Here is a 72,089-nt window from a genome sequence, read left to right as displayed (position 1 = left end):
CAGTAAAGTTTAATGAGTCATTGGTTGTGCAGGTTTGTTTTTATTTTCTTTATTCTTTCCCCTTGTTTTTCCAAAGCCGGTCTCACATATGGTGCGAATAAAGTAGTGTTTAAAAAAAAAAAGAAATCTCTTTGTTAAACACATTTTATAATGTTTGGTAAAGAATGTTAAACAGTTCCTGAGTAAAAAAAAAAATTTTTAACCAAAGTTAATAAATAACTAAATAAACAGGCTGCCCAAAGGATTTGTCCAGTTATGAAAAATTATATTGTCATGGTCTTGGGCCTCTGGCCCTTCGCTTTATGTTTGTTTTTGATATTTTGATATGTGTTATGATGTTTTCCTTGTGTTAGGCTCCTGGTTTTGATTCCCCATGTGTTCTTTGATTTTGGATGTTTGTGCGCTTATTGTTTATGCTATTCATGTTCCCTAGTCCTGGTCCTTGTGTTTTGTTACTTCCTGTTTTATTTTGGTATGTCTTTGGTCCTTGTGCTTTAGGTTTAGTTTTGCTGTTTCCCATTAGCCCAGCTCCTGTTGTGTATATATTGTCTAGGTTCTCCTCAGTTCTTTGTCAGGTTGTTACATGTTTGACATTGTCTGGTCCCTCAGCTGTGTGTTCTCCTTCCCTGTTTCTCTGAGCTTCCAGTGATTTTGTAACTTGTTTTGCTGGCCCCGTCCAGTTTTTGTTTACCATGACTTCCTGCAATAAAGCTGAGGTTTTTTGAGTTTACACTCTGTCTCTGGAGCCTGCATTTTGAGGTCCTAACCTGCCACACACAGCACGGATGGGTGGATAGATAGATAGATAGATAGATAGATAGATAGATAGATAGATAGATAGATGATAGATATAGATAGATAGATAGATAGATAGATAGATAGATAGATAGATAGATAGATAGATAGATAGATAGATAGATAGATACTTTATTGATTCCACAAGGGAAAATGATTGTGTTACAGCTGCAAGAAAATATTACAATCTACAATAAATAAGAAAATAAAAGTGCCACAGGTGCACAGTGTGTCATTATACAATGTGTGCAAAACTATACATATACATCAGTGATAAAAAACAAAATAAATAAAACATAAATATATAGGTAAAGAAGAGTAGTAGTACGACTAGCATTGTAAAAGAGAGTAGTGCAAATTGCATTAATAAATAATATTTACTCTATGAATCTGAATGTGTACACTAGGAATGTGAAGAAGATATAATACAGTAATATGACAGGCGTGTTCACCTGTCACAGAAAGAAGAATTATTATACAGTTTTATAGGAATGATTCCCTGAAATGTTGTTTACAGCAGTGGGTTTGGAGCTCTGCTGCCTCAGCAGTGTGGAGTGGAGTGGAGTGGGTGAGATGGATTGTCCATGATGGAGAGCAGTTTGTTCTGTGACCTCCTGTCCCTAACTGACTCAAACGCCTCCAAATTCTGACCAATGACGATTCCAGTCTTGTGAATCAGTTTGTTGATCTTGCTGGCACTGATGTCAGGCACTTGCTTTCACAGACTGTCAAAAGATTTCCAACATCTTGCTGCACACATTAAAGAAGCTGAGCTTCCTCAGAAAGTAGAGTCTGCTCATTCCCTTCTTATACACAGCATCACTGTTGGTACTCCAGTCCAGTCGGTCATTCAGGTGAACACCCAGGTTCATCAGAGAACTTCTGCAGGTGGCATGTTTCATTGCTGTGTGTTAAACATTAAACGTTAATGATATTACGTCTTTTGGGGGTGGGGGTGGAAATACCTCAGCAGACAAAATATCCAGTTAAAAAAAGAAGAAGTTTTAATGTATTTTTAATTCAAATTAAAATTCAAGGTAAAAAAATTTTTTTTTAAATAGAAAAAGGTAGCACATACACAAACAACATACAGTTCCTGTTTTGTTTTATTTCATTATTTATATATGCTCCTATTAAATATTAAAAAGTGCTGGACAAACTCTTTACTGACTGCATGTGATTTGCATGTTTTTTCACTTTGTTTTCTCCTTCACCTGTTTTTAATACTGCCATATTACTGAGTATTTAGCGGAATAAAGATATGGTTGGCTCTCTTTTTTTGATTGCTCTTTTTTGGTTTTAACTTGCATTTGGAAAACTAGATTAAATCTGAAATGCTACACCAGTGTGCAGACTGACAAGTAAGAAGAAATCTCTGCTGTTCCAGTTTACTGTACTCTTCATGGCACCTTCTATTATAATGGCATACTCTCTGTGGGTGAGGTACAAATATAAAATTGTATACATTACCCAAACAGACTTAATATAAAATTACATTAAGCAAATAAAATATCTGTACAATACATTTCAGTGACAGATCTATAGGCAATTATCAGAAGTCAGTCCATCAGTTTGATGTATAGTTTAGTTGCATCTATATAACTACTACAGCTGGAAACCACCACCACCTCCTCTTCCTCCTCCTTCTTTTTCATTGACAGCAGCACAAAGGGCACAGCACTGTCGATTAGGCTTCTGGACTGGAGTGTGGAACAAAAAGATTGCAGATTTTTATTTCAGAATTACTAAATACTGTATTTTCCATTATGTTTTTCTAAGGAGATTTTCCCAGAATTGTTCTTTGTTTCTTTTAATACAGACAAGCAGAAACCCATAATAAGCAATCATCGTTATATAATTCTAAACCTTTCAGAGAGTTGTGCATCATAGATCTGGCTTTAAAACTCAGTATTAATCAAGTGTTTCTCGACACCTTTAGCATGTGTACTACTTACTCACCGTCAGTTGTGCACACAATAAGACCAACAGCCAACTCTGTTTTTTTCTACAGGTTTCTCAAAATCCCAAACTCATCTCACTGTGCTGAAAGTAGAAAACAGCTCCCGGCCACTTCACAAGCAATTGCTCTCCTTTCCTGATGGCACACATTCTAGCTTAAAAGCCTTCTCACCAGGTTGCTCCAGCATTTTCACCAAAACTCAGCTGTGCAGAACAGACTTTCAATCTATGATCTATGTTTGTAAAGCCAGCTCATGTGGCTCCACCACACACAGGGTAAGCAGAATTTCATATATAAACATTCATTTCTTTGTGTCCAGTCTTGATTTTATTTTGTTCTTTCTTTTGACTAAAAATGAGTAAATCAGGATCTGCTGAAAACTGAATTATGGGTTAAGGAGAGGAGGATCTCTGAATCCCTGATATTCTCAATCCCAGAAACAAATCCTCTCCTTTTGTGTTGTGGAGACCAGTTTAAATGATAATTTCACTCACTTCAAGGGCAGGGAGGAGAGCTTGCAGCAGCTATTTAAGGCTTTGATCAGTCAGACGCCTAAAAATGTGTTGCTGACACTTTGCATGTGTGAATTTGGCGTCAGCCTGAAAACAGCCTCAAAGTTTTTTTTTTGCAGTATCCAAAATTATTAGACTCTGTAGAGTCTAATAATTCAAAGTAATGAAATATTTAGCAGAACAATGCTACATTGTAAACATGCTGGTGCAACAGTGTGCAGAAGGAGGTGATGGGGTGCTGCTAAATTGACCTGATGAACATTAAGTTTAACAGGCTTATATGCAGAGATGGGTATAAAAAGCTAACAGTGACACAGAGTGAATGATAGATGCTTCCTTGTTCCACACACAGGGGTGCCCTGCATAGCAGGAAGTGAAAGTTGTGCACTTAAAAGTGAGAAAATAAAGCCAGTTTCATGTGATAAATTGATAGTGTGATTATCTTTAATGACAATCAATAAAAAAAAAAAAAAAAAACAGACTACTGGTTAAACAGTTAAAACCTGCTGTATTTAGGGAGATTTCATGAACATGGAACCTCGAAGAACACTGTGTGCTGATGGCATGTGATAGCTGGTAGTGTTGAAGTGGAAGTGCACTCGGGTGGGGCATCCTTTTGTGAGGATGGGTGTAGTTGTACAGCCCAAGAGCACACTCAGTGTTTCCTTCAGTTCACCCAAAATGTGTTTTATCTTTAGAAACCATCATTTTGTGCTGGTTTACTACCTTAAAATAACTATATCGTTCCACTGTTCAACCTGCTGTTTTATGTGTTGAGGTGGTCTGCCTGTTTTTAATGTATGCTGAGTTAAATGTATGCTGTGGGTTTGAGCTGGAGTTATCTGTTGCTCTGTCTGTCTCTCGTCCTCTCTGTTAGCCTTATTATAGACTGGTGACCTGGCCATGCTGTGCTAAAGTCATGGCAGTCAAAGAACCCTGAAATCTATGGGAACCTTCCAAAAAAAGCTGGTAGAAGTATAACATACATGGGAAAAAGCTTTTTAAAACCTTATTTAGATGCTAAATCATTAAACTTTTTAAGCATTTTTAATCAGATTTTAGTGTTGAATTGTACATTCACTTTCTTTGCCCCAGTGACCACCAAAATTAAAAGTTATTTTACATAATCCTTCAAAATAACTGCACACAGACACTTACTGCCCACCTCATTGGCTACACCTTGCGAGTACCAGGGTGAAACCCCCTTTGGCCTTCAGAACTGCCTTGAAGGTACAGTCTTTTTTTAGGTTATTTAATGGAAAAACAAAGAACACTGTACCCTTGAATGTACATAGATATTGTGTAATTACATCTTCCAACAAATTGATGCAATCGTAAACTTATAATTAGTCCATTAAAAATGAATAGAAGCGCCATGTTCTCCCACTATATTTGAATACAGTAGCCAGGAAGGACATTTCCCTTCCTACTAATCACGTTTTACATACATGCTAGAGACTGGCCACATATGTAGCACACCAAAGGCAGAGGAGAAGAGAGTTCGTAGGTGTTGGCCTGCAGTAAAGGGACATTTAAATTCATGCCTGCACCTTCAGACTCAAGATACTTAGGTTAACTGGTGGTTCTAAATTGCCATCGCCCCCCCACTGTCTGAGACCCGGTACCTCCAACTCATTTGAGGGTGAGCTGGTTCACAGTCAAGCCCTCAAAAATCTTAAAGTAAAACTAAACAGGTAAACAAATTCAAGGCAGCATTATGTGAATATTTCCTGACTGTAATAAGTCTGCACTCCTGTTTTACTTGATTTCATGAAAGAAGCCACTCAAAGATTTTTCTTTGATGAACTACAACACCTTTACTGTAATGGCAAATATTAAATTAAAAATTTATACAGAATTTGAATAGTGCATCAGATTAACACAACAAAGTCCACATTATCTAACAAAGTTCTTGCTATTTAGAACAAGAATCTATTGTTACCATTTATGTCCACCAAAATTAATGAACTTTAACATAATTTAGCACTGTGTGTCATTTGTCAATTCAGTGGTTCAAAGTGTGGCCCTTCTCTTACTGTCTCCATCAGTTGCTGAAAAATAATATTGCCCACCCCGGTATACTGTAGACTCCAGACCCCATGTGACCCCTATTTGGATAATCAGTTCAGAAAATAGATGCATATCTTCCTTTGAATTTGATAGAAAATATCCTTTGAGCACATTTTCAGTTGTCACTTGTTCAGTCCCTTTCATTGCATCTGCATGGAACATTAAAGGGAATCGCAGTCCACTTTTGAAACAGAACACTTTGAACATTTGCAGTAAATTAATAAGGATTACTCTTCTATTTATTTTAATCACCCTAACAGTAAGCACATTTTCACTGTCGTCACTCTCAGTTCTTTGAGGTCATTTCACTCCTGTTTGACTTGCAGCATTTACTTATGAAAATACAAATATGTAAACCCGTGCACTTCATTTAACACTTTTAAATCTATTGTCTGCAGGGATCCATAGGCTCTAGAAACAAGAAACCATTCACTGGAGAGTCACTTCTCGCTTACACAGAGAAAAGTAGATGTAGCAATTAACTACACATGGGCTGCCAAGTGATGACAACATAAGCTTGTACGTCCAATGTAGGGCACGGTCCCTGTTTCACAGGCTTCAGTGGTAAGATTAAATCACTTTACAGCATGCATGTGTTGTGTGCATGTCTGCATATTGTGATGTAGTGAGTCTGTTCCTAGTATAAAGAGCTCACTACTGTCTCCATGGAAACAGGCAAGAGGCAATGGAAGTATAAAGTGTGTGCGCGTGTGTGTGTGTTTAAAGGGGAAAACACACAGAATTCCATATTCTGTTCTGTTGAAGCTCAACAGAACGAGGGACTGCTTGTTATAATCAACCTCATACAGAACTGTGTCAGTCCTGTGACTGATGGCAGGCCCTTCTATGGTGGTTCTTTAGGTCTTCTGCACACTACATGCTGAAAGAAGCTGCATCCCTATGACTGTGGAAAGATTTAGTTGGGCTGATATTGATATCTGTGACCTCATACACAGGGCCTATTTGGTATTTAAGACCTGCCTGAGAGGACTAAACTAAAGACATCAAGGAGACTTTACTGTCAACTCCTTTCACTTTATGGAATAAACAATAATGCATATCAAGCAAGCTGCATTCTTTCTGACTCCTACAGCATCCGTCTATAACTCTGTTCATTCATCAAGTGGTGGAGGAGTCTGATGTCCATGAGGACACAGATGACACTGGTGTACAATGATCCATGGCACTCTGCAAGGTGAATATGAAGAGCACTGTAACCTTTGATACCCCTTAAGAGGAGATCAGCATCACAGTTTGAATATAACCAGTTACTGGAGATGTAGGGTAGCCACAGTAAAGGCTCGCTCTTCCAGACCCTGCCTTCCAAACCCTAGCAGAATCTGAAGAAACGTGAGGAGATGGAAAACAATCACTTCTCAAATTAAGATCCCATCAACCTGCCACCCAAGCTAGTGGTGAGCCCTCTCAATTAATGACTAAAATCAATATTCAGGTCAACTGATTTACTACCTCTTGATTGCATCCTACAGGTCTTCCATAGCCTAAATCAATAAATCTTTAGGTGCAACAGGGCAAGACTCACACCTTGATCAACATACTGGGAAGACAAAACCAGTCTTGCATCTGTGTATATCTGAAGACATCAACACCCTGTTTACTTTTGATTTAATACCTACACACATGTGAAGATTATGCTCATCCCCAAATATTTTATTTCTGGGGTCTAGAAAAGCTTTGCATGATTCACATCCTCCCTTTAAACCAAGTTTGTTTAATCCAATGGGCTGGAAGAAATGGGTTTAATCCGAGAGACATGGAAAACCTATGAATCCTAGGCAGGTAGCTGTAATCTGAAGAAAGAGGGACTGATCATAGAGTCAATTTTTAAAGGACCAACAGAGCTAGCTTCCTGGAAAGTGACTTCAGAGGAATATCCTTAGAGGAAAGCCAAACACTCTGACCTTGGAGGTAGCGGGGGCTTGGATCTTCTGTCAATCAGTCAGGCATCAGTTCCATTCTGTTGTGCAGAGCAGCTACCTAAACAGTGCAGAGCAGCTACCTAAACTCTGCTCCCAGTGAGGTCGATTATCTCGTCAATAGTTTTACATCCTCACTGCGTATAACTTTGGATACTGTGGCTCCTCTGAAAAGGAAAGCTTCAAATCAGAAGTGCCTGACTCCGTGGTATAATTCACAAACGCACAGCTTAAAGCAGATAACCCGAAAGCTGGAGAGGGAATGGCGTCTCACTAAATTAGAAGATGCTCATTTAGCCTGGAAAAAGAGTTTGTTGCTCTATAAAAAAGCCCTCCGTAAAGCTAGGACATCTTACTATTCATCATTAATTGAAGAAAATAAGAACAACCCCAGGTTTCTTTTCAGCACTGTAGCCAGGCTGACAAAGAGTCAGAGCTCTGTAGAGCCGAGTATTCCTTTCACGTTAACTAGTAGTGACTTCATGGATTTCTTTACAAATAAAATTTTAGACATTAGAGAAAAAATTATTCATAACCATCTCAAAGATTATTCTTCATGTTCGGCTGCTTTCAGCACTGCTGGTATTTGTTTAGACTCTTTTGCTCCAGTTGATCTTTCTGAGTTAACTTCAATAGTTACTTCCTCCAAACCAGCAACATGTTTGTTAGATCCCATTCCTACTAGACTGTTCAAAGAAGTCTTTCCAATTATTGATGCTTCAATCTTAAAAATGATCAATCAGTCTTTATTAGTTGGCTATGTACCACAGACCTTCAAGGTGGCTGTAATTAAACCTCTGCTTAAAAAGCCATCACTTGACCCAGCTGTCTTAGCTAATTATAGGCCAATCTCCAACCTTCCTTTTCTCTCAAAGATTCTTGAAAGAGTAGTTGTAAAACAGCTAACTGATCATCTGCAGAGGAACGGTTTATTTGAAGAGTTTCAGTCAGGTTTCAGAATTCATTACAGTACAGAAACAGCATTAGTGAAGGTTACAAATGATCTTCTTAGAGCCTCTGACAGTGGACTCATCTCTGTTCTTGTCCTGTTGGACCTCAGTGCAGCTTTTGATACTGTTGACCATAACATTTTATTACAGAGATTAGAGCTTGCTATAGGTATTAAAGGTACTGCACTGCAGTGGTTTGAATCATATTTATCTCATAGACTCCAGTTTGTTCATGTAAATGGGGAGTCTTCTTCACACACTAAGGTTAATTATGGAGTTCCACAGGGTTCTGTGCTAGGACCAATTTTATTTACATTATACATGCTTCCCTTAGGCAGTATTATTAGAAAGCACTGCATCAATTTTCATTGTTATGCAGATGATACTCAGCTTTACCTATCAATGAAGCCAGATGACACACATCAATTAGTTAAACTGCAGGAATGTCATAAAGATATTAAGGCCTGGATGACCTCTAATTTCCTGCTTCTAAATTCAGATAAAACTGAAGTTCTTGTTCTCGGCCCCACAAATCTTAGAAACATGGTGTCTAACCAGATACTTACTCTGGATGGCATTACTTTGGCCTCCAGTAACACTGTGAGAAATCTTGGAGTCATTTTTGACCAGGATATGTCCTTCAATGCACATATTAAACAAATATGCAGGACCGCTGTTTTGCATTTGCGCAATATTTCTAAAATTAGAAACATCCTTTCTCAGAGTGATGCTGAAAAGCTCATTCATGCATTTATTACTTCTAGACTGGATTATTGTAATTCATTATTATCAGGCTGTCCTAAAAGCTCCCTGAAAAGCCTTCAGCTGATCCAAAATGCTGCAGCTAGAGTACTGACAGGGACTAGAAAGAGAGAGCAGATTTCTCCCATATTGGCTTCTCTTCATTGGCTCCCTGTTAAATCTAGAATAGAATTTAAAATTCTTCTCCTCACATACAAGGTCTTGAATAATCAGGCACCATCTTATCTCAAAGACCTCATAGTACCATATCACCCCAATAGAGCACTTCGCTCTCAGACTGCTGGCTCACTGTTTCTCATTCACCTTATTTACTTTGTTTATACTCCACTCTACATTTAATCATTAATTGATATTAATCTCTGGCTCTCTTCCACAGCATGTCTTTCTCTCCCCTCAGCCCAACCGGTCGCGGCAGATGACTGCCCCTCCCTGAGCCTGGTTCTGCTGGAGGTTTCTTCCTGTTAAAAGGGAGTTTTTCCTTTCCACTGTCACCAAGTGCTTGCTCATAGGGGGTCGTTTTGACTGTTGGGTTTTCTCTGTATTATTGTAGGGTCTTTACCCACAATACAAAGCACCTTGAGGTGACAGTTTGTTGTGATTTGGCGCTATATAAATAAAATTGAATTGAATTGAATTGAATTGTGCGAGGCAAAGCAGTCCGGGTCTGCCTCCAGATATGGTAACTACATCTCAGGTGATGTTGCACCAAGGGAACTGTCACAACTGAGATGGAGAAGACACACAGGCGGTAATTGATGAGAGCAGAGTGCAAGTTTATTTACAGTGAGAATGTGTGAAGGGAAGCAGGTCCGGGGATTTTGTGGGAAACAGCTGGTGGCGAGCGGCGAGCAGAGAGGCCAAGGGGGGGAGGAGAGGCCAGGCAGGTGAGTGAGCAGGCAGGTGGAAAGGTCCCGAGGATCAGCGGTGGCACGGCGTGGAACGGCGTGGCGAGCGGAGAGCAGGATTTTCAGGGAGCGAAGGCAGGAGCCGACACGGAGATCTGGGGAAGGCGAACAGCGAAAACACAGGTAAGCTTGGGAATACACGACAGGAAGTCACTGAAGGAGCCGACACTAACTTGGAAGTAGTCAATGATCCAGCGACGAGTGAATGTCCGCTGGCAGCTTAAGTAATTCCACCTGATGCCTTGATCCATCACAGGTGTGGTGGAGCCACGCCCACGTATCTGCCCAGAGGTGGAGACGCCTGAAACCCCTCTCCATCTCTGCTGGACAGCCAACAACTCACACACACAAAAACACAGGCCGGCCCTCCCTGGGTTATGACAGTACCCCCCCCTCAACGGGAGCCTCCAGGCGACCGAAACTTCTCTGGATACCGTCTCCGGAAGTCCCGCACCATGCCTTTATCCAAGACGTTAGCCTGGGACACCCAGGACCGTTCCTCAGGACCGTAGCCCTCCCAGTCCACCAAAAACTGGTAACCGCGCCCACGGCGACGTGCGTCCATAAGGCGACGGATAGTGTAGACCTGCTGGCCGTCAATAATCCGAGCGGGGGGAGGAGAACCAGACGGGGGGCACAAAGGACTGGAGGAGACAGGTTTGAGTTGCGAAACATGAAAGACGTTGTGGATGCGCATGTTACGAGGCAACTTTAGACGGACAGACACAGGATTGACAATAGACTCAATCTCAAACGGCCCAAGGAAGGTTGGAGCGAGCTTCCGAGACTCCACACGCACTGGAACATTCTTAGTGGACAGCCATACCTGCTGACCCGGCTGGTAGTCTGGTGCAGGGGTCCGGTGGCGATCAGCAATCCGCTTGTTCCGCTCTTTGGTCCGGAGAAGAGCAGCGTGGGTGGCCTTCCATACCCGACGACAGCGACGAAGGTGATGTTGGACAGAGGGAATGGTGAGGTCCTCTTCGATGGCAGGAAGGAGAGGTGGTTGAAAACCCTGAGCAGCTTCAAACGGGGACATGCCCGTGCCGGTGGAAGAGAGAGAGTTGTGCGCGTACTCAATCCAAGGTAGATGAGAGCTCCAGGTGGCCTGATTGGAAGATGCCACGCACCGCAAAGCTGCCTCTAACTCCTGGTTGGCACGTTCGGTCTGGCCGTTGGTCTGTGGATGGTAACCAGAGGAGAGGCTCACCTTAGCTCCGAGGGATTCGCAGAACGCCTTCCACACCCGGGATGTGAATTGGGGCCCCCGATCGGACACTATATCTTCAGGAATTCCATGTAGTCGGAAGACATGGTTGGTCAGGAGTTGTGCTGTTTCCAGGGCGGAAGGAAGCTTGGGCAAGGCGATGAAGTGAGCTGCCTTGGAAAAACGGTCTATGATGGTCAGGACAACGGTATTCCCTTCTGAAGGAGGGAGGCCAGTGATAAAGTCCAGCGCTATGTGGGACCATGGTCGCTTGGGAGTAGGCAGCGGCCTAAGGAGACCAGAGGGAGAAGACAACAATGGTTTATTCTGTGCACAGATACTGCATGCTGCCACGTACTCACGGGTCTCCTTGATCAGCGTGGGCCACCAAAAATAGCGCTGGAGAAAGGAGACCATGCGATTAGCTCCGGGATGACAGGTGAATCTAGCTGTATGTGCCCACTGCAGAACCCGGGCCCGAACCTGGGAGGGCACATAGAGGCGATTGGGGGGTCCGGTGCCAGGGTCTGGTTCGGCCTGGAGAGCCGCTCGAACGGCGGACTCGATCTCCCAGGTGAGGGTGCCGACAACGCAGGAGGGAGGCACGATAAACTCCGGCTGGACAGAGTGGTCCGAGGAGCAGAATTGTCGAGATAAGGCGTCGGGCTTCACATTCCGTGACCCAGGCCTGTAGGAGATGGTGAAGTTGAAGCGAGTGAAAAACAAGGCCCACCTGGCTTGTCGCGCATTAAGGCGCTTAGCGGACCGGAGATATGCCAGATTCTTGTGGTCCGTCCACACCAGGAATGGATGGGTCGCGCCCTCCAGCCAGTGCCGCCATTCCTCCAAAGCCAACTTGATGGCCAACAGTTCCCGATCCCCCACATCGTAGTTCTGCTCAGCTGGCGAGAGGCGACGGGAAAAAAAAGCACAGGGTCGAAGGCCACCTGTGGCCTGTTGAGAAAGGACTGCCCCCACTCCCACGTCGGAAGCGTCCACCTCCACCACGAAGGCCCTGGACAGGTCAGGCGGGATGAGAACCGGAGCGGAGGCGAACCGATTCTTCAGAAAAGAGAAAGCACCAGCCGCAGCCGAGGTCCACCTGAAAGGCAACTTGGGAGAGGTGAGAGAAGTAAGAGCATGGGTGATGGTGCTAAAGTCCTTAATGAAGCGGCGATAGAAATTAGCGAATCCGAGAAAACGCTGTAGCTGTTTCCGATCCGATGGCTCGGGCCAATCCAGAACCGCCTGTACCTTAACCGGGTCAGCTTCCAGTCGCCCCTTTCCAATGATGTAACCCAAAAAGGAGACAGACTCAACGTGAAATTCGCACTTCTCTCCTTTCACAAACAACCGGTTCTCCAACAGCCGCTGCAACACCAGCCGAACGTGCTTCCTGTGCTCCTGCAACGAGGGAGAGAAAATCAGGATGTCATCCAAGTAAACGAACACAAAGTGGTTAATGAAGTCCCTAAGGACGTCGTTAACGAGGGCCTGGAACACTGCCGGGGCATTGGTCAACCCGAAGGGCATCACGAGGTACTCGAAGTGACCGAGATGGGTGTTGAAAGCTGTTTTCCATTCATCTCCTTCTTGTATGCGAACGAGATGATAGGCGTTCCGGAGGTCCAGTTTAGTGAAGACGGTCGCCCCCTGTAGGAGCTCAAAAGCGGAGGTGAGGAGTGGCAGTGGATACTTATTACGAACAGTGATAGCATTGAGGCCCCGGTAGTCAATACAGGGGCGGAGAGACTTGTCTTTCTTTGACACGAAGAAGAATCCAGCGGCCATGGGAGAAGTGGACGGCCGAATGAGGCCAGCTGCCTGGGCTTCGGTAATATACCGGTCCATGGCGTCCCGTTCATGCTGAGAAAGGCTGTAGAGTCTGCTGGATGGATAGGGAGCCCCAGGCACGAGATTGATGGCGCAATCGTAGGGTCTGTGAGGAGGCAAAGAGACGGCCCGGTCCTTACTGAACACCTCAGCCAGATCGTGATAGGCTGAGGGCACCCCAGACAGATCGGATTTTGTCTCCCCCCTGGGCGTGGACGAGCGGTTAACAGAGGGCGTGGCGGACCGGAGACAATGCTGGTGGCACCGCTCGCTCCACCCTGCGATGCTTCGAGTTGTCCAATTGATATGGGGGTTATGCAACTGTAACCACGGAAAGCCAAGGACGATGGGAGTCTGTTGTGAATCAAAAAGAAAAAATGACAACTGTTCTGAATGGTTACCCGACAGGGTGAGGGAGAGTGGCTGGGTCTTGTGAGTGATAACAGAGAGAGCAGCGCCGTCCAGTGCCGAGACCCGGAGCGGAGTGGGCAAGGCTATGGATGGAACATCCCACTGCTGGGCGAGGGCGGAATCCATAAGATTTTGCTCAGCCCCAGAATCTATTAATGCCAACGCCGTGTGGGAACCGGAGGGAAGCACAAGCTTTGCCTGGAGCGTGAATCTCGGCAGGGAGGAACAAGAGTTAAGTTGGCCCGCCAGTACCCCCACCTTTACTGACGGACACGACCTTTTGGGCGAACAGGACAGGAAGCGATGAAGTGACCCATCTTGCCACAATACATGCATTCCCCTGCCTCCCATCTCCGTCGTCGTTCCAAAGCAGACAATCTGGCCCGTCCAAGCTGCATGGGTTGCTCCTCCGCGCCACCAGGAGTCGCCGTGCGCCTGGCGTCATCCTCCGGGGATCCTCTCCGGTCACCGGAAGCAGCGCGGTGAAAGGCATGCTGGGAGTCGTTGTTGCCCGGGGTCCGCCGAGCTCTCAGGCGATCGTCTAGCCGAATACACAGTGAAATTACCGCCTCCAGAGAAAGAGGTAAATCGCGGGTTGCAAGTTCATATTTGAGGTCGTCACTAATGCTATTCAAAAATACTCCTCTGAGCGCTCTCTCCTCCCAGCCGGCTTCCTCGGCGAGAATGCGGAAGTCCACGGAAAAATCCGCCATACGCTGTCTGCCCTGCCGCAGATTGACCAATCTCTGAGCCGCAGCCTCGGGGCAGGATCCCTTGTCAAAAACTTCCTTAAAGCGAGACAGAAAAGCGGGGAAAGACAGGTCGGGGTTACCTCGTAAAACAGCGTGCCCCCACTCCAACGCCCGTCCCCGGAACAGGTTGACCATAAATCCAATTTTTGCGCAGTCTGAAGCGTAGGCGAGTCTTTGCTGTCTGAAAACTAGTGAACACTGAGTTAGAAATCCTCCACACTTCCCTAGCTCACCATGGAATACCTCAGGAGTGGGCAGGGCTTTCTCCGGTGTTCCGGTGGCTTCGGATGCGGAGGCTGACACTACCGACGGTGCCGGCGGCGGGGCAGATGAATCGGGCTGGTGAGGCATGGCAGATAACACAGTGGGTTCCAACATACCCCGTAAGTCAGCCAGGTGTTGAGTGGTAGCACTGAGTTGGCTTGTGATCAGGCGAAGCATGTGGTCATGGCGCTGGAGGGTCTCTTCCTGGTTGGCCAAAGTCCTGCTGATGGGATCAGCCTCCGCGGTGTCCGATTGTGGCTGGATCATTCTGTCACAACTGAGATGGAGAAGACACACAGGCGGTAATTGATGAGAGCAGAGTGCAAGTTTATTTACAGTGAGAATGTGTGAAGGGAAGCAGGTCCGGGGATTTTGTGGGAAACAGCTGGTGGCGAGCGGCGAGCAGAGAGGCCAAGGGGGGGAGGAGAGGCCAGGCAGGTGAGTGAGCAGGCAGGTGGAAAGGTCCCGAGGATCAGCGGTGGCACGGCGTGGAACGGCGTGGCGAGCGGAGAGCAGGATTTTCAGGGAGCGAAGGCAGGAGCCGACACGGAGATCTGGGGAAGGCGAACAGCGAAAACACAGGTAAGCTTGGGAATACACGACAGGAAGTCACTGAAGGAGCCGACACTAACTTGGAAGTAGTCAATGATCCAGCGACGAGTGAATGTCCGCTGGCAGCTTAAGTAATTCCACCTGATGCCTTGATCCATCACAGGTGTGGTGGAGCCACGCCCACGTATCTGCCCAGAGGTGGAGACGCCTGAAACCCCTCTCCATCTCTGCTGGACAGCCAACAACTCACACACACAAAAACACAGGCCGGCCCTCCCTGGGTTATGACAGGAACGTTCAAATCCCCCTCTAGTTTTGGAAACAATGGTGGGCTAATAGCCTAAGTGTACCTCAAAAGGGGAGAGTGCCTCAGTGCAGCACAGTGCTGAAAATACTTGAAGTCACACGGTCCGATCTTGTATTCTGATTGGTTCTAGGCACATGGAGGCTTTTGCGGGCAATGGGAAGTGGCGTTTTGAGGCTTTTGATAATTAAGACTAGTCAGAGACGGGTATTTAACGGGTAATGATGCAACATGATTGATTGGTATACAGTACTGGAAAGGATTCCATAAATATCATTATCTAATTTTTGACAGAGGTGGCGTTTAGCAGCTTTTGAATCTGAACTCTTCATATTTTTCTTCCTCACTAGGCTAGTCTTGATTTCAGTAATATTTGGGGGAAAGCTCTGGAGGGCCAGATGTGGCCTGCGGACTGCCAGTTGCTTTTTTGGTTGGTTGTTCCAGTTGGTTGTTTACCAGCTGGAAGGTCAGTGGTTCAGTCCTCAGCTCCTCTACTGCATGTCAAAGCATCCTTGGGTACAACACTGAACTGACATATCCATCATAATATGAGCATGCCAATTAGACATTTTAAAAGCATAGAAAAGGTGCTTTGAGTGCTCAGTTAGAGTAGAAAAGTGTTGTATAACTACTAGACTACTACCAAAATAAGGAAAACTTTTATTATTTGAGATTCAACTCAATTTTATATATATAGCACCAAATCACAATAGTCACCTCAAGGTACCTCAATTAACTCCCTCAAGTCTCCTTAGTTCCTCAGTTCAAAAATTATTTAATATCACATTTACCACAGCATCAGTCACATGGAAAGAATTACTGCGTGTGCATGTTGGCTGTATGGGTGTGTGTCTGAGTACATGCTTTTAGATGCAGTGGGCTTTCCTGGAAATACTGCATTAGAGAGAGAGACTACTTCATTTCCCATCACTTAGTCACTGTAATGTGAGTTGTAAAATGTCTAACATCTGATTATTTACAGAGGTAAAATGCATATTAGGCTCCCTCCTCCTCATTTCAATTGAATTATTTACATCTTTCTCCCTCTCTCACCCACACATATTTCTGAGGGTTACTGGAAGTCAGTTATTACTACATTCTAAATAGTTCTCAGTCAGTAATCTAATCATACTTGCATTTGAATATGTAGTAGATATGCCCACTTATGGACAATGTTAGGCTATATCTCTCTTTAAATACCGCATTGATAAAGACCTATCTCATGAGATACAATATTAGCATTCCTAAGTGTTTACTCTTTGCTGGTTGATATTGAGAGTGTACACTCACCTCCTCGCAAACAACCTTACATTATAAAGACCAAGGTTTCCTCTTTTAAGCTCTACTACCTAGTGTGACTAATAAGCAGCCTCTGTTTAAATTAGACAACCCCGCAGACCTTGCCTTTCAGAATTACACTTGAATATGGCATACTGTCATATTCAAGTGCTGTGAATGAACGTGATAGCCCAGAAGTGATTTCTAGTCAGTTTTTTTAATCTATAAAACAAATATTGGTAACCACTTCCACATAGAAATTAAGCTTACAACATGTGCAGTAATCACTAATGTTCTTAGTGATACACATTCTTTACTTTCAGTCATTAATTTTGCACTTACGCACAATCCTGCTCATGTTCTCTTATGTTTATTGACCTCTTGAACTGAGGGTGCAGTTCTTTTCTTGTTCAGTGAAAACGTGCAAGAGCAAAAAACAGCTAACAAATACAATGTATGTTAAATAATTGCCTCTTAGATAACACATATTATTATTATTACTATCATGACCAAATATTAATATACAATGAATAAACCAGTACATAGAAATAAAAGAAAAATCCACAAAGGGTTACACTGATATTTTCTATCACAATTTTCATTTGTGTCTCCTAATTTGGAGCTTAATAATGGCAAGACTTGGTAAGAGATAAATGAAGAAAGAGATATATGTGATTTTTACATATGAGAGAATTACATAATAAAATAATGCCAAATTGCATGTGCCAATGGCTAACAATTTAAAAGGCTGTGTGTGGGCATGCATAAATAAAAGAAAGGGAAAAAAAATAACACACTTAAACCGTGCAATGCTGCAACAATAGCAGCTTCAGTTTTAGGGTTCAGCCGTTGTGGCTCATTGCTATGCTATCATAGTTTAATGGAATGGGGCCCTCAGTAACTCGATCTGTAACACCTGTGCATCTCTTTCTAGTAATGGTCAGTTTGTCTGCTGTGTGTGTGCGTGTGTGTGTGTGTGTGTGTGTGTGTGTGTCTGGGGGGGGGGGGGGGGGGGGGTGTTGATAATCTGACTGAGTAAAGAGATCTGTGACCTGACAGCACAAATCAATGAGTTGAAACCCACTGCTCAGCTTGTCAATATGTTAAATGAAGTATAAAATCTGTGGCTGTGTGGCAAATAACTTAGATGAGCTTTGTACTCAGTGTTATCTGGAAAGTATGGAAAATAAATTATCATGTAGGACATATGTATACATATGTGGTTTTTATATTTCATTTAATTGTGTTATTTTTTTTCTGTACACCCCATTATAAAATAGCTTTCTACACCAAATGGGTGAACAAGAAGCAATGATGTGTGTCTTTACTCAAAGCTAAAGGGCAATCAGCCAATAAAACCTAAGGATTAGTACTTGGTCATCTTTAAAAAAAGATGAATTAAAAAAAAAAAAACTCAAGATCTGTCCCTGCGCATAACTGCGCTGTTTTTTTTTCGTTTGTTTTTATTTTATTTATTTATTTTTTGTGGTGTTATGTACTATCCGTACAGTAGACCTACATAAGTGAATTAACACCCCCAATAATCTCAAACAAGCTTCAACAGCACTCCTCACTCCCCTAATTAATCCATTTGACTTCTCCTAAATTAGAAACGGCCAGTTTGACAGAACTATCCCTTTAAACAAGTCCGCCGAGCAAGGGAGCAGTCCATTTCAGTAAAAAAAAAGGGGGTACTCCGTACTACCTCGTGATTTTTCTACATACACCGTCAGAAATACATCCTGAAAAAAGACAGCGGAGTTACTTTTTAAAATACTCATAAACACACATATAATATTACACTGAAAAACAATATTAAGTTATTTCACCACTTAATAACAACAACAAAAAACCCCTTTGGGGCGCATCTATTTTTAGCATCAGCTGTTGCAATACAAAGATTAGCTACGCGACGTATTGTTTCGCAGATGTGGGCAGCTCACTCCGCTCTGTGGCGAAAGGGCGGCGGTGGTTTGAAGTCGAGAAAGAGGATGAGGAGGAACATGTCGGTGTGAGGACGCGTCTTTGCTTTCGCCGTAGAGAAGCTCGTATAGGTGAGTGGTTTTCCCGCTGAGGCGCGAGAGGTCGTGAATGCGGGCATCTGTATTCCCGCAGGGCGCAGGCGAAATCCACCGATAATGTAAAACCCAGCAACTTACTGTAGCCTAGCTAACAGTCAACAGATTACTTCGAGTAATGACAGCGCGGCAGACGGGCAGGGGAGATTAGCTTGTTGTAAATGAGGATATGACCGACTGTATCTCATTTGCGGAATTTTCATTTTTTTCCGGTGCAAACTTAAAAAGAAAGATGAAGCAGCCGAAAGCCGTTATTCAGGGGCGGGTACTGTCGGCTTTCCACGGCGGCTGTCTCTTTCTCACACTCAGACAGGCCTTGCCTCTGTGTGTCAGAAATTTCCAGTGGGGAAGAGTCATAAACACGGTCTTTGGGTCGTCTCTTGCGCTCTATTTCTTTATTTTTCAGCAGCTGTGCGCACACGCACATATACACGCACGCACTGTGGTGTCCGGCTGTGAGGCAGAAATCGTGTGCAGATTTAACCGCTGGACAGGGAGAACAGAGAGATTCTTCATACATCAAATCATAGGATGAGATCATTCAGAAGCACCAGTCAGCCTGCAGAAACGCTCTCAGAAACACACACACACACGCTAATCACTATTAATAGCAAAGTGAAATCATCAGTTCATTTGGCTGTCTGGAGACAGACAGCTCTTTATCTTCTCATCAGAACTTAAGAGAAAGGCCAAACCCTGCTGCTGCTCCTGTTGCTGCTGCTGGTGGTTGTGGTCATGTTGTTTACAGTGCAGCATGGTTTGCTGACTTTTCAGTGCTGTTGAACAGTTTGCTAAAGCTTCATTGCAACATTTCAGCTACGTAAATTACATTCAGATGACTGCAGACTAGGGTGACCGGGGATCTAACTTTATGTGGGACTGCACGGCATTCATATCCCTTGTCCCCATGTCTCTCATACTGAGACAATGTCCCACGTTTTTGATTTGGGATAGCAGTGGCTTCCAATTGGTGTGTCTTGATGCAAGTCTATTTATGCCTTGGGATTATGGTTGCAACTGCACAGAAAGTACCCAAAGGCCAAGATTGGAAGTCAAAATGAGGATAATGTCTTCGCAGAGGCAAAACTGGTCACTTTAGTTAGAAAGCCAAACCAAAACCACCAAATCACAAAAAAAAAAAAAAAAAAAAAAAAAATGTCAGGACAAACTTGTGCTTGAGGGTGTCATTTACTGGGACAAGTTATCAATGCAAGGTAAAGAGTCACTTGGACAGCAAATCTCTCTGAGAGCAACTATACCTTCTGTAGCTAGCATGCTCAAAAGTGCTCTTATGTGACCAGACAATAAACATTGTCACTGATGTCATTCCAGATGACATACAGGCTGTTTTCTGCACATATGCTTGCACTATGCTCAACACGTTGTTTTATTTGATTTCTTTTTCCAGGTAGTAGCCATGCAAAGTGTTAAAAATGCAACAAGTGCAATGTAAATACAACATAATTACACACTACTGACCTCTCAGGAAAAACAGCCACATGCTGCCTTCCCCTGATCTTTTATGATACCTTTTAAATGTTTAGATGTTTCTGCAAATTAGTCCAAGTCCAACAACCGAAGGTGTGTTAAAAAGTAACCATTTAGAGGAGAGTAGCTTTTGGAGCTGAGACAGAGATGATTAGAGGTAAACGGGAAGTTTAAAGATTACATTTTTAAGGATAAAATATTCAGTTCTGTCATAAAGAAGCACCAGGTCAAGACTCTGTAAAACTGAGGATGTGGTGTACATTTACAGTATCACCGTAATCAATCACAAGCAGAAAAGTAGCTTCTCCAAAAATGTAAAGCAAGACTTATGTCTGACATGAAAGCCAAACTTCCCTTTCAGTTTCCTAATGAGACTGTCTATATGTACATTAAAGAAAAGATTTTCATGTAGCCATAGATCCAGATACTTATATGAGCACCCTGCGTCAATGGATTTAAGCAACAACTTGGAAGTGAGTGAAGCCTTTTGGAAAGTTAGACTTTTTTTTCTGCTTGTAGAGGCTGGATGGATGTTATTCACAATATCTGAATCTTGCAAGAAAGATAGGTGCTGATTTATGGAAACATCTCCGACTGAAACCCAAAGATTACCAGACATCCATCCTTTCTCTTCTGCTTATCCTGTTTAGGGTCCCGGGTGGGCTGGAGCCTATTTTAGCTGTAATAGGGCAAAAAGCAGGGTACACTCAGTACAGGTCACCAGCCTGTTGCAGGGCCAACACAGAGAGACAGACAATCATTCGCACTCACATTCACACCTATGGCCAATTTAGAATCACCAGTTAACTTAACCCCACTAACTGCATGTCTTTGGACCGTGGGAGGAAACTGGAGTAGCCGGAGAAAACCCATGCAAACGCCACACAGAAAGTTTTAGTAATTTTGCCTTGATTTGGTCACCCAACTGCAGATTCTGTGTTTTGTTCTTATAGATGGATGTGTCTTATGGGTATGAAAAGTGACAAAAGGGCGGAAGTGCCTTAAACCTGCGGCCTGTTTAATGGTAATGGCCAGCAGGAGGCTACTTGTTTGGTTGCAAAAATACTTTTGGAATTGGAGTCTGAAAGGATTATCCAGGGTGTGTTTATTAGTTAACATCTTGCCAGTCGTAAGTCTTTAGTCAATGAGTGTACAGTTTCACAGTCAAAACCCCAAGATCGTGACAGTGAAAACACTCAGGGATGTAACAACTCTTCCCAAACAACAGTTTAGTTCCTACCTCGGTTTATGGGCCACATTTCAGTTCATATCTCAGTTTTACTTTGAAGGAGATGCTTGCCTTTGGAGTGGCCATTAGAGGAACTTTTCGGCCTCATAGGTTACCACAGGTCCCCAGTGAAGTGTCCCCAGGTTTTTTAAATTTTTTATATTTTTTAAAACCCTTCCTTGGATGATTTCAAAATCAAAAACGGTAATGGTGAAAACACCCAGTTTCATAAGTACATATTTCATAAGTGAGTGTGTGTACATACATACAGTACCAGTCAAAAGTTTCCATATACCTACCCATTCATATATATATATATATATATATATATATATGGACATCTATACAAGACATCTTGAAATGTCTTGAAATTAATGGATTTTTCATAAGAAATCTTTGCTGTACATCATCTGTTGTCTATGGATGATTCATTAGAACATCAAAGCATTTTATGCTTAAATGGGGTCACCAACAATGCACTTGAGACTGCTAAGTGGTTGTGACCTGCAATCATGTGATTAGTCATTTAGTAAACTGTTCGCACTTTGTCCTCTCAGCCATGGAGTGTTGAAGATCTGAGTGTGAAGTGTTATTGGAGCACATGTGATGAAGGCAGGAGACTTTAATCGATGTGTTCCTATTAGAGACATACAGTACAATACCAACTGCCAAAATGTGTTTAAAGGCATCTGAATATGAAGTATAATTATCTGCTGCTGCTTAAATGATCATTACTTTGAAACACTTCTCAGCTGTGCAATAAGACAGTAGCTCACGGATAACATCTTACTCCACACTGAGGCTACACGTTATGGTTTTGTATTTTAAAATGTGACTTTTGCTGTGTCTGTGCTAGTCCAGCATTTTTGAGGTACTGCTGAGTCAGTTCTAGCTTGAAAACCAAGCTTGGTGTTTTTTTTTGTTTTTTTTTTGTGTGAATGGGCAGAGACTAAATCTTCTGAAAACTATTAGTCATATGCTTCCTGACTGGACTGTGCCAGTCACTACGTATCCTTCCCAGCATCTCCACACCCCTTACATGACCCTTTTCTAGAAAAGCCCTATACTACAACAACTCCCAGTCTGTTTTCTGTCACCACAAGATCATCATACTCAGATTTTACATTTCAAGTCAACCAAGACCAATTTGTGTTGGTCCAAGCAAATAAGTCTCCTGTTTTTTCCAGTGCTGTTATTTTTTTTATTTTTGGGGGTAGCATGTGCATGCCCAGTGTATATAGTTATAACATGGCTGTAATTTTTTCTTTTCTTTTTTTTTTTGTTTTTTTTGTGGGTCTCTTTTCTTTCATTTTCTTGGCTGCTCTGTACTTTCTGTCATCTGTTACCTCTGCACCATATATTTTACAAATCAGGCAGTTAATTTGACCATTATAAGCTCAAGTTGTGGATTTATTCTAAGCCAGTTAGCCCAAAACTTGTCATTGGACTGTGGCTTAGCGGTAATGTTAGAATCCTCAGACAGGTAATGGTAAGGATTAACACTGTAAACCTCAACTCCACTGGGTCACTGGGCATTATTAGATCGATGTGGTACATTAATTACAATTACATCATAATTAGTTGAAGTTTATTAAATTATACACAATGGCTTCAATCCCATGCTGAAGTTCAAACAATGGGTGAGACATCTGCAGTGCTTTAATCTTAAGCAGACTGATTAATATAGAATGCAAACAATGTAATTTCTTGTTAAAAGTAGTTGGATTCTCAGTAAGGAGCCTTTGCAGTTTAAGCTAACTTCAGTAAAACTGTTACATATTTGGTTCTGGTGTTTTTAAATAATAATTTCACTTAAACAACCATCTTCATTAGAGCCCAAACAATATAAGATTTTTAAGGCCAACTGATATCCCGAATATTGACCAATGTTTTTTTTTCTGGAACAGGAACAGATTTCCTTAACATTTGCTATGTGTCGTTTTTAATATACTTGTTTCTGCTCTGCTCACACTAGCTGGTGTTTGTGGTTGACCAAATATGTGTTATTCATAACATGACTGAAGGGTGTTTCTTCCATCTCTTTACTTTTTAATTAAGTTTTTTTTGCTGTGTTACCAGTAGATTGGCAAATAGCTAATATTGGCAGATAACATTGGTTAGGCACTAGATTTCACTCAATTGAAGATATTTCTCAGCAGATATTTTCATTGGAATTGAATGAGGTGCTGAGGTTTTTCTCTCGGCATTCCTTTTTCACAAATCAGCAAGGTTTGTTGATTATTTCTCCCTAGTATTGTCCTCCATCCATCCACTATTTTCCGCTTATCTAATTCATGGTGGCAAGGCGTGCTGGAGCCTATCCCAGTTGCAGTAGGACGAGAGGTGGGGTACACCCTGGACAGGTTACCAGGGTTAACACAGGACTAACACAGAGCCAGACACCCATTCATACTCAGGTTCACACCTATGGACAGTTTAGAATCACCAGTTAACCTAACCCTACTAATAATGGTGAATTATTGTTTTCACTTCTTGTTTAAACCTTGTTCCTCTTTTTTTTAGGGTTTCAACACAATAGGGTTTCAACACATAGGAAAACAGTTTTTAATTAACATAAGTGTAATTAAAAACAAAAACTTTTCTTAATTTTCAAAATTGATCCATTTTAAAAGAAGGAAATGGACAGGAAAAATGTTAAAGGTGGAATGTGTCTGGAATTTGTCACGTTATCTTCAACTTGGTGAACTATGTCTTAACACCTCTGAATGACCGATGAGTGTTGATACACGGCTACAGTACAGACCGGGGCGTACATGGCTGTGTTCCTTCTGTGAGTTATGGTGCTGCTTTGTTCCCACGTGAAGAGGGAAATCCCTTGATCCCTTTCCCAACAGCAACTAGCCACATCTCAAGAGCCCAGAGAGGCTTTATGCAAAGGCAAATTATAAGGCCCAAAACACACCAGCTTCACTCATTTTATTTGTAAATACACACACCAGCAGAGTAATATGTTAGTGTAAGCAGATGTATTGCAGATTTACAGAGTGTGTGAGAGATGAGGTGAAAAACACATTTTTCAGTTAGTCATAGCTGTTGAGACTGGCTCTTAGAGTGAAGACATGAGTGAGTGCTCCTCTTGATGTCTCCAGGTACTTACTGAAATCACACACTTGTGTACTTTCCAGTACATGACTCACATAGTTTTGAGGACTTAAAATTAATCTTTGAGACAATACCTTTAGAAGTCAGAAATTAAAGCTGTGTACTATTTTGAAAACCTCTATTAAAGCAGGGGTGGTAATTAATTTTCCCAAGGGGCCACGAGAAGCTGGGACTGTTAGGAAGGGCCGCACCAATATGCTGAACAGTCCCACTTTTTCATGTGGCCCTTTGGGAAAATTAATTGCCCACCCCCTGTATTACCCCTGTATTAAAGTCTTAGATACCTGTTTTCTAAAAATGATCACAGAAAATGTGATGTATCTGTAAACTGAGTTTGGGTCAGAGTTAGAAAAAAAAAAACACAGCAATTTGCCTTCTAGGTTTTCTTTTTTAGGGTGATAAACCATGACAGCTTCCTCCCTATCGCAATGATACAGACACAACAGGCAACATTTCTCAAAGAGCTATGTGCACATGTGTGCGTGTGAGTGCAATTTTTATGTTCTCGCTTTGTAACAGTTCAGGTAACTTTCCCTGCAAGGTTTTTGTGGGAAATAAATAACTGGGCAGTATAATCAGCTGCCTTTTGAGTGAACCTCTCATCCTGAACTCAAACTGGCCACCATAGTCCTCCTTCTGCCCTGCAGCTTTGCAGACTCATTTTAAAGAAGCATTTGGTTAATGGATGGTCATAGGATTGTCACAATAGCAGCAACTCAACCAGCAAGCTAGCTGGTGGGAAAAATACACAAGTTTGGCGACGTTGGCAACATCTGAACTTTTAACAGCATCGCAACGATGGCATTGTTCTCTCAAAGGCATTTTCAAAAAAATGCTAAAATGAATTGCAGCCAGTCCAATAATTGTTTTTTTTTTCCCTACAGTTGCCTAGTTACTGTCTAAAAATTGGACGAAGATCCACAAGTTAACTCTCTTTTGTGCTAGTGCTAAATCATGTTCGGTGGTCTCCTCACTAAAAAGGCTAAGAGGGAAATCCTGATGCACCCGATGAGTTTTAGAGCTAACTTGACATCATCTAGGCGACCACATGTATGCCTAGTGTAAAAACCACAGCTGGTGTGTGCTGTGGTTTCAGAGTGCTTCTCAAGGATACTTGCTTTTCTTCAGTCCTGAAAATCAGACTTGGACCATGACTTCTAAAATGGTATTATGGAATAGACACCTTTTTAGTGGCTTTGTTACAGCCAGACATCTAAATTACAAAATATTAAAAAAAACAAACAAACAAACAAACAAAAAAATATCAGGAATTTGGCTCAAATTCTTTGCTTAACCTGACTGGCTTGGCTGGCTGGGTTTGCAAAGGAAGGAAACATCTTCCTTCCCTCCATTGTAGTGGGCAGGAAAGGATGGACTTCAGCCAGCTGACAGCTGTTTCCTGCACAATGAAGGAGGAATGGGTGTGTGGGTGGTAGGGGTGTTAAAGCTAGTAAGTGAATGTGTGTGTGTGTGTTTTTTTTTTTTTCCCTCTGCTTTTATCTCTTACTGCAGTTTAATTAAGTCTATAAATTTACAGTTTTCATTGTAACGTGAAACAGCTTGTTTTTTTTTTTTTTGTTTTTTTTTTACTTTTATATATTTAGATGGTTTTACGTGTTTTGCTGCAAATTTCATAACCTAATCTTACTATTAAAATGTTTCCTTTTTCCTGACATTCAATAGTAGCTGTTTTCATTTCTAGTCAATATGAAATAGACTGGAATGCTATTGAGACAACTAGAGCCCTTCAAATAATTTTAAGGGTTCTATGATTTTTCTTTTTTTGTGGCACTCTCAGCCATCAAACTCATAATATTTATGTGAAAAAGTAAGTACAGTACAAGTCAAAAGTTTGAACACTGTCCAAACTTTTGACTTTATATGCATTCCAATGCATTTTTCTGTGGCAAAAAAGTCTAAGTTTCAAGATCTCTGGGGATTTTCTTGCATGTACTACCTGTTTCACATTCATATCTAGGCCTTTTTTTCCTGACTTGGTCATTTGAAAACCCCCATTTTCCCATTCCACTGCAGATTTGCCAGTGTGCTTAGGATCATTAGCCTGTTGCAAGGTCTACTTACAGTTCAACTTCATCTTTGGTACACATGGACTCAAATTTTCCTCAAGTGCTTTCTGATATGAAGAATTAATAGTTGATTTAATGATTGTGAGCTGCCCAGAGGCAGCAAAACAACCCAGAACAATAGCATTTTCCATCACCATGCTTCACAGTTGGTAGGAAGCTGTAATTACTGTAAAACAGCCATCTCTTAGTTGTCTGTCATAAAAGGCCTGGTCTTTGATTGTATTTGTTTTATTTTTTATTTAAGTTTTATTTTACCAGGAAGATCCCATTGAGATTTAAAATCTCTTTTACAAAGGGAGTCCAGGCCAAGACAAGCAGCAATATACAGAGTTACATAAAAACAAATATTAAAAACAGATAATTAACACAGAACTGAGTTTAAAAATGTATATTCACTGTCAAATGGTAGTTTTGCTCTAATGGTCTTTCTGGACAGCAAAAGTCTTTTCCTGGTTTGCCTCCCATGCAGGTTAAATTTATGCAGACTTTTTATTAGGGTTTTATTAGACACTTTTACTTTAACACCAACAGTTGCAAGAGTGAACTGTAGAGCCTGTGATGAAATTTGCTTTAGAGAATGCTTATTAACTCCAACTCATAACTTTACTAAACACAAATCTGCAAGCCCACAGTGACTATTGGTTAGACTAACTAAAGGTGAGGGACAGGACACAGTACCCCATTTGGGTTGATTATGGCCATAATTTGGGTGTTTGTGAATAATATGACAAAGTTGGTACTAGCCTGTTAAGATCTAATTACATATAGGAAGTGTGGTGTGACCAGGTGACTGCTCTCAGATTATTATTTATTTGTTTTAATTGTATGTTTGGAGCAAAAGTAATCTGCATCGAATATCAGGAGAAATGTCAAAATATGGGCCAAAAACAGGAAGCAAACTAAACTAGCTGTGTCTGTGTAGTGACTCAACACCACACTGTAACTTTTCTGTCAACTTTGTCCTCATATGCCCCTGCTTCCTCTGCTTCGGGCCTATTTCCGATTTCTCTCACCGGCTTTCCCGCTCTCCTCTTGTGACTCATTCTTCTTGTAGCTCTGGAAGCTTTGAGACCAGCTGCGGTCCGAACTTTGTGTCACGACAGTCTGAGATTGCATGATGGATATTAAAGCTCCAACAATAAGGCATTGCCTGATTTGAACCATATGATGTTACTATATTCTGTTTATGACAGAGTCTGAGTAGTGAACAAGCAGTTCAAGTGAGGTTTAAGTGCAGAATGCCTCTGAATTATTTCTGATATATTGAGCATTTATATCACTTGCAAAGAGAAAAGTTTTTCTGTTAAACCCCTTTGTTGTGGAAAGAGGTTTGTTTTTGTTTTTTCAAAAAGTAATTACAAACTGCAGTTGAAAACCTGTGAGCAATCATATTTTACTGTGGGTTTGTGGTTGTTTTGGGCCAAAGTGAAAAGATGTCATTAATTTGAGTTTGACTTCTGAGCCACATGCGGAAACGTTAGTCACTTAGGTTTAAAATGTGACAGCTTACAAAAAATGTCCTAAAGGCAGCATAATGGTAGACCATTTTGTGCAGTAGCAAAAAGGTGATAACTTTTTCATTTTAGAGGAAAGCTCTTAATTTGAAACAGGCGCATTTTGCTTGGCAAGGTTTTCCCTGTATAGTGGTTTCAGCTGCCCACAAAGGAAAATCCCCTTCATTCTCAGTGTTGTCATGAAGACTTTTTTTTAAATTATTTTTTAAATTAGGATTTCACTTGCTGAAGTATAATAGACATTTTTATTTATCAAATTTTCAAAAATAAGAGGAAAATGCACAAATGTGTCAAATAAGGCAGTCGCGTTAAATCTGTCAGCAGAAAAATCCCTGCTTGGCATTAAAGAGTATTTAAGACAGATTCAATGTAACTGAAGTAGGGTGGAAGAAAGAAATGAAAGTGAAGTCTGTCTGAAATAAAGAAGAACAAGGCAGTTAAAGTTTGAGTCGTGGAGTTAAAATGCTACACTGTTAATTGTTCCAGAAGTTCAATCTCAGCAGATTACACCGTAGATATGAAAGCTCCAACACTAAGTGTACCGAAGCTACTCAAGTACTGGAAAAACTATGCTCTTAATGCCTATATTGCCTATACTTTTAGCAGTTTGCTACAATGATCTGCAGTTATCTCATGGTTTGTAATTAGACCGAGCAGCTGATGACCTCAGTTGACTGGTTTTCAGCTGGTCGGATGTATCATGATTCTGTGCAGCTCCTCCAGAAAGCTATCTGTCACTGAGATGCAGACTGATTTATGCAAGGATAGTTCGGCCATGCTACAAAATGTAGCATGTTAAAGGGCTTGTGGCTGTATCTAGTTTCCTTGTCTTTTCCCTTTTTCCCTTTGCAGAAATTCAAATGAAGTTACTCTTGTTAAACATTTACTGGCTCCAACCATAACCTGTATATAAGTGCCCATGTTGTATATAATCTATGGCCCCAACTCTGCAAGAAGCTGTACAGAGTGCCACAGTAACCTCGTTGCCACATGTCATTTTGGAGGTGTAACTGCAGCGCTACAGACATGTAATACATGGTAAAGTGGAATAGACTCATTTTCAGACTCAGTTCATTTTCAGTTGATTTTTATTTTTACAAAAAAGGCTGTCTCCCAATCCAAAACATTTTCTTCCAAGATTTTTGACTGAGAGCGCACGAGAGAGAAATGTTAATTGTTTATTAATAAAACTTAAAAAAAAAAAAAGATCTTATGTAGTCAGAGTTTTTAGAAAGAACATATTGCAGTCAGCATGAGATCTTACGCGGGGCAGTGTGTTTATCACCCTCTTTGTTAGAAATTACACAAAGTGGGGTTAAAAATGGTTTATAACCTGCATTTAAACAGAGGTTATAAACCTTGGTTTAAATGCATTTCTGGCCAGTCTGAAATTAATGTCTGTTTCTGTAACGACTGCTAAATGTTGACGCCATGATACAAATGGAAGAAACAAAAACTCAGCCACTCTTTGGCCTCGTTTTCAAACCGCGAACACTCGCTGTTTAGCTTGTTGTCTTTCTCTGGTGGGTGCAGCTTAGGGACTAAGTCCCTGTTACTCAGCTATGAAAATAATCCACCCTGAGCTGTACTGAACTCTGCCTTTTGGCCTCTCTTGTTCTAGTTTTCCCATCTTTGTATTTCCTCCATCTTTCTGCTTTGATCTACATCTTGTGGCTGTGCTGTTGTCTCCATGGTGATGTAAAACCAGCTGGAGGGGGGAAAAAAAAATCTTAACACCTCTCTGCCTCTGTTCTCTCTCCCTTCCTCCCTTCTTTGTTGTCAATCCCTTGTCTCCCTCACTTGGTCCTACATTTCAGCCAGCCAGGTGTGTCTCATCGGCCACCTGCTATCCTGCTTCCTACCTTTATTGCCACTGTCGAGGTAGCCATGGCAACCAGCGCTGTGCCAAGTGATAACCTGCCAACATACAAGCTGGTGGTGGTGGGGGATGGGGGTGTTGGGAAGAGTGCCCTCACAATCCAGTTTTTCCAGAAGATCTTCGTGCCAGACTATGATCCCACAATTGAGGACTCGTATCTTAAACACACTGAAATAGATGGACAGTGGGCAATACTGGATGGTGAGTAGAAACTCATGTCAAATGAACCTCACAAATCTTTTTTTTTTTTTTCATTTTTCTTTTGTTCCCCCTCTCCCCCCCTTTTTGTGTTTCAGTTAAGACAACATATCCATCATTGTGCCATCGGTTAACATTTGTTGTTTTTTTAGCCTCTAATTACAATCCTCTGGTAGTTGTCTACACTGAGCTTCATGGAAAACATCAGCTGTGGTTTTTTTTTTTTGCATGTGAGAGAAATAGTGTATAATTCCATCATTGTATTTTTTCCCCTATAATTACTTAATTTATACTGAAAAAATGTTAAATATCTGAAAACACAGTAAAAGCAGTTCTATGGTTCTTTTGAATATGTTGAGTGTTTTATGAACTACGAACATTTATGACCTTTACCAAGAGAAAATGTCACTTTTTGATGCAGCTGTTACTAAAGTGTCAAGGCTTGAAGGTGGCACTCAAGGAAAGGACAGTGAACCATAGACTCACTTAAATGTGAGTGACTTTCTTTGAGGGCTGTGAAAGTGCAGCGATGTTAGAATGAGGGACACTAAACAAATGTGTGTATTAATGTATTTTGTGTCCGTGTGTGTACACAGTATTGGACACAGCTGGTCAGGAGGAGTTCAGTGCAATGAGGGAGCAGTACATGAGGACGGGAGACGGCTTCCTGATTGTCTTCTCTGTGACGGACAAGGCCAGCTTTGAACATGTTGACCGATTCCATCAACTCATACTACGGGTCAAAGACAGGTAGAAGGCAACAGCTCAGCAGAGCAGTATAGTGACATAAAAATCACCTGTATTTCTTCCAAGAGAACACACTTGGATGACAAGAATTTTTCTTGCCTGCAGCACTGCTTAAAAGCCACTCCTCGTTTCTTTGTTTTGCATGCAGCGAATTATTGAAACATGTGAAAGCATACACGGAAAACAGGGATTGTACAATTCTAACAAGAAAGCCTGGCTCCTTGGATGCAAAATATAAATAAATGAAGTTTGGATAAAGACTTTGCATAGTACTATATATGCAAGAGCAGTGGTGTGCCGTGAAGCAAGTACAGCTGAACCTTGGCATTTTGTCAACCATACATTATTATTGCAATATATCTCTGTGCAGAAAGAGATTAATGCATGATTAATTTATTGTATCAGTATGTCATAGGCATTCATTTATCCATACAGTGTTAGAGTCCTCTGTGTGGACACTTTCTAGTATGGTGGTGACTGAACCTGTTTTTTGGCTTCAGCTGGACTCGGGGGTGTCAGAAGTCCTCAGTCAGGAGAGGATGGTTAATGCTAACATGGTGCCAAGCAAGCTTAAAAAGTATTTGGAAACTAATCATGGGAAACGCTTGAAACCGCAAGCACCAAGATTATCATTGGACTGTGAGAAAATCAGTGGAGGCATGTTATATGTATTCAGGGTTATTGCAAAGAAAATAATATGCAGGAGTCATGCTAGGTTCAGACAGAGATGAAGAACTGAAATGTTCAGAAATAAATTCCAGCCCCCCCCCCCCCCCCCCCCCCCCCCCCCCCCAGATGTCATATATACCATCTGTTTAGGTTCCCCTTCCCATTTAAAGCACACATGCTTTCTTGCATATCTTTATCTGTCCTCTGCCATTATTGTCACAAAGGGTACACAGTTGAATAGGTCCATTTACAAAAGCTATATGTGTAGTCACGGAAAGCACCAAATTTTCAACTGAAAGCCTGCGTGCTCTATGTTAAAAATAGCAAGTCAAATTTTGCCAAAAGAGGAAGTAGTTCATCACATTTATTAAAGACCAAACTTCTTCCTCTGGCAGTTTGAATTCACTGACTCAGTCTGTGCTAAGAGGTACCGTTACCTGTGATTTGGGATGAGGGTGGTTAAAAATGAACGTCTCTCCCTTTCATCGCTCTTCCTAACACACTTGACAGAACTTCAGAGTTGTTTCCAAAACTGAAATCTGTTCTCAGTTGAGAAAGAGGAGAAGCGTCAGTTCCCTGACTGTGACTGACAGACAAAACTGAGTCTGAGATGCAAGAAACAGAAAACACTAGAACTGAGCAAGTTGGAGTGTGTTGATATTTGGTGGCGCTCAACTGTAGCTGATTCTTCTAAATTAAACATGGCCTTTTTTAAGTGCATTTCAACACAAGTGAGAATTACTCATATCCTGATCTGACTCAAATAGTGTTTAGACATCAGAAGACTGTAACAAACTGTAAAATATTCAGTAATACAGCGGCATCTTGGGTCTGTGTGTCCTTATTGTCTCAGGGAGGCCTTCCCCATGGTGCTGGTTGCAAACAAAGTGGACTTGGTCCACCTGAGAAAAGTCACAACTGACCAGGGGCAGGAGATGGCTGCAAAACATAATGTAAGTAGTGAGCATTTCGTTAAGCACTTGTCCCTGACCTATTGCCTCCTTACAGACAGCATGGTTATTTCACTCAGACAATGTGTAGTGGTAGAAAAGACTACTGATTTAAGAAAGCAAGTGGATAGAATAAATGGAGAGCACATGGCATATTAGATATAAGTACCAAAGCTATTTCTAACTGCTATCTCTCAGCCTATATTTAAACATGCTTTTTACAGCATTCTTGATTGTAAAATGAGACCATGGATCCTTGTCCTTTCAGAACATTACAGGCCTGAACTATACATTACTATAACTTTCAACACCTGACTGACGGTTCATATTTCACTTTGGCATATTTCTTCTTGCTTCCTCAGATAACTTATATTGAAACTAGTGCCAAGGATCCCCCAATGAATGTGGACAAAGCCTTTCATGAACTGGTTCGTGTTATAAGGTAACCTCTAATTTACTTTATTTTAAAGACCTTGAGATCTTTGAAATAATATTGTGATATAGATTCACTTTAAGTGAAGTTACGTGAAAGGCAGTACTTTATTAAAAATAGATGCAGTTCTGTAATGGAAATTACTACATTAGATAGGAAACACTTTTGAAAATCACTGTAATAACTGTGAATGCATTACATCCACATATGCAGAGTTCTTTTACAAAATCTTCACGATAAAAGAGGGAAGGAGCCATCAGGTTTATCAGCACTCAGTTCCAAAGGCAGTATTTATGATGGTGTGGGGTGTGTATTAGTTTGAGTGCCATGGGTAATCTGCACATCTGTGAAGGTGCTGTTAATTCTAAACTTAGTAAATGGGTTTTGGATCAAAGTATGCTGCGATCCAGACAGCTTCTTTTTGAGCGGCGGTCCTTTTTTCAGCAAGATGATACCAAGCCACATTCTTCAAACATCACAACATAGCTCTAAATTAAAGGAGCCCGGGTGTTAAATTGGCCTGTCTGCAGTCGCCTGTTAAAACATTTGGTATATAATGAAACAAACAGCATGAGAAAGGAGACCCAAAAATTGTTGAGTAGTTGAAATCCCCCATCAAGCAACAATAAAATACAGCAACTGGTCATAATGTTCTGTGTTAAATGAAAAAGTGATGCAATGCAGTGCAATGCTGGACTGAAAGTGTTTTTTAGGAAGAGTGGGGGGGGAACCCAGAGCCACTTCCTGTCTTGACCCATGTAATTTCAGAAGAATTTGGTTTATGTACATGTTTTCTATGTGGTCACGTCCTGTTTGTAAGTCTAGCTGAAAACCCCAATGAGCAACAAGTAATCACACTCATGGTGTCTAGGATTCATAGTCATTACACAGCAGTAGATCAGTGTGTTCTCTCACCCAGTTTTAAAAACAAAAAAATGAGTACGAGAGTTGTGGAAAGCTCTCATTGTGCACTTGCCAGCTCTGTAGCTGACTCATGAGGAAACACTTTTTTAACAGTATGCTCAAAGCATGATGAGTCAACACTGCCCTCCTGTGGTCATACTGTAGACATCCAGTCATCAAGGTAGTTTAACTGAATAACAATTGAATGACCGGTTTTTGTATCACCACAACCTGCCCAGAGCACTAATAAAATGGTAACTTTAAAGTCTTTAAGCGGTAGCACATAAGATTGGTGGGTTCTACGTCTGGCAGTGGACTGAGATTTTTTTTTTCTAGACACCTGAGAAGTTTTTTAAACTGTGACTTTGACTCCCCCAAATACTCAAAACAGAAATCAAGGGTGAAACTTCTGACACTGATCTTGTGGTTGAAATTTTGTGGTAAAATAGTGACTTCCTAAGCTGGAAATGGCAGCCATCTTGGACATGCTCAAGTGGCTAAAGGGATTTTACAAATTAATGAGTGCAGAGGGACAAACATACTAATTTTGACACAAATTGTTAGTGATCTACTGTGTGTTCAGTCTTTGTGCTAAGATAAGCTATCCAGCTGCTGGCTGTAGTTTCATGTCTCATAGACATTAATGGAATATTTCTCTTTAGTCAAGCTTTGGCAGGAAAGCAAATAAGCTTTATGTTTAGTTATTCCTTTACCACCAGAGTTGACGTTACAAATAACCGTTTATTATCAGATAATTATATAGTATAGATATTTCTGCTTTAAAGTTTTTTTTTTACTTTTTTTTTTTGATTGCCTGCAGACAACAAGTCCCAGAGAGAAACCAGAAGAAGAAAAAGAAGATGAAATGGAGAGCAGAGCGTTCCACGGCTTCCCACAGGTTCCACTGCGCCATATTGTGACCAACCTCGTCATCGTTGTCATCCATCACACACACACACACACGCGCACACCAACAAACCTTTGGATGTCAGGGAAGTCCCCAGCAGTGGTCAAACTACTGGAGCACAAAAGGGATTGGGGTTGGTTGAGGAATGACGTGATGGATCCAGAGGGAAGAAATAAATCTGAAAAATTAAACTGATGTCCCCTCAGCCCTTCACAATGCCTTGGAATGAGTGCTACACCCTCCCTCCTCACTTTATGGTCCTTTTTTTAAAGGTTATTTTTGAGAACCACTCCCCATCTGTACTCCCTGAAAAACAGTCCTCTAACTGTGAGTGTAAGTTATGAATTTACTATCAAATGTGGCACAAGACAACAAACTATCCAGAAAAGATGGCGGTCAAAATCACCTGGGACTATGAACTTCTGTCATCTTGAGCAAGGGAAGGAAAAACCGGTGTTTTACGAGCTCCCAACAATCAATCCCGACACACCTTCACTTCTAGTGGGGAAAACTCCGCTGTGATGACCGGATAGGCCGCCTTTGGATTTCTGTGTTCTCGCTCTATAGAGGGGACGTCATTAGAAGATAGTGGATGAATTTGAGAGTGGTGACAGTAGGTGTTGTGTAGTGTTGTTAAGTGGACAGTGAGTATAGTGAGCGTGCACCTTGTGGTCATGTTTTGACATGTCAGTTTGGAGAGGGCGGGAGGGCAAGTGAAGGAACTGTGAAGTGAGACGAGAAAATGTGTCATATCTGTTGTCCGATGAATGCTATGGCCATAATCAAGTGTTTCAGGATTATGATTATAAAGGAGAATAATAAGATTGGTCAGTGTGCAAGATTATGTCAGTGTGGCAGCACTGATCTTTTAATGGCCTTGTTTACAGACGCTCTTATAAAGGATTATTTTCCCACATGCAAACAGACAGCACACAGGAGCCACTTTTTTGTCCTTTTTAAGTATTTGCAAATGGTTACTATTGGTTCGGTTGCCTCTTCAGTTGTCAGTGGTGTACTGAGTGCAATCTGTTATGAGTACTGTATGAACAGCTGTTCCAGTATACTTTTTTTTCCCTCCCATGTTTTTATATCCAAAATATTATGGAAAAATACAATTATATTTGATATTAAAAAACAACTTATAAGTGGCAATGTAAACACATTCAGTGCTATTTTACAGAGGATCTCTATGAAAATCTTAAAGAAATAGAATAGATAAGGGATGATTTGCACTGGCCACTAACCAAAACAATGTGATGTCACTTTATTTCAGTCGAGGCTTTTCAGACTGCACCGCAGAATTCAGGTCGCTGTCATAAGATGAATCGGTGTAGGGGAATAAAACTGTGGCCCTGGGAGCATGTCAGCATTACAAAGCAGCGCGATGCTCCCAGGGCTGAAAGCCATGTTAGTTTAGATGTAGGAAAACTGCACACTCGAAGCAACAACACATTCAGTGTATCTGTGTTTGTAGCCGTGAGGTGGATGGGAATATACAATTTAATAACCTACGAAATGGCTTGTACTGTTAACGCACTAAAGTTTCAGTTGACACTTTCCTGTCTGGATGAATACTGACTCTTGAAAGAAGGAATAAATGTTTTGCACTTTTAATGCGATTTCTCACTTTCCTATTGGCATGTAGTTTTTCTTTCCGACTTGGTAATCGAAACAAGGAGCACGGCGCCAACGTTTGAATGTAAGATGGAGAAACAAAGCTAGCAAACAGCTGATTAGTGTTGTAACCCCGTGTATGCCTGTTGCCTTTGTGGTGGTTGTAATAGAATAAATTAGGTTGGGATTTAATCATTCAAAAAGGTATTAAAAAGAAGTTGTGCATTACTTGGTTTTGAATTTAAGGTTGCGTGCGGAAAATCTCATTTATCAAATGACTTACAAACTCACCTCAGCATGGAAGTGGAAATCAACCTCTGCAAAAGAAGGAATACAATTTTGACAGTGCTGATCGACATCTGCTGTTAAAGGGACGTTTCAGAGAGTTTCCAGAGCAGGACTCAGTTATTAAAGTCCTGATCGCTGAACAATGAAGCAACAGACTCTGAATCGTGGCAGAAAAAAAGAAGGAAAAATAGCCGAATGTGTTTGAAAACGTTGCATCATGTATGTTTGATACCATTTTGTATTACTGATATGATTCTTGCGTGTTTTATAAGCAACTAAGTAATTTATTACTGTCTGTTACCTCAGTGTGTCCCAGACCTGGACAAAAAAACCAACAAAAAAAAAAAAAAAAAGTTCCCCACTGTTTTTCTTTTTAACTTTATTCTTTTTTTAGGTTATCTTGGGAAATTCTTTACATCTGAGTCTCCGTATGTTTTCGACCAAGATGAAAAACGTGTTTAGTCCTGAGCTGAAAAAGCATAAGAGCCTCCGTGTTACTGGGGCTGAAGTGGATAGCCTCACAAGTGAATCACACAAGGGTCACGCTGAGTAAAAGCAGTCATTTATGAGAGTCATGTAAGAAATTTCAGTTTCTGGTGAGACTCGTGCTTAAAATGAGCTGCTTTTCAAACTGGCTGAGAAATCCTGAAATGGCACAAACTGCACCCCCCCCCCTTTTTTTTTTTTTTTAATAGAATTATTTAAATGATTTCAGTTTTGTACATCCTGAAACTTTGTAAGTGAAGGAATGTGGAGACTTTAAAATTTTGATTACAAAAAAGGAGGGGGGGGGGCGGTCACACAAGTTGTGTAATGTGTTTTTTGGCAGGTCTGTTGTGTTCTAACTGGCTGTGTCAGACTGAGGAGCTAGACGAGGCACAAACTAACTGTGGCCTTTTTATCTAGCCTCAGGGGTCGATTATATTTCAATTAAAAACAACAGTATTGTGTTTTTTACACTGGCTGCCTTTTTTTTTTTTTTTTTTGTGGTGGTGCGTGGGGGGTGAATTGTAGCTGTGCAGTATTCTCTCCTGAACGTCCCGTGGTCAGAGCTGTGATCAGTCGAGTTCAGCGGACATGTTGGACATGTGAACACTGCTCCTCACGTTTCCAGAGTCATCTTGCTTGCTCAGCAGAAGTTCCCCTCATTAATCTTCAGAGATGTCAAGCTCCATTGAGCTCAACTATGAAAACGCTGAAGGCTTCATTTTTGCCTCATTGATTTTCAGTCCCTCGGGGGGAATTTAGGCAGGTTGGCGCACAGAACAAGTCCTGCATGTAAATCATTTGTTCCTGTTCCTACACAGTTAAATTGGTAAGGAGAGGTGCTCAGTGTCAGTTATGGGGAAAGAGAGCTGTCAAAGGGTTTTTTTTTTTTTATTTAAATTTCTACCCTTCGGTGAATCATATTGCTTACATTAGATTTCTTGAACATGGGGAGGCAGAAAAAGATGGGTTTTACAGTGTTATTGAGTCAAGTAATCAGGGAACAAAAAAAAAAGCATTTTCCACAATTGAATGAATAAAGCAGAAAAATGAGCACATTCTGCCCTGATTTCAGACTTTAGGGCTATTTGAGTATGTTACCACTAGGGGTCAGTGCTTTACTGTGTTTATCATCTGTCATCGCCATGGCACCAAAAGCTTTGCCAAGTACGTTTGCAAAAGCAAACCTAAAAGAGATTACTTCAAGGATCCACCAAAAAAAAAAAAAGATAATTCAGAATTAAAATAGTCTTCCAGGAAAAAAAAATTGCTGGAAAATACACAAGTCATTTATATGGAAATGGGAAAATGCCCATTTCAACTACTGAATACATGTTAATGAGAGGAACAAACCCAGTGTCCACACAAACAGAGCCTTGCATTAGTGTAGTAAAGACTACATTATTATTTTGTAAGTCAGGGGCCTGCACAAGCTTATTCCCTCCAACAGAATTTCCCTTGCAGGATCAATAAAGTATCTATCATGTCACTGCTCTTAAAACCGCTTAAGGAATGCCCTAGTTCTACACAGCAGACACTTTATTAGGTACACCTTGCTAATACTGGGTGAGGGAAATGCTAAGCATTGTTTAAATGTCAAATTATTTTCTTGTGGGGGATACAAGAAAATATTCCCTGCACCACGCTGCACATGGTTTCATCCGGTGTGGTCTTTGCTGCTGTAGCTCATCTTCTGCACACCTTGGTTGTAACGAGTGGTTATTTGAGTTACTGTTGCCTTCCTGTCAGCTTGTAGCACTCTGGCCGTTCTCCTCTGACATCAAGAAGGTATTTTCACCAAGAAAACTGCAGCTCACTGAATATTTTATCTCTTTCAGACCATTCTCTGTAAACCCCCTGAGATGCATGCATTAGAAAATCCCAGTAGATGAGCATTTTCTGAAATACTCAGATGGGGACAATAACCATACCATGATCAAAGTCACTTATATCATCTTTCTTTCACATTCTGATGCTCAGTTTGAACTTCAGCAGTTCATCTTGATGTCTGCAGACCCAAATACACTGAGATTCTGCTGCTAAGTGATCAGCTAATTAGATATGAGACACGTCTCTTCGCTCATTTTCACCATAGAACACACTGCGTACCTGTTACCTGTCTTAATTGCACTCCCCCATCTGCAAGCTTGTTTCAGCTGGATTTCCTTGAGTTGCATTTCTAAGAGCAGAACCTCATCACTAAGTGCAACAGTACACTCATTGATTGCTACAATGAGTCTGGCCTTCCTTTCAGCAGCATTTCAAAGGATCTTCATCTTGGTTTTGTAGGATTTTAAGGACATGGAGTAGGCTGTGCCTCTGTACTAAAGTGCATGCGTTGTTAAATGGATTGAGTCTGTATTGATGCTAAGATGTTCTAAAGGAGAGGGAAAACTATTTGAAATGTAAAAATAAATATGTGCTGTAAATACTAACCTTTAAGTGAGTAAACACATATAGCATGACTGAAGCTGAAAGCCAGATTCAGCAGCTATTCATTCAAATATTTGTGTGCTAAAGCGCTGATCTACTGTGTGTCAAAGGTGCAAAAAAGGTTACCACAGCTGCATTGACCTCTAGTAATTTGTGACTTTTCATGGTGTTCCTTTATGTTTAACTCTCACTATGTGGCATCTAATAAGAACCCGATTAGAATGATTGAATACAGAGACTCACAATTTCAGATGGCAGATGTAAAAGGTAACTTTAAGGGATGGATTGCAGTAATTTCCAGTTATAGTAGCTACAGAGGCAGAGAGGTGAGAAAGTCCCAGAGGGTGGCAGTAAGGTGGACCCCCCCCCAGAGTCAAGGTTGGTGCAGGCAAATGATCAAAAGAAGAAATGTTGATAAATAGAAGGAGTGAGCTCAAACATTTCCTTGGGGACTTTCCTTAGTTTCATCGCATTCCTTTTGAGATTTAGCTTTGGCAGTGATGCCCATGTAAACCACAGCACGGACTAGCAAACCTGGAGGAAAAGAGATTCAGCTCTCAGAACTCTTTTTACACAGCTGGGCTGAATATGTGGCAGAGCCACTTATGAAGATAACCCTGCCCTCCTGAGCTCTTAGTTCATTAAACTAAGAGCTCTTCTTCATGGCCTTCTCAAAGGTGCATTGAGATGCCCCACTGGGGTGCAGCTGCATGGAGAATCTACCATAAAGCAGTTTGAGAGAATATTCAACATTTGGGGGAAGTATAAATTGCCCAGATGAATATTTTTTTTTTAAGAGGAAGAATTTTAAAAAGTCGCTTCAATGAAGCCTGAAGCCTTGCAACCACGGATTGTTAGCTGCAGCATGGTGGCTCAGTGATTTCAACCCCAGCAAGGACCTTCTGTGTGCGGCATATTTGTTCCAGGGAATTTCAATATTGTTGTCCAAGAAAATATTATTGCATGCTTTAAAATAAATCATAATATATATTGAACATGTGTATTACATAAGCATCCATCTATCCATTTTCTTCCATTTATCCAATCCAGGGTCACAGGGGAGCTGGAGCCTATCCCAGCTGTCATAGGACGACCTGTCCAGATAAACCACATAAACTTAAGCAACTCAGCCAAATGATTGGTTTAGAGTAACAGGACCACATATGCTATGATCAGTTTTCTGGTTGTTGTGCTCTTCTTATCCAATCCAATCCAATCCAACTTTATTTATAGAGCGCTTTAAAAGACAACAAAGTTGAACAACGCACTTTCCAGATAAAAGACAGCAATACAATACAGCACAAAAAACAAAAAACAAAAAAAAAAACACATAAAATAATAATAATAATTTAAAAGGATAAACCATAAAAGGAGTACTTAAAAGAAAAAAACAGTTTCCAAAATGACTCAATACTAACTAGAGACTATTATTTTGAAATGCCTCAGAGAAAAGATGTGTTTTTAATCGAGATTTAAAGACCTCTAGTGTTGGGGCCAGCCTAACATAGAGAGGCAACCCATTCCATAGTTTAGGCGCCACCACAGAAAAAGCTCGGTCACCTCGGTGTTTCAGTCTCGACTTGGGGACAGTAAGAAGTAGCTGGTCAGCCGACCTGAGGGACCTTTGTGGGGTGTATGTGTGTAAGAGGTCTGTTAGGTATGTGGGGGCCACGCCACTTAAGACTTTAAAAGCAAACAATAAAATTTTAAAATAAATTCTAAAATAGACAGGCAGCCAGTGTAGAGAAGCAAGAACAGGGGTGATGTGCTCGCATTTACGTGTCCCTGTCAATAGACGAGCAGCAGCATTTTGGACCATTTGTAAGCGCGACAGTGAAGCCTGGTCAATACCAACATAAAGTGCATTACAATAATCAAGACGGGTGGTCACAAAAGCATGTAAAACCCTCTCTAAGTCTCGAAAAGATATAAGAGACTTAATTTTGGAAAGCTGTCTCAGCTGAAAAAAGCCATTTCTCACCACTGCATTTATCTGTTTGTCCATTTTAAAAGCTGTATCGAGTTTTACCCCAAGATTGGTCACAACTGTTTTTACACAGGATGTAAGCGGACCCAGGTCAGATGGAGGAACACCTGGGCCACTTGGCCCAATTATAATGACCTCTGTTTTCTTATCATTACAATCCAAGAAGTTCAGAGCCAGCCACGCTCTGATATCTTTAAGACATTCTAACAAAGGTCTAAAAGAGTTAGGGTCTTTACGCTTGAGTGGTAAGTAGATCTGACAATCATCTGCATAAAAATGAAATGACACCTTATGTTTTCTGATAATGGAGCCAAGGGGAAGTAAATAAATGCTAAAAAGAAGGGGCCCAAGGATGGAACATTGGGGAACACCACATGACAGAGCAGCAGATGATGAACAAAATTTACCGACAGCAACTGAGAAACTTCTGTCAGTCAGATAAGATTTGAACCACTCCAGGGCAGTATCCCTAATGCCAACGTAATGTTTTAGGCGAGAAATTAAAATATCATGAGCTACTGTGTCAAAAGCCGCTGTTAGATCTAGAAGCACAAGTATGACTGAGTCTTCTGAGTCAGCAGTTATTAAAATATCATTAAAAACTCTCAAGAGTGCAGATTCTGTGCTATGAAATGCTTTAAATCCTGACTGAAATGTTTCAAAAATAGTGTGAGTATTTAAGAAAGATTGCAACTGTGAGGCCACTACTTTTTCCAAGATTTTTGACACAACAGGAAGCTTTGAAATCGGTCTAAAATTGGATAACAAAGAAGCATCCAGGCCAGGTCGTTTCAGTAAAGGCTGTACCACTGCCTGTTTAAAGGATACCGGTACTTCACCCAAGGTCAGACTGCTGTTTATAAGCCTTTGAATATAAGGTCCAATAGTGTCCCAAACCTCTTTAAAAAACCGAGGGGAGAGAATATCATTAGGAGAGCCTGATTTAATTTGTGTAACAATTTTCTGCAGATATGAAAGAGACACAGGTTCAAAATGACTAAAAACTGCAGGTGGAGTGGTGACAATGGAAGGGTCATAGGAAGGGGGTGAAATACGTGCTCTGATAGTCAAAATCTTGTCAATGAAAAAGTTTAGAAAAGCTTCACACTTTTCATCAGAAGCTTCCAAGCAGCTGGATTGTGGAGGGTTAAGAACAGAGTTTAAAATGCTAAATAAGACACGGGGCTTGTGACTGTTGTTATTGATTACACTTGCAAAATATGCCGATTTCTGGTTATTTTTTATGGAATATTTTTTAGAAAATAACACGGCAACATCAGAAAGGCACTGATAACTAAATCTATTTTTGAATAAATTCTGTAGGTTAATAATTAATCCCCCAAATTAAGCATTCAGTTTGTCTTTAATCTTATCTCTGTATCGATTGTAATCACCACCGAGTGGAAGTATTGACCTTCATATCCACAGTCAAAGATTCCCATTTTTACTGCCACGGTTGTGTCATGGCCTAACGGAGGGTCCTCTGCTTTGGTTTAACTGAAACATCTCATCATCTGTCTGATATATTGTCTTAAAAATCTGCACAGATATATATTCATTCAGGCAATCTAGGAACCAAGGAGGGATTTCTGTGAAATACTAAATCAGAGTACTGTGAATAAGAATGTGAGCAAGAATATTATTGATCAAAATAAGAAAATAGGTGCTTGATTTTTTTTTTTTTTTTTTAGCACTATGGAGGAAAGAGAGATGGGGCCTCTAGTAAGAAGTACACTAGTGTACTACTTACACTAGTACCAGTAGATATTTTCAGGGGAACTCATTTCTTAATGAAATTAGCCAAAAACTCCTCCTGGCTCCCCTGTATTTTTTATGCTTGCCTGTAGCTCGCTCTATTTCTATCTCCTGTGTGAGCAAGAGGATTTTTTTTTTGATCCAATGTATGAAAAGTTGGCTTTAATTAATTAAATTTTCCATCTCCATACTGAGCCACATATGTAGTTACGACAGACCCAGATATTTCCCACCTCCATTGTTAGAGACCAAAAACAGACCTAAAAGAAAGCAATTTGTAAGTTTGCCATATAAACTTAAAATATTATCTGTTTCTGCTGCCATCATTTATTTATTTATATAAATAAACAAACTGCAATTTCAAGAAAAGTGTTAACCTTTCTTGTGATATGCATCAGGGAATATGGGCTGTGTCAAAGGTGTGAAAAACCTGCTTTGACATCAAGAAAATTGTGACTCGTCAGTTTGTTCCTTTATGTTTGACTCTCATTATGTGGCATCTAATATCAGCTTGATTAGAATGATTACACAGAGCCTCACAGTTTTAAATGGCAGATCTAAGAGGTAACCGGGATGGATTGCAGTAATTTTCTGTCGAGGCGTAGTTACAGAGGCAGAGAGGTGAGAAAGTCCCAGAGTGCGGCAATAAGGTGGAAAGCGCTGTAATGTGTGGTTTATGTAAAGAAAAGCTGATGGATGGTAAAAGATGTTTATTCTGGTTAATCGTGTGCATAACTCACATTTGGAAAACTAGAGCTAAAGTTGTTAAACAGAAAATGATTAATAGTGATGTTTTTAAAAACATTATTCCTGACATGAGTTCATTTATATTTTTTTGAATGTGTAAGTAGGGATACCACTTTATTTTGGTGTTACGCAAAGTGGGATCCCTGCTTAAAGTGTAAAATTCACTTTACAGTTTGTGACTGGCTGATGCTGAAAAAACCCCCAAAAAGGAATCACTTCCTGCCACTGTGGAAATGAGAGACCTAAAACTGTCACCTGAGTCAACTCTATTTTATCTTATTGTTGTGCATTAATGAATAAATAAATGCATCAATAAGCACTTGACAGAGAATCCCAGCAGGCAGCTGAGACAGAGAGCCTTGTAGAAAAGTTTTCCTGCTGCTTTTATTGCAATTGTTACATCATGATTTGCACTGTTGTGAAATCTTGAAAAATCAAGGAAGAAAACGTAAATTCCTCAGCCAGTGAGATTAGTTTCACACGTCCTTTACCTTAGTTCCTGATTACTGAGCCCGTTTTTGGTAATATTGTGGAGTTTAAAGAAATAAAGGGTTTACATGATCGACATGTTTCTGTTAACAGCAAAATGTTCATGTTGTTTTAATTGTGGTGGGGGGTGCAAAGGATGCCAAAATGCAGTGAAATGACTTCTGAATAAAGTAGTGCCTTTAAAAAAAAGGGAAATGTAGATGACGAGTTGTGGGAGGTCTGCCCGGAGAAGGGGGACAGGACAGCTGTGTGTGTGTGTGTGTGTGTGTGTGTGTGTGTGTGTGTGTGTGTGTGTGATGATCAAATGAACTAGTTAGGGTGCGCGAGTGAGACACCCAGCCAGGTTCATTCCTTCACGCCTATACTGTTCTGACATGGTTACGGCCCAAAGTAGCTACCGAGTTATGAATTAAAGACGACTTTTGCTGGCAATCTTTTGCCCATCCTCTCAAGATCTTGATGGATGCTACAGTATCAGGATTGACACGGAAGCGCACTGCCTTAAATGAAAAACTTTTGCAGGATCTCAGAAAACTTTTGTGGGATCTTGCATCTTATTTTTTGTACGTGTTTTTTTTTGTCCCTTGCAGGGTTCCACAGGAAACACAAAGACATTAGATGCTACCAAAAAAAAACTTCAGACCCGCCTCCTATTCATGCAAAGAGATTCAGGGATCTTCCTGGAATGATGACGCTATTTCCTGGAGAACTGATTGGTCAGTAGGCAGTGATTTTAAACCTAATCTGGAACCTAGTCTGCTCCAGGGCAGGTTTGCGGCACATGTTACCATGGTGATATACCCCGGTAAGAAGTGAGCCACTTTCATAGAATAGAAAAACCAGTGTTAACCCCCAAACTACCTGATTAAGACAAAATCCTGATTTGTACTGTAGGCCTCAGGACAAAAAAAAAAGAAAAAAAAAAAAGGCAAACTTTATTTGAAGCTGATAATGTGGTCCAAAAGGCAAACAAAAGGTCCACAAATCCAAAACACAAATTACAAATACAGGAAAGCACAGAGACTAAAAACCTGGGAAACAGCAAAACAGACAATCTTACAAAGGCTACTAGGAAGACACAGAGAGCGATTCGGGGAGTAGAGACAACTGGGGGAAAGGAGACACAATCAAGGCAATCACAGAAGGGACGTAAAACTCAAAGCTAGGCACAAAAGACAACTAACAAAGTAAAAGAGGAAATACCAGTACACAACAAAATGAACAGGACAAGGAAACAAAAAGGGACCAAGGCATAAACGTAAAATGAGACAGAGGATGGACAATGACAAACACAAAGAACTAGATCCATCTCACACCTGATACACAACGAATACTGTATATGTATAGAGTACAATCAAAACTTTCAGTGCTAGAACAACAGAAAAGTTCAACAGGACCCAAACACAAATACGTCACAGAGAATTCAGAAACTCCAGAAATAACAAAAACCCAAAGGCCACACATTGTCTATTTTAGGAAGTCTGAGAGCTGTTCCTGAAACCTCAGGTCTGAGGCCGCTGGTCTTTTGATGGAAAGACACCTTTTGTTTGAAGTCTTTGAAATAATGCTGAGGTCGGAGGATGAAGTAGACTGGATGGAGTGAAATGTCATGCATTTAAATGCCAGGTGATGTAACTGAAAAGTTTCTAAAAAAACCACCAAATTACCATCCAATGAAATTCAGTGTATGTAAATGAGGAAAAAAAAAAACTTAAGAGCCAAGTTTAATGTCTGAATATAAGCGGCAAGAGTGCAATCGCTGACTGTGAAATGTGTGTACAATTGGAGAATATCACTTAAAGGAGCTAAGAATTTGAATCATATTATATATACACACACACAATACCACACATATTATAAATAAACCTTTATGGAGGGAGTGAAACAGAGGGTCTGAGAGGGCCATGTAAAACACAGTTTTGGCAGTGGAAACACACTCGACTGAAACTCAAAACAAAATTGCCACAACAGCCACAAACCTCAGCCTCATATCCTGACCTCTTTATACCTAACCACACACACACACACACACACACACCTCAGACAATTCTATACAGCAACTAGTAATACAAAAACATCAAAGGTTAGTTCATATATCTGTTTTTATATCTTTGTCTATGGGACTGTTACTAGACAGTCTCGATACTGAGCAGAGGATATATATTTTACATATATATAGTACAGCATTGGGAAGACAATTTCTTTGATTTCTTATGACATGCAGTAAGAATATTATCATCATCCAATCCAAATTATTGCAATCATGGAGAAATTACATTGTGCTAATTTTGGTGACCAGCCTTAGACTCCAGTCTCTGGATCTGAAGTAAATTTCATGTAATACGTGTCAGTGCTAAGCTGTAGGTCGCCACGGTTGGATGAGAAATGCAAAGAAAATCTCCTGCCTGTCACTCATCAGTCTCTCGATGAGCAGCCCTCCTTCGTGATTAGAGGGGAGTGAGCCATGTCCACGCCCTCATCTAGGATATCTGTCATGTATATTTTTTATAATCTGCAAAGCCACCATTTTTGCACTCTTATATTCAAATATTAACCATTAGCTCCTCTGTAGTCCAGCATAATAATGTTCAGTATTTGACATGTGGGTTCAAAAGCTAATTGCTCTTGCAATAACCAAAGCTCTTTTGGCAGAACGTGTCACTTCTGCCTACACTGAAACAGCTCTCAGATGCACTTACTCATGCACACATGCTCACTATCCCTCCCACACAATAGTACACTGATGCAACTTTCACTCCCGACACTGAAAGAAACTCACCTTGAGTGTCACTGACACTGACACTTAATGAGCAACCTAAGATTCTATTATTTCTTGTCCTTACTTTAACATTTGACACAACACAAATGTGAAATTGTTTTATTGTTTTGAATGTTTTTTTTTAATTAAACTTGTGTGATTAAAAACTGGGTTTTATAATCTTTGTTAAACAGGTACATTTGATCCAGCATGGCTTAATGTTACCCACACCAAGGTCCTGATGCAATGTTGGATAATCTTCAACCCATTTATCTATATTATAGGCTTTATAAATGATAGATGTGGCATCCCATTCTGAAAGGTAAACTAAATGCAAATGCCTTAAGTCTCCCTCAACAGGGTGATGATGGTGGTGGAACTCCTCTCGATGCAGAAACAAAGATAATTGTATAAAAGCTTATGGGAAAATTACACAACTACTCGCTAGATTTATGACCTCAGGAAAAAACATGTTCCAGTTAGTTTACATTTTTTAAATATTGCCTGATGTTCATTTCACTAATAAAGGCATTCATTCATTCATTCATTTTGAAAATTACAGAGCCATTTAAAATTTAAAATAGGCAATAAAACAATACATACTTCTCTGCTCCACGCTGGTTTCAAAAACAAGATGGCCATGGAAAAAAACTCAAGGTTTCAGAGTTGTAGTCCAAAAACCAATTTCATTTTATGATCTAAAAAGTAAAAAAAACTTTTCCAGGGTGTCATGGCTGGGAAGGAAACGGGCGAGGAAGGGCAAACATGAAGGACTCCAGAATTAATCATAACTTAAAGCGGTATTTCTTTAGGTAGGTGGGAAAATAAATACAAAAACCTTGGAAGGGAGACGGAGGTCAGGCACAGGGAACACAGGAACATGCGGGCACAAAACATCAACGACGCGACAGAGAACAAATGAAAACCGAGGGCTAAAATACACAAAGGGTAATCAGGGCAAGCGGAAACAGCAGGGAACAACAGGTGAGGCAAATGAAACTAATTACACAGGGAAAGCAAAGCTAGACACAAAGCACAGGGAAAACACACTGGCAAAATAATACAGGAAGTGATAAACCAAGGAACACGCAGACGAGTCACAACACTGGGAACAAGACAGCACACTGGGAGGACAAGCACAGGAAATAAACTATAAACACAAAACGCTGGGCAAACGGCCCAGGACATGACAGTACCCCCCCCTCAAAGGCCGGCTCCCGACGGCCAAACAAGAAACAAAAACAAACCAGGGCGGGAGGCGGGGGACCAGGAAGGAGGGCCCAGAACAAACAAACAAAACCAGGCAGGGAGCAACAAAACCAGAAACGAAACCCAAAACACAACAACTCAGGAACCAAAACAAAACAGAAACAGCAATCGGCAAGGGGGAAAGCAGTCCACAGTTCAGGGGCCGTATAGGCCAAGAGCCACAAGGCAGAGTCCCAACGAGGGAGGCCGCCCGTGCTCCCAGCGGCAGCGGTGACGTGGAGGAGACAGGACTGGGGGCCGACCGCGCTCCCAGCGGCGGCGGCGGCGACGTGGAGGAGACAGGACTGGGGGCCGACCGCGCTCCCAGCGGCGGCGGCGGCGACGTGGAGGAGACAGGACTGGGGGCCGACCGCGCTCCCAGCGGCGGCGGCGGCGACGGGCGACCCCGGGCTCAGGTGGGGAACCCTCGGGCGGCGCGGAGCGCTTGGACTGAGCGGGACCCCCTGGTGCGGAGTGCTCGGACTGAGCGGAGACCCCCAACGGCTCGGACTGAGGGGACCCCCTGGCGGCTCGGACTGAGCTGAGCCCTTGGGCTGAACGGGGCCTACATGGTGAGGCTCCGGATGCGCAGGCTGGGACTGCGGAACAGGGCACACTGCTGCTTTATTGAGCAGCAGGGGCTGCTCGGGGAATAGCCGAGGTGCAGGGGACTGCGTGGGAGCAGGCCGGGAGACGACTGGCTGCGTGGGAGCAGGCCGGGAGACGACTGGCTGCGTGGGAGCAGGCCGGGAGACGACTGGCTGCGTGGGAGCAGGCCGGGAGACGACTGGCTGCGTGGGAGCAGGCCGGGAGACGACTGGCTGCGTGGGAGCAGGCCGGGAGACGACTGGCTGCGTGGGGGCTGACTGAGAGTGGAGTGGACAGGGAGCGACTGGGGCTGACAGAGAGTGGAGTGGACAGGGAGCGACTGGGGCTGACAGAGAGTGGAGTGGACAGGGAGCGACTGGGGCTGACAGAGAGTGGAGTGGACAGGGAGCGACTGGGGCTGACAGAGAGTGGAGTGGACAGGGAGCGACAGGGGCTGACTGAGAGTGGAGTGGACAGGGAGCGACGGGGGCTGACTGAGAGTGGAGTGGACAGGGAGCGACTGGGGCTGACTGAGAGTGGAGTGGACAGGGAGCGACTGGGGCTGACTGAGAGTGGAGTGGACAGGAGAGCGACTGGGGCTGACTGAGAGTGGAGTGGACAGGAGAGCGACTGGGGCTGACTGAGAGTGGAGTGGACAGGAGAGCGACTGGGGCTGACAGAGAGTGGAGTGCGAGGGAGAGCGACTGGGGCTGACAGAGAGTGGAGTGCGAGGGAGAGCGACAGGGGCTGGAGCAGACTGAGTGCGAGGGAGAGCGACAGGGGCTGGAGCAGACTGAGTGCGAGGGAGAGCGACAGGGGCTGGAGCAGACTGAGTGCGAGGGAGAGCGACAGGGGCTGGAGCAGACTGAGTGCGAGGGAGAGCGACAGGGGCTGGAGCAGACTGAGTGCGAGGGAGAGCGACAGGGGCTGGAGCAGACTGAGTGCGAGCTGACTGAGGTGGCTGAGGGGTGACTATTGCAGGCGACGTAGGTGACTGAGGCGCTGGTGCTCCCACCTGCGGAACAGGAACGGGTGCAGAGGCCCGCCCGTCCGGGGCTGCTTCCCCCCGCGGAACAGGAACGGGTGCAGAGGCCCGCCCGTCCGGGGCTGCCCCCCCCCGCGGAACAGGAACGGGTGCAGGGAGCTCCGCAGAGGCCGGCCGAGGGAAAGCTGCAGGAGCCACAGCTGACTGGGGAGACTGAGCCGAAGCCACAGCTGACTGGGGGCACTGAGACTGAGCTGACTGGGGGCACTGAGACTGAGCTGACTGGGGGCACTGAGACTGAGCTGACACTGGGCACTGAGACTGAGACTGAGCTGACACTGGGGACTGCTGTAGGTGAAGGGTGGAGGTTAAGAAATCCTGCACTAACCCATGCAGAGAGTCAAATAGCCAAGGGTAATCGTCGACTAGCCCTTGCAGCTGGGCCGTGAGCTGTTGCTGTTCCTGCTCACATGGGTCAGCCAGAAGGTCCATAACCAGTGAATCCACCCAACGGATAATGGTCTGCTTTGCCACCTCAGGGAAGGGAAAGGCAGGGGGGTGACAGGAATAATTGTCCACAAGCATTGTAGCGTTGAAGCCAGTGTTACTCACGGAAACGGAGGATTGGGCGTGAAGTGGTGAAGCGGTCCGCGACGTTATACCGCTCGGGTCTAGGGGTGCCTTCCGCCGTTTCTGCCGGGAACTCATTCATTTTATGATCTAAAAAGTAAAAAAACTTTTCCAGGGTGTCATGGCCGGGAAGGAAACGGGCGAGGAAGGGCAAACATGAAGGACTCCAGAATTAATCATAACTTAAAGCGGTATTTCTTTAGGTAGGTGGGAAAATAAATACAAAAACCTTGGAAGGGAGACGGAGGTCAGGCACAGGGAACACAGGAACATGCGGGCACAAAACATCAACGACGCGACAGAGAACAAATGAAAACCGAGGGCTAAAATACACAAAGGGTAATCAGGGCAAGAGGAAACAGCAGGGAACAACAGGTGAGGCAAATGAAACTAATTACACAGGGAAAGCAAAGCTAGACACAAAGCACAGGGAAAACACACTGGCAAAATAATACAGGAAGTGATAAACCAAGGAACACGCAGACGAGTCACAACACTGGGAACAAGACAGCACACTGGGAGGACAAGCACAGGAAATAAACTATAAACACAAAACGCTGGGCAAACGGCCCAGGACATGACACAGGGTGGAATGATTATACAGCATGCATCTTTAATTACCTTAAAAAATAAGAACTGTGTGAACAATTTTAAATTTATTTTGGTTTTTCTCTAATCCACCCAGGGTCAAAAGTATACACACACCCTCACTAATATTTAGTTAAATGTCCCTGAGCAAGTTGGCCAGATGCTTTTTGGTAGCCATCAACAAGCTTCAGGTATAATTCTGGCTGGATGACCACTCTTCTTGGTACAATTGGTAGAGTTCATTTCCATTGGTTGTTTCCTGGCACAGACCCATTTTATGTTTTTATTTTTTTAAAGCATAGTCCACAAATTTTGAGGTCGAGGCTTTGGGAAGGCCATTCCAGCAGCTTAATATTAGCCTGCTTTATCTATTCCAAAACCAGTTTTGATGTGTGTTTGGGATCATTGTCCTGTTGGAACACCCAGTTGTCTAGCTGTTGATTTGAAGTGAAGTTGAAGGATTTAGAGGTCGTCTTCTCTCTTCATTATTCTGTCCCCTTTGTGCAATGTACCAGTGCAGCTCCAGAGCACCGTGTTTGACAGCTGGTACAGAGTTCTTAGGTTTCACTCCTCCAAACACAACTCTAGTCACTGTGGCCAAATAGCTCAATGTTTGTTTGTGCATGGGTGCATGCAAATTTCAGCCAAGCTTGAAGGTGAAGATTTTGGAGCAGGGGCTTCTTTCTTGGTTTGCACCCTCTTAGTCCATAGCAATGTAAAACTTGGGACTGTGTGGATTAGAGCAAATCCAAAATAAATTCAAAATTGTGCAACCAATTCTTTTTAATAAGTCATTAAAGATATATGCTGTACAATCATCTCACCCCAGAAAAAGAACAGTTCAAAGAAATCATCAAAAGCCCAAAGTTACAGTTACATTCATACCCGTGATGAGTGGATGGAAACTTCTGATCACAACTGTATAATATGTTAGACTGAGGCCAGTATTCACTGAGTTAAAGCACAAGCTGATCTTCTGCTGACATTTCCATTTTCAAATCTTATTCTGTGCATTTAGCTTATAATGTGAATTCTGTGATATAAAAGGGCACCATCCCAGAATTTTATAAACACTCCTTTGTTGTCTATTTAAACAAGATGTTTGTGGGAGATCTTTTAAGTGACATATGTTGATATTCTTTCAAGAGCCTCTCAGCTGCAGATATTTAAAGAAATGTTTTCATTTCAGTCTCCAAAGGACATCAAAACATCTGAGTTTGGATGATACAGATCTTGAATCTTTCAAAGCCTTTGTAGGCCGTAAGTATTATGTAGCATCTGGTCTTCCCTTCACTAACGTCTGGCTCCCCGTTATTTTGGGTTTCTATTGTAACAGACAATTTGGCTCTTTTAATTGTTTTCTCACATCATGCCAAATTTTAATGAGATGTTTAACAATCGGATTATGAGTCAGCATTTGCAGTTCTGTCACTGTGTAAGAGTATAAATGCACAGGAAGAGGTAGCATGAGACTGTGTCCAGTGAGGACTATCATCTTTTAAAAATAAATAAGGCTTGACTGAGATTCACATTATTAGTTATAGCACACAGGCGGTTAGGTAGACGCAGAGTGGTCCTTGAGTAAACTGTCGAGCAGTGGTGTGATTAATCTGTCGGACGCACGCTGACCTCCTGCTCCTCCCTCTGCAGGTCTTTGTGCATCCACCTCTTGCCTCCACATACCTGTCAAGTATAATAAACACAGGTGACACCTGAGGTAATGTAGCTAAATTATGTATTCCTAAAGCCCTGGAGACTAGTTGGCATGCGGTAATTGGATTATACACAACTCTCTTTGAAATATGCAAAAATATCAACTAATAATGCAGCGGCTGCCTTGAAGCTCTATAATTTCAGCCGATAATGAGCTTTAATAGTGTAACTGACATACCACTGCCTGAATATTAACCTTAAAATAATGATTTAAAGAGTTGTGTTAATTGTCCCAGGTGCTGTATTGCATGGCACTACGGTGACAAAATGTTTTGGTAATCTCTCAGTGGTTTGTTGTACAGAATACAGATTTTTACATTTCATTGTCTGGCACTTGTAACTGTGGCTTTTTTGTTATTTTTTTTTTTTACTGACAGTTACAAGTCAGAGATTTTATTTTCTCCTCTCTTAGTGCTGTTGTGTCCCAGCGTTCTTCCACAGCACCCCAGAAATGTTATTGTGCATGTCAGCATTTTAAGCAAACCTTTTTTTTTTCTACTCTAGATGTGTTGTAAATATTTTAGAGCTATATGCAGTTGGCTTATTGCCCCGCTTTTAGTGTCTCTCCATAAATATGCCTTCTTTGCTATATTTGCAGGTTGCATAAAGATTGACCTGTGCTCAGATCTTATCACCTCCATGGGATGATCCCTTATAGTGCTCAGAGAAAAGTCAATACTCTCATCTTGCTTTTGTACAGCACTGATTTTTCTTTTTCAGAAGAAATTATAGCGCATTGATATCGCTAATCTTAACTTGGTCTTCTTGTGAAAGCACTTAATCAGGAGACTTACACTAATCCATAAACAGCACTATGCAGTTTGTTAGATACTTTTAGCTATTCTTGTGCTTATGACATATGTATAAATTGGTTAGATGCTACCATCACCACCCCTTTCATGTGAAACATGCAGGGGATGACTTAGTGAGTTAACAAGCAGCTTTGTGTGACCATTATTCTGATTGCCAATGTTAGGGCAAGTGAACCCAGATAATGGAAAGATACTCTGAGTATGCTGAACTGACTTTGTAGTATAGGGCCTAGGAGTCACTAGGAACTACTGAAAAACTAGGAAACGCACACAGTAATGTGGGAAACTCGATAAAGGGCAAGCAGAGAATGAGACAAGAGGTAATGAGGCAGGTGAAACAAGTGGGTAATACAGCTGGAACTTAGACCAGACAGGGGACGTAGAACTAAGTGCAAGGCACAGGTGACAAAAGACTACCAAAGTAAAAAGAGGATGTAACTAAATAGATTACAGACTTAAACACACAACTTAACACAGCGGGGCATGGAGGGGAAATCTAAAACTATACAAAGTAACCCAAAGGCAGCATGCACATAGAAATAGTCAGAAACTGAAACAAAGAACTAAAACGCAAGATGCTGTAAGAGGTCTGTAACAGAAAACTCAGGGTCCAAAACCCAGGACCACGACAGTGGAAAACACAGTGCTACATTGGAAAGTTGCCACAGACACAATATTCTGCATAGAGGAACTACTGAAGACTTACTTGACAGACACTTGTTTATACGTAAAAGTTCTGCACTCAAGCTTTAACATGATTAAGTTTTAATGTATGCCATCTGTGCATTAAGCCTGGGGGAATCTCAGTAATGGTGTGGTGCAAAGTGGCATGCATACCACAATAAGTTTGGAGCATATATAGGACTGGACGCTTTTTGTAGTCATGGAAACAACATGGCACACAGGCCTGCATTGATTTCCATTATTTTAACAGCGTCATTGTATTTAGTAGCATGAAATGTTCAGCAAGACATACATTCTTTTGAACATGACTCCATTCAGAGCTCTTATTAAATCCCACAAAGAACAAACATGGCATCACATTTTGTTTCATGATAAGATGCTCTGCCAGAGATTAGACACACGAGGTGGTAAGTGAAGCTTATTTTTTGAACTGTTGGTTAGTTTAATTAATTAATGAGAGTGTCACATTTTTTATAAACCCTTTTCAAAACAGTTTTGGACTCTCTGTGAAATGTTTGGATATATAAACATTCAGCAGAACATCTCACAGCCTTTTAATTTAATAGTAGCATGTGTGGGTAAGTCAAAGAGCCACCCAGAGATAGCTTTCAGAGGTAAAGATGCTGAGCTGTTTACCACAAAAACAGACATGATTATGTTGTGGAAAATCACTGCATGGGCTCCCAAACACTTCCAAAAATCATTCACAGTGAAGACAGTTTGCTGCTGCACCCACAAATACAAATTAAACTCTGCCATGCAAAAAAATAAACGAGATCCACAAATTGACTGTTCTCTGTGGGCCTGAGATCATTTAAGATGGGCTGAGCGCAAAAGCGTTTTGTGGTCTTATCAATCAAAAATTTTCATTGTTTTTGGAACTCATAGACACTGCATTCTCTGGGATAAAGAGGGAAAGGAACATCATCATACTATTAGCGTACTAGTTCAAAAGACATCAGCCAGTACACCTGGCTCTGCTAACTCAATAACTTGAGACTACTAAACAACCTCCGGCATTAACATCAGCATAAAACTATGCACTGGGAACTTCATGGCTTGGGTTTCTATGACCAAGCAGCTCCTGCAAATGTAATGTGTAGGTGGCCCAGTGTCCTACCAGACCACGTTATTTTCAACAAAGCCTTCACTTATTTCACCAAATTCTACACAGATTATAAATAGGGATTAATTTAATCTTTGATTACATATGAGCTGATCGATTCATATTGGCACTTGGCGAGGAAGTCCTCACCATTATTTATATCCTTAGCAGGATTGTCTGAAGAAGAGAGATATCCCTTTAGCGTCAGCTTCCACAGCAAAGTAGGCTAGCTTAGCTGCATTTCCCAATTAAAGGGAACATTATTAATGTGAACTGGAAATAATGTTCCCATGAAAGATGAAAGAAGAGTAAGATAATAGATTATTTTCAAGGTAAGGTTGTCAAACTTAAGATCACATTATGTAATTAATTTTGGTATCAAGTTATTATTGATAGTGTTGGATATATATAAATATATATATGAGATGCATTTTTACATTCTCTACTAAACTGTCTTTGACAACAAATAAATACATGCTATTGTAGGCTGTGTATATGTATTTTTATACTATGGCAAGGAGTTTAAAAGCATGACAATCATGAAACGTCTGCAAGTACACTGAGGAGGAAACCGCAGAGCTCTTTGCGGACCAACAAAGAAGCTGACCCACAAAGAAAACAAATTTACTGGAACTCTAAATAGAAATAATTTTGGTTATTCCAAGGTGAGTCATTTGTCCTCACAGCACTGCTTCGCTGACTCTTAGGGTTTCTCCATGTGCTAAACTCTACTTTGGCTCCTGATTACAACAGCACTGCTCTGTATGGATCCTAAACTTGACTAGATGGATTCCAGGCCAGCCTCTCACTGCAAACCTTTGGCAAATCACAGAAATGAAAAATACTACAAAGGAGGCCCCAAACTGTTCAGAAGCTGACATTTATCAAGCAAGACATGAAAATCTTTTTGCTTTCAAAACTAAACGGTCTCCTGAGTCCCCAAGCCCTTACAGAGAGCTGATAAATGAAATCAAACAGAACAGAGTAGAATGCCTTCATTTGTCATTGTATGGGTGTACAATAAAATTTGTATACTAATGCAGCTGGGTGGAAAACATCCCTCTATCTCAGCCTTTTTGAAACATGTTAAAGACATCAAATACAAAATGAAAACATATATTTGCTTTAATAAATAATAATGTTTCAACATTGTATTTCTTAACTTTGTTGTAGTTAAATGTGGGTTTGAAAATAACTGCAAATCATCACATTCTTTTTTCATTTCCATTTTACACAGCTTTATGACCACTGCAAAGCTGATTTTATGATTTTCATGTAAATTCTGATGCCATAGTTAATTAAAACAAAAACAAAACAAAGCCAAAACAAACAAAAAACCCACTATAATTTGTTTTGAAATGAACTGAATCAAAAATACTGTTCTGTTTGAGTGGATACAACTGGTTAGAATAAAAAGACTTCAGCACTACTGAGAATGCCAGAGAAGAAAAAATAATTTCACTTCCTGTCAGGTTTGGTGTGATTTGTGTGTTTTAATTGACATACCTGATTACAACACTTAATGGGCGAGAGGCTGGTGCCTTGCCCAGCCCTGTTCATCTTCTTGTGCAGCAACTAGTGTTGGGGTAGCAGAGTTCAAGAGGGGGCGTGCACCGGCTTTAGAGCTGATTGTTTTTGAACCAGACTACTGCCCAGCTGCCGGGCTAAAGAATTGGACAGAGTATCGAACTGTGTGGTAACTGCTCACTCTTTGGACTGTTTATTGTTTGTGTGTGTTTAGACTTTTGTATTGGTTGGTCACTTTTAGTCCTTTTATTTAGAGGTAGCTCCATTTTATACTTGTGTTTTTTGCCAGAATGCCCTGAGTTCACAGCAGTTAAACTAAGTGGTTCAGTAGGTCAGAAGGGTTGACCTGTGAGGCAGGTAATACGGCGCCACCACACCATGACGTGAATATTCAGGCTGTTACGAGGAGAGGTATGTGGGGGAGAAATCGTTGCCTACTGGACCAGTGAGAAGGTTGATGTCTGGGAGGGCTTGCAAAGGTTGCAACAGTGGAAGAAGCTCAGTGATGCTAAGAAAATGACTCAAATACTCATGAGATATGCCTTTAAGTTGTGTTCCCCACAGTTAAGTGCCAAGACAGCTGGCGGAAGTACCATGAGGCTTCTGCCCATGCAGGAGTGGAGAGGCATGAATACGTCAATTCTTCTACTGGCCAAGTGTGGAGGAAGAGGTGTGTCGGCTTAAGTTCGATTGTGTCATCTATCGCCAGCAAAACAGGGTTGACACTAGGCCCCCATTAGTGTCATATCCCTTTGAAGTTGTTAGTTTAGATTTTCTTTCCCTTGGAAGACCCACTGATAGGTATCAATACAGCCTGGTCATGATAGATGTGTTTACATGCTATGCCTTGGCATAGCATGATCAGACAGCCCAAACAACAGTCCTAGCACCTCGGTCTGAATGTAATCCAGCCTTTTGGTTGCCCAGTTAGGTTTCATTCAGACCGAGGTGCTAATTTTGAATCAGCTCAACTGTGTGAGCTGTATAGCATAGTTATGAGCAGGACACGAGACAACAAACTTAACTGGAGGCCTTGTTTAATACTGAAGTTACTTGGATTTAAGGTAATACAAAAATCCCCAAATCAAGGCAGGAGCAAAGTCCAAAAACACAAACACCTTGATAAACAAAAGGGACCGCAGAGACTCGGGCACAGAAGCACTAACGATGATGTGGCAAAAGAACTCAACAAGACACAAGTATATATATGTATATATATATATATATATATATATATATATATATATATATATATATATATATATATATAGACTTTTGTATTGGTTGGTCACTTTTAGTCCTTTTATTTAGAGGTAGCTCCAATATATACATATATATGTATATATATATATATACATGTTAAAACAATAACACATTTCAACATCAAGGAATACAGCTGAGCGAATGATTAATTTCCAACTATAACAAGTGAGACATTAATGTTGAATAAAACTATCCAGTTATGATGCTTAACTTTAATTTCAGGAGTTTGCTTATCACAGGAGCACTTCCACCCTTCGTTGGTCTGTGTAGTAGACTGGTGGGAAAATAAACAAAATTTTGAAGTTTAAGCTTATGTATATTGATTTATTCATCAACCAAACTTAAATTAATATTTCTCATGTCAAATATTGAAATGCGATTAAAATGCGATTAATTTCGATTAATTAATTACAAAGCTTGTAATTAATTCGATTAATTTTTTTAATCGAGTCCCACCCCTAGTATATATATATATACATATATATGTATATATGTAGACACACACACAAGCTGGAGGAGCCAATCCATGGCTGGGGTGTAGGTGACTGAAGATCGGTCAGCAGTTATGTGGAGCTACAAGTGCATTAATGAAGGGAGGCCTGCACAGGACTGGGGATGTGGGAACACGAAGCAGATGTGTGGCAGACGTCAGAGCTGGAGCTGTGCTGCTATTGCCGCTACTACCTGCTGGAGACCGCTGACCAGGGAAGGAGGCTGACACTAGTTGACAGGGCTGATTACCATGGTTACTGGGTGAGAGGCTGGAGCCTCGCCCAGCCCCGTTTTTCTTTTTGTGCAGCAACAGGTACAACACTCTCAGAGGAGTCTGCATCAGAAAATTATTCCTCACACATCTGTAATTACCTTGAGTGATTATACAGTATAAATCAGTTCTGGCTTTAACACTCTGACCCAATAATGCTGCTCTTTTACTTCTGTACTCATACTGAATATTTCGGAGTTTTGTAAGTTTAAAACCCCTGAAACTTCAGCAGGTATTCAATCATTTCTAAACACATGAGATTACTTTCTCTAAAAACTATTCATCCAGCAGGATTCAGTGTTTACTTTGAATTTAGGACAGTCACCCATCCCGGTCATCTCAAAAAGGACAAATTTAATTCATTTTAATTTTTCAGAAACCACGCCATTAATTTATAGCATATTTAGTTAGTTTGCTCCTACTTACATTGGCATTAAATGGTTGGCACTGAATTTGAATTTCTAATGCAAGCTTGTGCATTTCACTTACATCATTTGTAGGAGGATGAGCTAGTCAAGCCAGACAGGCCTCATGGCTGGAAGCTAATCAACATTTCAGTATGCATCGTCAGGGATAAGGAGAGAGGACTTATATATAGGACAATGTGGCAGACAGTATAACAAAAACTGAGCCTTTATTTTGGCTGATAGAAACCCCAAAAGGGACCACACAAAGCAGGTATAAAAAAACCACACACGAGGAACATGAAATTCTACAGGCACAAACACCACCTATCAAAGGCAAAGGTAGGGCTGCACATGGGTTACTGGTGGTTAGACACAGGTGGGAACAAGATACAGGTGAAAACAATGAAAAGTAAAATTTGCTTAAGAAGGTTCCTAACTGAGGCCCGGTCCACATGTCATTTCATTTCATTTAAATTCAATCAAATTTTATTTATATAGCACCAAATCACAACAAACAGTCGCCTCAAGACACTTTATAATGTAAGGTAAAGACCCTACAATAATTACAGAGGAAACCCAACAGTCAAAACGACCCCATATGAGTGAGCACTTGGCGAAAGTAGGAAGGAAAAACTCCTTTTTAACAGGAAGAAACCTCCAGCAGAACCAGGCTCAGGGAGGGGCAGTCATCTGCCATGACCAGTTGGGGGTGAGGGGAGAGACAGGACAAAAGACACACAGTGGAAGAGAGACAGAGATTAATAATAACTAATGATTAAATGTGGAGTGGTGTATGAACAGAATGGAAAGAGGTGAATGAAAAGAAATACTCCAAGCAGCCTAGGCCTATAGCAGCTTAAGTAAGGGATGGTTCAGGGTCACCTGATCCAGCCCTAACTGTAATCTTTATGAAAAAGGTAAGTCTTAAGTTTAGTCTTAAAAAATAGAGAGGGTGTCTGTCTCCCAAATACAAACTGGGAGCTGTTTCCACAGAAGAGGGGCCTGAAAGCTGAAGGCTCTTAAGTATCCTAGGAACCACAAGAAAGTCTGAGAGCGAAGAGCTCTATATGGGTGATACGGTACTATGAGGTCTTTAAGATAAGATGAGGCCTGATTATTCAAGACCTTCTACATGAGGAAAAGAATTTTAAATCCAATTCTGGATGTAACAGGGAACCAGTGAAGAGAAGCCAACATGGGAAAAAACACGTGGGTACATGTGGGTGTTTTGGTAAATTTAGCTTTTTCTATGCATTTTGTCCTTTTGCCCACACCTAAACAGCATTTTAGCTCACTGAAAGGTCCTTCCAGTATAAAATTTTTCAGAAACAGTTTCCACATTTACACATGGAAAAGAAAAACTGAGATTTTTCTCTTGCAGTGTTAAAGGTGTGCATGTTTATCTTCTAAGATGCCCAACTCTGTGTCATGTTATTGTTTGCCTACGCTTCGGATTCACCAACATTTTTACATGTTTACGATTATACTGTATCTCCACCTGTTGCTTTAGCATACACTTGACAGTGCTCAACATTATGTTTAATGTTTTTATGTGGACATAAATACCTGTGTTAAAAAAAAAAAAAACATTTAGATGCATATGTAGCCTTTTTGATGATGTGATCTGGAAGAATCTGCAGCCATAATCAGAGCCTGTCAATAACAAAGAGAGGGGTTTCAGTGCTTCCTTTATTTGTAGAGGATACATTGGACCGCAGTTTGTGAAAGGAAGGCACACAATGCCATCCCATAATTCTCAGTGGCGCACGATCTTTGATTAAAATGGATAAAGTGGCTCAGTTCATGGTAATATCAATTAATGGTGTGTTTTCTATTTCATGCCACAGCTTGCTAAAATGATTTTAATTTTTAACACTGTTAAACCTGCAGGTGAAATGTAAACACTGGGCTGCTGTGATAAAACCTTCTTGGTGAGATATTGTTTTGCTGATTTATGTCAAGAGACCCTGAACTGGATAAGTTACAGACAAAGAAGAGGACAGGATTTGCTCTGTATCATCTCCTGCAAGAAAACATGGAAAGAAAAGTGAAATTAATTAAAATAATGTGAAGAAAATAACAATGTCCTGAAGATGAACTACAAAATCTGCATGTTACTTCACCCCAGCATGTTCTTACCATGTTGTTTCATGTAGATCATATTAAAAAAAAATCAGGGTGAAAAATATTTAGCTATGAAGGTTAGAATTTTTAAGAAAAAGGTGTGTATAGCCTATAAAATGAATATAGATGTGCTGTTACATTAAGGAGTCCAGTAAGTCTGATTATGTGTGCACTGCACTTTTCTTAAGCCCTCATGAATTCTCCTTCACACTTTTCTATTACCTCATCATAAGGTGTTTAAGAAAAGGAAGTAGGAGATTTTTTTTTCCATTATTCAGCCCCACCCATTCAAATTCACCAAATGCTAAAGACGCCTCTGTATTTCCTTTGTTGCCTCCTTTATGCTACACCATCTTTTATGAAAGGAAAGGAGATAATGCCATTCCATAACTCATAGCAAAGCATTATCAGACTATTTATCAAATTATCAGTGTTTGTAATCATGTAATCAATTCAAAACTTCACCGGGTTTAATAACAAAGTTGCTTGGAGTGCAACAATGGGGATTTAAATGAACAACTGAGTATAATGTAATCTCCTTTCTCCATGAGACAGGTGGTGGAAAGTGTGTAGACAGTTATGTTTACTCCTGAGAGGTGTATGAGTATGAGGACAAGGAGGAGCGGGGGTGCAGGTAGATGACCGGCTGATGGGCTGGGGTCCCTGAAGCAGGAAAATGAGAGACTCGGGTAAGCTAAGGGGAAAAATACAAAGAAGCTAAACTGAACCAACACTACTGTTAAACTTGCTGTCACAATGTGGCATTGAGTGGGTGCTGAACGAGCACTTTTTTATGCAGGACGCAGGTGGATCAGCCACCTTACCATTAATTTCAGTCACAGAAAGCCTTCTTCAAGGAGGGGGGGAAAGGATGAGTGGATAGGATGAGCAATTAATCTCAATGTGACAAATATTTTGTTACATTTTAGACTTGGATTAAAACTGAACAAAGTTGACTTGTTTGAAAGAAGCCTCCTCTTGCTGAAAAGAATGTGGCAGCTCAGCTTAGGTTTGCAAATTTGCTTTGCTCAAATCACAAGGCTTCTGGAGCAATGTACTTTTGACAGATGACACCAAACTGGAGGTGTTTAGCCATATCAGCACAAACACCTCATACCAACTGTCAAGCCCTGTGGTACAGAGATGATGCAACCACAGAACCTGGGCATCTTGAATTCATTGAGTCAACCATGAACTCCTCTGCATACCACAGTATCTTGGAGTCCGATGTGAGGCCATCTATCCAACAGCCAAAGCTTTGCCCAAGCTGGGTCGTGCAAGAGGACAATGATCCCAAGCACAGCAGCAAATCTTCAATAGAATGGCTGAAAAAGAATCAAGGTGCTGGCCTGGCTCAGTCAAAGTCCAGACCTCAGACCATCTGACTGAAATGCTGTAGTGGGACCTCAAGAGAGTTGTACATAAACAAATGCTCACAAACCTCAATGAACTGAAGCAATATTGTAAAGAAGAGAGGGCCCAAAACTCCTCCACAATGATGTGAGAAACTGAAAGTCACAGAAAATGATTACTGCTAAAGGTGGTTCTACAAGGTTCTCATGGGGTGTATTCAGTTTTTTCAGGACACCATGGAGTCCTGAAAAAACTATTTTCACATGACTGTAGCTTGTAGTCTTGTACTTCATCATGACGGCTCAAAAATGCCACAAAAAATAAAATGAACTAAAATTAATCAAATTTCAATCAACCCCTATGAACTATTAGGGTGTTTAACTCAGACAGTTGGTAAAAATTTTCATGATTTCATTAACTATGCTAACGTTATGGTACTAAAAGAATCCTAATGAAGGTCAGGTGGGAATGAGATCTATAAACCTTTCATAGTGGTGAACAGATGTGTTGTAAACACTTCTCAGTTTTCAACATTTGCACAGCAAAGGTTGTTTTAACTGTGATGAGCTCATGTGACACCCCCCCCCCCCCCCCCCAACCTATAATCTTTTTTTTTTTTTCAGAGTGAAAAAAAGCTGGTGAAATTTTAGAACACATTATTTATTGTTCAAAGTGGTTCACTCAATGGACAATTCACACACATGTGAGAACGAGCAGGACAGTATTCAACAACCTGGCAGGGTGAGAAGCAGTTAATTTATACCATCATAACATAAACTCTGTGCTTCCAGCACCTCTTGAACTTTTCCTCAATCAGCAATTCTCTCCAATTCTCTCTCATGGAACTCAGCAGCGGCAAAGCAAAGCAGACCAGCCTCGCTCTCCAGGTGCCTGTCAGGTCTGAGGACTTCTTCACGAGAGGGAAAACATGTGTTTGGTGAAGAACTTTTTAATGATACACCCTTTTCATCTGCATATGTTTTTCAGCTTTGATGTTTGACAGTTTTCTGTAGGAAAAAAAAACAGTTACATTTTCATCTGCAGTTGTTTGTACTAGTGTGACATGAGCCACATTAGCACTAAACTAGACTGTACTAGATGGATTCTGTACAATTACAGTATTTAACAGTGGTCTCAGTGGTTCCTGGCTCTCGCTGGGTGAAATTGGACGGGTGATCAAAACCTCCTAGTGATCACTTTTTAGCTAGAAGATTGCAAGAATTGTTCATGGTTTTTCATGCCTGTCTGCAAATACTCGCTAACTACTAGTTGAGTGGTAGTACAATTTGAAAAAGTGCAACACAAACCAGAAATGTTGAAGGTTTGCCATCAAAGTAAAAGCTGTGCCTCAGCACTGCACCTACTTTGAAATGAGCCAAATAGCCTCCATTTCTGGTTTGTGTCACTTTTCAGTTTTTAGCTTGGCGAGAAGCTAGACAGCGTTTGTAGATGAGTCTGTCACTTACATTCAAATAACAACTGGAGCAATATGCTGGTGACCAAAACAGGCTCAAGGAAGTTTTTGCCTGTTGGTCGGTGAATGAATGGTGGCTATCAGATGGCTGCAGACTGATCTTTAGGCCTCATGCTGGGTTCCATTTGCCTCGTAAGCCAGATGTCAGAGCTGGTTGAGCATGTTAATAGTAAAGTCAGATAAACAAGGTAAAAACAGGATTTGTGTTGCTCCTTAGCAAGGTAGAGACACTCATGCGTTACCAGTAATACGGTAAAATGTAATTTTTTTTTGTGCTTGAAAACACTGCTGCAGTGCAATTGTGCATACATTGTGCTCAATACTATGCATATTTCTTATTTAGAGAGCCACAGATGCACAACAGTGGCTCTACAGATTACAAGTTTACCAATGTTTACATGCAGAACCACCACTTTGAATTGTTCAGTTGAGGCTGGTGAGACTGTCCAACTTTTTGAGTTGGAAGTCCAACTTGAGTGGGCAATCCAGGCGAAAATTCTGACTTCCAGCTTCAAATGGAACGGGCCATTATTCTCTTAATCCTACATTGCCACCATGACAGTCACATCACATGGTTAGTGGTCACATGTTTGCAAAACCTCAATGCACAGAAGGGTAGTAACAGGACACAGCAGGGTAATGAGACACTGGTGAAGATAATCAAATACAATGAGACAGGAGTGGGGGGAGTAAAATTAAACACAAGACACAAGAGACAAGCAACTACCAAAATGAAACAGGAAATGAGAATGATAATGAAACAGGGAAACACAGGGATCATAACAGTAAAGTAATGAGGAGCCCTGACAGAGGCAAAACCGTACTGTGTACAGTACTTGCAGTAATATGCCAATTTCATATCAAACTTAGCTTCCTCAGAATAAATAGATTTCTGTAAACAAAGAAAAAAAAAAACTTCTGTATGCTTTTTTTAGTTTAGAAAAAATACTTCATGTAAGTGTGCATTTTTAAAATGTTTTTTCCAAATTTTCACCATCATTAATCAGAAAATTCAAGAACAGCTAAGAGCCTGAAATGTTTTTCTCCTTTTCAGATTGACTGAATGAGCCACTGTAAAATTATAATGGCCTCAACAGCAGCTAGAGCTGGAAATGGAAACAAAGAGAAAAAAAACCCACAACAAACCATAGAACTCAAGAAAATATTTGCCCTGTTGAACCAAAAAGCAGGATAACTTTATATTACTTTTATTTTAGATATAAAATACTCAGCATTAAAAGGACCCTCACATTTCCCCACAGTTTCTAAATGACTCACATCCTGAGTCATGTGTGCCCTTTTTTGGAGTCAATCATCAGCACTGTGCTCTCCAATATGAAAGCAAAGCCCAAAATTAGCATTAGAGAAGCAGCATCCTTTGAGCTAGACAGGCTTTTGAAATTAACAATAAGATAAATGCATTCAATTGAAGCTGGAGTGGGGAGGTGACGCGACTGAACCAGCAAGTGAAAACAAGTCCATGCAAAGGTTGTACCTTTAATTTATTAAAACAAAAACAACACAAAGGATCACTGCATAAAGTCATTGCAAGAAACAAAAACAAAACAAATCTGCAATTCCACTTAGAGGAGAAGGAGAAGTCATCATTAAAGAAAGCCAGGTTGTCTCTTGAACCCTGGCCCCTCAACATTAAATCATTAGTAAAAAAAAAAATAAAAAAATAAATCTGTTTCTGAATTTTAGATAATTTGTTAAAGATAGTCAATCAGGGGAGAAAACTGCCCCTGACAACTGAACTAATCTATTTTAAAAACCTGCAGGCAGTCATGCATGCTTAAGAACATCTAGACTGGAGTGCTTTAAATCACTCCACTGTTGGGCCCATAGGTTTTTGAACAAAGGCTCGGAGTGCAAAGTTTCAACAGTTCAATTAATTGTTTTTTACATTTCTTACATTTTTATACATAGTCTCCCATTTTCAGATGTTCAAAAGTAATTAGAGTAACATAATTTGAAGTAGAAGCACTGTTTTAAATCCTTCGCAGTGAGTAACTGCCTGAAGTTTAGAACCCATGGATAGCACCATCTGTTTCCATCTTTAAGATGCTCTGCCAGGCTTTGTTTGCTTTGCATCACTGACAATTTACACTGAAACACCATCTGATCAGTTTTATAGCATGTGGCTGAATCTGAGCAGGGCGTATAGCCTTGTACAATTCAGAATCCATCCTGCTGCTTCTATCAGCAGTTACATTATCCATAAAAACTAGTGATCCGGTCCCAATGGCAGCCATACATGCCCATAGCATAACATTGTATGTGCAACAGATAGTATGGTGTGCTGAGCAGTTTCTCTAATTAGCCATAATTTTCTCTTTCCTTTTTGTTCTGGTGCAAGTTAATCCTGGTTTCAATAAATTCATTCTTTTTAAGAATGCACAAGATTGTTGATTTGGCCACTCCTAAAGATTTTGTTATTTCTCTGATAGATTTGATTGATTAGACTGTTGATTAGGCCATCATTAGGCTGTTTTTTCAGGCTAATTATGGCCTCCATTGCTTACATCAACATCTCTTTGGCCCTCATTTTGACAGCTACAGCAGACAGCTACCAAAAAAAAGTGAACTTGGGTCATTAAGTCAAAACATCCATCATGAAAAAGAATTTGCCTCAAAGGATTCACAGGATGCACCTTAAATATCGCTAAAAGGACCAAAAGACTTAAGTTTAACAGAGAACCAACAAATTACCATTAAAGATTATTTTAACAATACAGTTTAACAGTTTTACTGCTGATGGTTAAGTTGGGTTGTACCTCAAAATTATTTATTTGGAGAATACTTGGCTGATTTTCCCTGCAATATTAATTATATCACTGCTGTCATGCAATTAAAATGTGACAAATTAATACCAAGATTACATTTTTTGATAAATATCTAGCACAATTTATCAAACTATTTATTAAAATACATACTTGTGGCAGATTATGTTGCACTGCTCTCTTTTCTGTAATTGCTCCTTTAACTTCATGCATGATGGTACAGAGGGAGTGATGATATTGACTAGATATCACAAACTGGTTTAATGCATGTGACAGAGAGGTAGTCCACAGAAGAGGTTTGCTCAAAACACAAGGCAACATTTGAACAAATATCCCCATTTAGGCTCCAACTGCCCCCACCCACCTCACCAGATCTGGTTCCCCTATCCAGCAACTTTGGATTGAGGACAAATTGCGAGAGAAAACCACTATGCTTGTATAGCATTGTGCTTGTTAGCACAGTTATTAAAATGTATAAGTGATGTACGTAATGTGCAAATGGTATCCCCCAACCAATCTGCCAATCTGTCTTTGCAGGCTGGTTCAGCAGGAAATAGTTCAGCTACTAACAAAGTAGAAAGTTTTGGGCAAATTTCCAACAAGTAATACTCATTATATATTCAGACTGTACTGTTGACTGTGTAGTGAGTAGTGAGCGATTTCTGGACACAACCATAGATTTCAACTTGTACATTTTAAGTCATTTAAAGTTGTGACAGTCTTACCTGAGCTTTAGAGATATTTTAGGTTTTTGACTCCAGGTGTAAACAAGGATTAACTGTGCCAAGGTTATGACACCAGCCGTATCAACATGCCTTTGAGAGTTGTTACAAAAATATAAGTGCAGGACTTTTTCCAATAATTGAACAGAGGAAAAAAAAAAAAAAATCAGTGCTTCACCCTATAATCACAGCCTGTTACAACTATTTATCAGAGAGGACACATTCATTACACCCAGGATATATTTCTATTTCTGTCAAAGTACATTTAGAAAATGCTTGAATGACACACAATTTCTCTCTCTTGTTCGCTGCCTCTCCCCATTCCTCTTCGCTATTGTTAGACTGCTAACATAAGGTTGTGAAGTGGTTTATTTTACAGACATTTCAGTTTAGGTTAACGCTGGCCAACAAATGTCAATTTGACAGCTGCATGCCATCAGCAGTTACCATCTGAACAGGATGCTGCTCACAGTGTGATGTCCTGGAGTATGTGCTAAATGCATCAGCTCATTAATGAGTCACCAGGCAGGCTCTGCCCACGTGTGCATTGTTCACTCTGTTTTGATTTGAGAACGAAGTGCTTTATAAACAGTCGCAGACCTTTTAAAGAGCAGGTGAACAGGCTTGGGTTTTCACACAAAATTGCTGCTGGCAAAGCAAGACAATTTGTGCTGATAAAACAGGTGCTATCCACTCTCATCGCCTCTTAATTCACAATCTGATTAGAGTGCAAACGTAATAGCATAGAAAAAAAGGGTGGAAAAAGCTGGCAGGCTTCTGTCTCTTAAATTCATGTTCCATGGTTTGAATGGGGATGCTCCCTTCCTGCATTGTCAGCACAATACTAAAAATACTGAATGAAAGACAGAAACTGCTCAACTTGAGTTGGAATGCAGTGAAATGGAAATTGTTGGACAATCTACTTAAAAAAAAAAAAAAGAGCCAGACATTTGTTTGCACATCACCTGTTGTAAAACCAGAGGCCAGGACAGGGTTTGAACTTATCCAGAGATGCAGCCGAAAGAATAAAACTGTTTTATGCACATCTGTAAATGATTTTAATTGAATCACAATCATGATCCAGTGATGGAGCTTAAGGACACTCAGCAGAATCAGGTGTCTGCAAATATTTTCTGCAGAAAGCTCAACATCAAGGAGACCAGAGGTGACCACATGTGTTGGTATTACGTGCTGCTACTTAGCTCTGAAGGTCGTGTCCTAGAGCGTAGTTGTACTCATTCCACCTGTCTATATTTTATTCACGTCTTCTCATCAATCCACATATGGCTAACACAGCTCCTGCCTTTAATCTATCAGAAAAAGTAGGCATGCTGTGTAATCAAGGCCAGTGTCACTCTTCCTAAAAGTAGATAACAAATTCCTAACAGGGTCTGCTCTAAGAAGAAAAAATCTTACATCGAGACAATTCTGCTGCAATCATGTAGTAAAAATTTTCAAAAAATACCAATATAAAAATAACATTAAACAGACATATTTTGTCTCAGTCATCCCAAATATTGTTCAACAACTTGTGCGTTCTGCAGGGACCCTTTATATTCAAATATAACATTATTTTATTATTTTAAGCTAAACAGAGTTGCTTTGCAGTGAGATGTCCTTTCTCACACTTGCCCAGGTGAACCTTCCCTCTCACCCAGTCACAGGTGCGACCCTGAATTGATTAAGCTGAAAATGGCTGACTGGAGGGATGTTTCCTTCTCATGGTCTGTATAAAAAAAGAAACATTGCCACTTTGGAAGTGCCTTAAATCAGCGTTAATGGTCAGTATGGGGTGGAGTGCCCACTCCAGATTGAGGAGGAGTAGGTGGCCCAAGTGGTGTAGCATCGACAGTAATGTGGATGCTGTTCAAGTTTGTTATGGTGAAGAGAGCTGAGTATGAAAGCAAAGCAAAGGAACTCACTCATTTGGAAAGGGGCTCAGTAGAGTTTCAACTCCACATCATAAAAAGTAGGCAGCTGAGGTTGTTCGGGCACCAGGATGCATCCTGGGAATCTCCTAGACCCAAGACAACCTGGAGCTTTGGCCCAGAGAAGACAGCAGCATTTCTAGATCATGTTCAGATGGCTGCTTCTTTGCATGACAGAGCTTTAACCTGCATTTGTGGATGGCACTGTGAACTGTATTCACAGACAAGGACTTCTGGGAGTATTCCTGAGCCCATGCAGGGATTTCCATGATAGAATCATACATATTTTAAATGCAATGCTGCCAGAGGGCCAGGAGATCACAGGCACGCAGTATTGACTTTTGGCCTTGTCACTTGCACACAGAGATTTCTCCAGATTCTCAGAATCTTTTGATGATATTATACACTGTAGATGATAAGATATTCAAATGTTTTGCTCTTTCCCAGTCATGTTACTGACCTATTGCAAATTAATCTAATTGGTTGCTAAATGTTCCACTAGTTTTTTTTTAGTACCACTTAATTTTCCAGCCAGTTTTTGAGATATATTGTTGCCATGAAATTCAACATGAGCTAATATTTCTCATAAAATAGAGAAATATTTGACATTAAACATCAGATATGTTTTCTATGTTCTATTGTGAATGATATGTGTTCATGAGATTTGCAAATCATTGCATTCTATTTTTATTTAAATTTTACACAGCATCCAAAAGTTTTTTTGGAACTTGACTGGCCTGGACAGAGTCCTGACCTCAACCTGACAGAACATCTTTGGGATGAATTAGAGTGGAGACTGCACAATGATTTGTATGACTGTATGAAAATTTGGGGATTTTCCATGTAATGACCCATACATTAATTATAATGTAAAAAATATAACAACGTAATACCCTACATGAGTGCTTGTTTATGACCTACATTTTCTAAGTTTTTAACAGCTTTTCATATAATCATTGAATTCTAAAGGCAAATTTCAGCAAAATTTGATGCAGAGAGGCACAAAGTGAGACAATAAATTTAACGAATAAGCAGAAAATTAAGTCTTTCATGTTCTAAATTTCCTGGAGGAGGATCTCCAGACTGCCCGCCTAACGTATCCCCCCCAGTGTTGACTCCAAACCCACGCCCTTGTAAGCAGTCAGCGACACTGCTCCTACCCCTTACCCAAGGCAATGAATCAGTGCGCGAGGAGAGGAAACACAATCTTATTGCTGAGGGTATTTATGACAGAAGATTTTTCAGAATGACACTACTTGAACCCCGCCATTCCCCCCTGGCGCACGCGTCGGGATCTATGTGCTGTCTTTTCGCGTCACATCACAGACTTAACGGGAATCTCTAGTGTCTTCGCGCAAGTCCGGGATTCTGCACAGGATGACAGTGTGGTGATTTCCGAGTCTTTTTTGGAAACAGTTCTGAGTGCACGAGAGGATTGTCCGAATGGGAAAACGTGGGATTTGGAATCTCATAAACTCCGCGGCCGTTTCCACTGCACAGACGGCTCAGGTTTGGACCACAACTTGGGTTAAACTTTCCTAAAATGCTGCGCTCTGAAGCACCGATACTCCGAGAACACAGGATTTACGATTAACCATTTAACCTAGCGTTATTTTTACACAGCTGGGGATGAAGGCAGATCGACGAACTATGAATTTTCTCTTATGGATATTAGTCCCAAACTTTTTCCTGTGTTGGACTTCGGTTGACGCACAGGTAAGAAACATTATGCCCATACGCGCCACAGCATGCGGCGTCTTTGTGCTACTGTTGAACAATTATTTCCCGTCTTGAACCTAAAGAAGCTTAATAGAAACATCATAAATTTTCATTATATAATGTTGGTCCAGCAGATGAAAAGATGAGGTGCGCGCATATCCGTTATGTGGAGCAACACGCCTCATTTCCCCTCTGTATAGACACAGCAAGCAATCTGTAAAGAACACAGCAGTCATGCATGCACTTACTGTGTGCATTTGCACATTTTCTGTTTGTCATATATAACCACATATATATCTAAATAAATACATAAATAAATAAAGGAGCAACACCAGAGAAGTGTAATCATCCAGAAATATAACAGTATGTCATATATTTTGTGCTGTAAACTTTTCTGACCCAGTATGAAGTAGAATGTGT

At 41.2% G+C, this 72,089-nt stretch overlaps 2 protein-coding genes across 3 annotated transcripts in view; both read left to right on the top strand.

The window, feature by feature from the left end:
- The first annotated feature begins 18,391 nt into the window (after positions 1-18,391).
- Positions 18,392-37,555, top strand: mrasa (muscle RAS oncogene homolog a). Of its 2 annotated transcripts, XM_030757822.1 has the most exons (6): positions 18,392-18,546; positions 29,828-30,090; positions 30,684-30,837; positions 32,357-32,456; positions 32,816-32,895; positions 34,610-37,555. In XM_030757822.1, exons 2-6 carry the CDS (start codon positions 29,898-29,900, stop codon positions 34,707-34,709), a joined length of 627 nt encoding a protein of 208 aa, XP_030613682.1. In that variant the 5' UTR covers positions 18,392-18,546; positions 29,828-29,897; the 3' UTR covers positions 34,710-37,555. The 2 variants fall into 2 exon arrangements, with proteins under 2 accessions (XP_030613682.1, XP_030613683.1); XM_030757823.1 differs by lacking the exon at positions 29,828-30,090.
- A 34,024-nt stretch (positions 37,556-71,579) lies between these two features.
- pth2ra (parathyroid hormone 2 receptor a) overlaps positions 71,580-72,089 on the top strand; it is a 79,423-nt gene continuing 78,913 nt past the window's right edge. Inside the window, exon 1 of the mRNA XM_030758117.1 lies at positions 71,580-71,666. Within this exon, the coding sequence (XP_030613977.1) occupies positions 71,580-71,666 (87 nt within the window). The remainder of the gene's footprint in view (positions 71,667-72,089) is intronic.

The sequence above is a fragment of the Archocentrus centrarchus genome, chromosome 21, assembly GCF_007364275.1.
Source record: "Archocentrus centrarchus isolate MPI-CPG fArcCen1 chromosome 21, fArcCen1, whole genome shotgun sequence".
Taxonomy (NCBI): Eukaryota; Metazoa; Chordata; class Actinopteri; order Cichliformes; family Cichlidae; genus Archocentrus; species Archocentrus centrarchus.
The sequence above is the reverse complement of the archived record's forward strand: the minus strand, read 5'-3'. Positions and strand labels throughout refer to the sequence as shown.

Excerpts from the sequence above, each read along its gene's own strand:
- mrasa (XM_030757822.1), top strand. The coding sequence starts at position 29,898 with ATGGCAACCAGCGCTGTGCCAAGTGATAACCTGCCAACATACAAGCTG. Across the intron at positions 32,457-32,815 it reads AGATGGCTGCAAAACATAAT|ATAACTTATATTGAAACTAG; the intron begins GTAAGTAGTGAG and ends TTGCTTCCTCAG. Across the intron at positions 32,896-34,609 it reads GAACTGGTTCGTGTTATAAG|ACAACAAGTCCCAGAGAGAA; the intron begins GTAACCTCTAAT and ends GATTGCCTGCAG.